General features: G+C 38.4%; 2 protein-coding genes across 2 annotated transcripts; both read right to left on the bottom strand.

Moving 5' to 3' along the window:
* Positions 23,091–36,802, bottom strand: LOC102189655 (C-type lectin domain family 2 member D11). The gene is made up of 5 exons (XM_005680865.3): positions 36,350–36,802; positions 31,681–31,842; positions 26,659–26,834; positions 25,984–26,090; positions 23,091–24,528 (listed from the first exon to the last, which is right to left on the bottom strand). The coding sequence occupies exons 1-5, from the start codon at positions 36,399–36,401 to the stop codon at positions 24,408–24,410; spliced, it is 618 nt and encodes a 205-aa protein (XP_005680922.1). The 5' UTR covers positions 36,402–36,802; the 3' UTR covers positions 23,091–24,407.
* On the bottom strand, positions 52,597–70,029 carry LOC102173270 (C-type lectin domain family 2 member D). Its single transcript, XM_018049057.1, has 5 exons — positions 69,868–70,029; positions 64,618–64,722; positions 57,451–57,614; positions 54,183–54,286; positions 52,597–52,798 (listed from the first exon to the last, which is right to left on the bottom strand). The coding sequence occupies exons 1-5, from the start codon at positions 69,920–69,922 to the stop codon at positions 52,597–52,599; spliced, it is 630 nt and encodes a 209-aa protein (XP_017904546.1). The 5' UTR covers positions 69,923–70,029.

Below are 72,089 nucleotides of genomic sequence, written 5' to 3'. Positions count from 1 at the left end.
AATGGCAGCTTTATTTTTTCCATAGTTTTTGCATTACTAATCACTTCTTATCCAGTCACCAAATATCTGCAGATTGTTTACTATTATGGTAGGTGCTGAGAAACAAAAGCTCTGCAAATTCTGACGAAGAGGATGAAGCAGGCACCTGGGTCTTGTGTGGGAGAGGTTTGGATGGATTTTCCAGAATGGCTGAGGCAAGGTTAGTATCTTCTCTGGTGTCTAGTGAAGACAGGAACATTTTAAAAGATCACGGTGTATAGTACCACTGAAAACTTGACAGACCTAAGAGCAATGACAAATTGAAATTGTAATAGTGATCATTATAATTATAATGAAGTGGTCAGCATACAAAAATGGAGTTGGAAGGCAAGGGTCCGATTTCAGAACTCAAGAACTAGAACTTCTTTGTATCTTTGTATTGTGCCACACAAAAGGACAGAGCAACACCTGCCGATTTCTGTGGCCTCATGGTACCCTGAGAAAACTTGCTGTCTCCCTAAAGATCTCCCTCCCTCCCTTTCCTGTGTTCATGGAACAAGTCCTTGCTTAACACACTTCACTTCTCATCAAGTGAAGTTTTAATGCTTGAGAAATAAGCTCTGTAATGACCCCATGGCTTCTCGCATTTAAAAAAAATAAATAAACTTCCTCTTTTTTTTTAAAGCGCATCAGTCACAAGTCAGAGCTTCCTGCATCTGTGTCTCCAAGCTGGGGCTCTAACAATCCAGCCAAAAAATGCCTCTTCTTAATCAGGTCTTTGTTTCTGAAATTTCAGTTAATAAAAGCAATGCATTATGAAAACGGTGACACACTTAACCTGCTTGACACCAGGAAGGGAACTTTTTTTTTTTTAACACACCCTTATTCAGTCAAAGGGAGCTTAAGGCTCTTCAGACAAAGCTGAAAGACAAGTCTCCCCAAGAACCTGGGACCTTTGTGTTTTTGGAAATGAGTGGAATTCAGGCCACTTCCAAAGGGATCTCAGCTTTTCAATAAAGATACAATCCTGGGAGTGAGGCAGATGGAGAAAAAAAGGGGAAAGACCCTGAACAATGTCCCTAAGAACGCCTGCCACCTTCTCTCAGCCTTTCAAAGCCTTTAATCCTTAGACCACAGAGCTTACCCTAAGGAATCTCCCAGTCACCCACTAAAGTTCTGCAAACTCCTATGAAGAGGGCAGCTTAGGTGCACAGCCATCTGGGGAGAAATCAAGGCAAATTTTTTCAAATCACCCAACCAGGCCAGATGTTCACCCCTTATTGGAACAGGCCTGGAGAGTTTGCAACTGCTTGAGACCAAGAAGGCAGTTTCTTCGTTCTCTTCTCCTCTGGGCGGTAGTGGTTCTTCTTTCACTATGACTTTGCTCTGGACCAGAGGTGGCCAATGGAGAAGGAAATGGCAACCCACTCCATTGTTCTTGCTTGGAGACGCCTATGGACAGAGGAACCTGGTGGGGGCTGCTGTCCATAGGGTTGCACAGAGTCAAACACAACTGAAGCAGCTTAGCAGCAGCAGCAGCAGCAGAGCTGGCCAAACAGGAGGATGTGGCGTCTCAGGGCTGCTATCACCGCCTTCTCCCGGTGGCTCCAGCTTCCCTGTGGGGTGACCACATCCCTTTCCATTCACAGCTTTCTCCCATATCCAGGTCCCAACAGTCTGCCAAGGTCTGAGGAAGACACTGGATGCAGGGTCTAGAAAATAGGCCCATGGACCGGATGGTACCCCAGATGGTACCAAATAACTCTCCCTCCCCACCCTCCACCTTCTGCCCTCCACCCTAGATGTTAGGCCCCACTTCCTGCATTTAATTTCTCAGGATGTTGAGGCAGAAAAGGAAGTCAGAACACTTGTAAACAGGATGCCCGCCGTTGAAGGGTCTTTGGCTCCTTTCCAACCTGCCAAACGCCTGATGGGGACCTGGTGGACTAACGGGGGATCTAAGAGGACAGCCCTCTGCTCAGGCTGTCTGCCAGGCTGGGTCCCTTCCTAGCAGGAGAAAGTCTGCATAAATCTCCACAGCCTGCGAGTCTCCCTGGCCTAGCAGAGATGCGGACAAGGCTCTGTCTGTCTCTCTGAGTTTCAACCTGTGGTAACCAAGACCCCTGAGGACAGAAACCCTGTTGTGTGTAGCCACTCCAACATATAAACCTCCTCTAAAAGGTGTTAATTTGTGGCTTGTCAGCACCACTGTTCTCAGGAGATGATACACAAATCAAAATCCCAGGCTAATATGTTCTGAGGCTACAAAATGAGGAAAGGTTATAAAGGCCGAAAACTACAAGGTTATATAAATTGTCAGGAATTAGGACTAGAGTTGGGAAAAAATAAGAATGCTTATTTAAACAGGAGTTGTTTGGGGTTCAAAATGGTTACACATTTGCAGGTGTAGGAGGGAGGAACTTTGAAACTGTTTGCACCTGGCACTGCCTGCAGATACTATTTTGAAAATGTCTGGTGATGGTCTTGAGTTTGATAGAATTCAGAAAGTTTAAGTTCTCAGTGATGCATCTGCAAGTTCTCAGATGCAAGATTGCATCTGAAACTACCTCCACCTAAGGCCATCTGGCTCCATTTTGTATGTGTGAACTATAGTTACTCCATTTTTATTTTTGAAAGATCTTAAATACATAATCAGGCTTCCCTGGTGGCTCTGTGATGAAGAACCTGCCTGACAATGCAGGAGAGGCAGGTTCAATTCCCAGTACAGGAAGATCTTTTGGTGAAGAAAATGGCAACCCAGTCCAGTATTCTTGCTGGGGAAATACCATGGACAGAGGAGCCTGGTGGGCTACAGTCCATGGGGTCACAAAAGAATTGGACAGGACTTAGCGACTAAACAACAACAGCAGCAAATATATCATCACCTGTCTGCATTACCCTCTTTTGGACTTTTGTGGGGTGATAAGATTTCAACCCTGAGGATCTGCTATAGTGAGATTGGTCCAGTTGAAACAGAGTTTACAAACAGATTCTTAAAACAACACAGTAATGGCAGAAATCAGTCTTTGATGAACAAAAATATTTTTCCTGGTGAATTATTTTGATCCTTGAAGTGATTCAGAAGTTTCACCAAGTGGTGACAATAAAAAGCTGACTCTTTAGAAGACAGTTTGTCAGTTTCTTATGAAATTAATATACTTGCCAGATGATCCAACAGTCTCACTTTGGGGCATTTACAGAAATGAGTTGAAAACTGATGTTTATGCAAACTTACACAGGTGTGTTTATAGCAGCTATACTTATGATTGCCAAAACTTGGAAGCAACCAAGATGCCTGTTAAATATATAAACAGCTAAACACACTGTAGACTCTCCAAACAATGGCATAATGTTCAGGGGCTTTAAGAAAAGTTCTCAAGTGAGGAAAAAAACATACAAAGAAACTTTTATGCAGGTTATTAAGTGAAAGAAGGTAATCTGATAAATCTATGTACTGTAAAATTGCAACAATTTGACACTTACATAAAGGCAAAACTATGGAGATGTTGAAAAGACATGTCTGAAGGGCCAAGGTGGAGAGATTGGGAGGGATGAATGGGGGAGGCCAGGGGGGTTTTAAGACAATGAAACTATTCTCTGTGATTCTGTAATGATGGATTTAAAACTACTAGGTGGTGTTTGGGGGGATTCTCAAGATCTCTAGTTCTTTATGTCTCAACACAGAAAGAATCCAGTGAGAGGCAAAGTGATAGAAAAGAAGTGATTTGTTAGAATAGGAGGTTTGTGAGGTTAACAAGTGGATGGATGAGAGGGTGCTGTGCCTGAAAACTTAGTGGGCTATAGTTTCAATCAAAGGAAAAATGGGGAGGGGAAAATACCACTTTTTCCCTCATTCTTGAGCGGATGTCAAGCTTCCATAGTCAGCTCTGCCTTCACGTCAGGCTGGGGAGTTTTCTTGTCCCTACATGGTTAAGCCAGGACAGTCATGGCTCTATGGGAAAATTGTTTCAAGTCTCAGTACCATGAGGGTCTTTCACTTTGAATGTCACCTTTCCATTTTATTCTTTTTTTTTTTTTTTAATGTGTGCAGAGAGCTTGTCCTGGGGGCCATTAACTTACTGAGCTCACTAGGTGGGATGTGGGTCTCATGCCGTCATTGTTCTGTTGTTTTGAGAGATGTCTCATGCTTCTGTTTTGCAAGGTTTTTTTGCTAAACAACCCTGCTTGGTTTTGTAGTTAAGCAAACCTGCTTTTTTAAGCAATCATTAACATACAGGGGTTCCCATTCTCATACTTTTTTACTTACAATCCCCAGTGGGATTAACCATTTAATTACCCTCTTTGTCCCTTTACTCTATCCCTATCAAATTCATGTCATTATGAAAGTGAACGTGTTAGTTGCTCAGTCGTGTCTGACTTTTTGCGACCCCATGGACAGTAGCCCACCAGGCTTCTTTGTCCAAGGAATTCTCCTGGCAAGAATATTGGAGTGGATAGCCATTCCCTTCTCCAGAGGCTCTTCCTGACCCAGGATTGAACCCGAGCCTCCTGCCTCGCAGGCCGATTCTTTACTGTCTGAGCCAACACGAAAGCCCAAACTTGCCATAGCATATAGAACATAAAAAGCAAACCTTAATGTAGTCTATGGACCTCAGTTCATAATATTGGAGCAAAATTTGTTCATCAGCTGTAACCAATAAAACAAGCTAATACAGTGTGCTTAAAATAAGGAAAGCTGTGAGGAAGAATTACCTGTGGGAACTCTGCATTTCTGCTAAAATTTTCCCAAACCTAAAACTGCTTTTTTTCCTATAAACCTAAAATAGAGTCTGTTAACTTAAAAGAGCAGTTGACTCTTAGTCAGCATTATCATTGTTTTTAGCTCAGTGACCTAGGAACCACTCTCATCCTTAAACTAGAACTAGAAGTTAAAGGTGAGACATATACAGAGCTCTAGTGTGTTCTGTGTGACATGAGGTAAGGGTCAGAGATTATTTGCTGTCAGAATCCTTTAAACTTAAAGTGTAAATCTGAAAAAAGCACCTTAGAAACCACTGGAGACAATGCTGAGCAAATTAAAGCACTAAGCCATCAAGAGAAAAAGAGAGGTTGAAATATCTACTTTTGTTTTGCTATGACCACAGTAACTTTTGAAACAGAATTGTTATCCATCCAACTACCCTTGCTGAAGGGTAAATATAATTGGGACTTCCCTGGTGGTTTAGTGGTTAAGAATTCAGCTACCAGTGCAAGGAAAGCATGTTCAGTTTCTGCTCAGGGAACTAAGATCCCACATGCTCTGGGGCAACTAAACCCTCAGGCTGCAACTAAGAGCAAAGCCGTGCCACAAAATAAAAAAGACCCTGAATGCCACAACTAAGGCCCACTTAGCAACTAAACTACCACCACCATAGAGCTTCTCCATCTTCGGCTGCAAATAATATAATTAGTCTGATGGTGGTATCCATCTATAGAGTTGGGCTTCCCAGGTGGCAATTTGGTAAAGAATCCACCTGCCACTGCAGGAATTGTGGGTTCAACCTGTGAGTGGAGAAGATCTCCTGGAGAAGGTATCTCTTGACTTAGGCTAACACCTAAGCCCCTGTCTAGAGCTTAAACAGGGGCTTCCCTGGTAGCTGAGCTGGTGCAGACTTTGCCTGCAATGCGTGAGACCCCAGTTCGATTTCTGGGTTAGGAAGATCCCCTGGAGAAGGGATAGGCTGCCCACTCCATTATCCATGGGCTTCCTTGGTGGCTCAGACAGTAAAGAATACTCTCAATGCAGGAGATTTGGGTTAGATCCCTGGATTGGGAAGATCCCTGAAGGAGGCCATGGCAATCCACTCCAGTGTTCTTGCCTGGAGAATCCTCATGGACAGAAGAGCCTGGTGGGCTGCAGTCCATAGCATCACAAAAGAGTGATTATAAAAGAGTCATTATCACAAAACGACTAAGCACAAAGTGTACACAAAGTTAGGGAAATATCAAGGCTGTCCAGGTCACCATATACATATACATCAATCTTGTTCAGAGATACCCTGGCACAATAAGCAACACCATAAATATTGTTTTCATCCACTCGAATTTAGACAGACTACCTACTCAGGAGCAGAGCTACTGTTTGCAGTACAATGGTCAGCCTTGAGCACAACTTTTTATTTTAGCTTTTTTCCCTCCCTATAACTTGGTTTTGTAGGTATTACAGGATCAAAATGTGGTGTGGTATGTTGCAAAAGGAGCCTGGGTTTGAGGTAGGAAACAGATGGTCAGTCTTGCTCCTTACTCATCCATAAATTCAAAAAAATTCTATGCCTGGATAAGGCAGATATTAATGTATCAAATGAAACAATGTGGATTGAAGCATCTACCAATAACCTGAGCTTTCTGATTTCAGTATACAGAAGTTTTAAAGGTATAAAAAAGAAAGGTCAGCAGGGCCCTCTATTAGTAAATGAACTCAGATTTTTTTTAAAAAAATTAAACCACAGAAAGTAACCCCAAAACAAAAACCAACCAGCCAACCAGACAACAACAACAAAAACCCACAAAGCAAAAAACACTTGGATTTTTGGAGCAGCTATGTAAGTTGCACTCTAGCAATCAATACTCCATTTCTTTATGCGCGTGCATGTGTGGGTGCTCAGTTGTGTCCTACTCTTTGCGACACCATGGAGTGTAGCCTGCCCGTCTCTGCTATACATGGGGATTCTCCAGGCAAGAAGAATGGAGCGGGTTGCCATGCCCTTCTCCAGGACATCTTTCCAAACCAAAGATCCAACTCACACCTCTTATGTCTCCTGAATTGGCAGGCAGATTCTTTACCATTGGCACCACCTGGGAAGCCCTAGACATAGGGAGAAACTTATGTCCTTGAATTATCATGTGGGAAAAAGCTGCATTCTAACCAGGAGCTCCTATATTCCACAGCTACATAAGAGATAAGTAAACATATACTGTTCTATCAATGAAACTTAGGAGGTTATTTATTGTAGCAGCTGCGTTACATACCTAGTTAGAGTGGCAACCACATGTTTTCATGTTTTTTGCATGCCTAATAATTTCTTATCCAATCACCAAACAGCTGTAGAATGTTCACTCCTGCTGTAGGTGCTGAGAAACAAAAGCTCTGCAAATTCTGATGAAGAGTGTGAAGCAGGCACCTGGGATGGCCCAGAAAGGCAGGTGTCTTCTCTGGTGTCTAGTCAAGAGATGGATTTTAAAAGATCATGGATTACAGTACTATGGAAACCCTGACAGAGTTAAGAGTAATGACAAATTGAAATTATAATGGAGTAATCACAGTTCAGCAAGCAAAAATGGAGTTGGGAGGCCACTGAGGACTCTGATTTCAGAACTCAAGAACCAGAACTTTCTTTGCGTTGTACCACACCCAAGAACAGACAAGCATCTTCTTTTGTCAGCTCCTTTGGCCTTGTTGACTAAAAAGATGCACAATGGAAGAGTTGTGAATTAAGTTTTATTAGGGGCAAAATGAGGACTGCAGCCTGGGAGACAGCACCTCAGATAGCTCCGAGAAGCTGCTCCAAAGCAGCAGTGAGGGGAGGTGAATATATAAGATTTTGGTGAAGTGGGAGTTCAATGCAATCAAGTACTTACTTTATAAAAGATTTTCCACTAGTCCTGAGGAGCTGTCACCATAAAGGGATTTAACGCTTTTGTAGATATTTGGAGATGCAAAGGTTGGGATCATGAAATCAGTTCCTGAAAATATCTAACTCTCTAAAGACTTGTTCCATCAGTTTCCTAGAACACAGAGTACCTCACTCTCCATGCTCAATTCCCTTCAGGAGGTGTCAAAAGTCAGCAGGTGCAGTAGCACAGGCAGATGGAAAATGCCCTTGTTGCTCAGGCGCTGGCAAATGCTCTTAGCAAATGCTCTTGGCAATTGCAGTCAACAGCCTCATTGCAATCTTTTGGTCTCAGGGTCCTGCCTCCTCCACCTTGTGGTTATACTACCAATTCCGCCTTAACAAGCATCCTCACTTCTCAACAGCTCCAATTACAATTTTGGACAAACGAAATGAGTACTAACCATGACTTCTTGCGTTTTTGTCTTTAATAAACTTCTCCATTTTTAGCCTGGCAGATCACAACTTGAGAAGTTCCTGAGTCTGTATCTGCAGGCTGCAGCTCTAACAGTTCTCACAATAAATGCCTCTTTATCTCAGACAGGTCTCTCTCTCTGAAATGCCAGTTAATAAGAGCACTAAGTCATGAAAACGGTGACACACTAAGCCTGTATGACCCCAAGAAAGGAACTTCTTTGTAAAACGTATTTGTTCTGCTAGAGAGAGCTTGAGGACATTCTAATTAAGCTTAAAGACAAGTCTCCCCAAGAACATTGGAAGTTTGTGTTCTTGGAAAAGAGGGGGATTCAGGCCAGTCCCAGAGGGATCTCTAGTTTCCAATTAAGATGCCATTCCTGGGGGCAGGGCAGACTGAGAAAAAAAGGGGGGGGGGCAAAATCCTGAACCAGCTTACTAGGAACACCTGTCACCCTCTCCCAGCTTTTCCAACCCCTTAATCCCCAGACTGATGCTGAAGCTGAAGCTCCAATACTTTGGCTACCTGATGCAAAGAACTGACTCATTGGAAAAGACCCTGATACTGAGAAAGATTGAAGGCAGGAGGAGAAGGGGATGACAGGAGATGAGATGGTAGGAAGGCATAGTCAATTCGATGGACATGAGTTTGAGCAAGCTCCGGGATTTGGTGATGAATAGATAGGGAAGCCTGAAGATCTTTTTGTATAGTTCTTCTGTGTATTGTTGCCACCTCTTCTTAATATCTTCTGTTTCTGTTAGGTCCATACCATTTCTGACCTTTATTGTGTCCCTTGCATGAAATATTCCCTTGGTATCTCTAATTTTCTTGAAAAGATCTCTAGTTTTTCCTATTCGATTGTTTTCCTTTATTTCTTTGTATTGATCCCTGAGGAAGGCTTCTTATCTCTCCTTGCTGTTGTTTGGGATGCTACATTCAAATGCATATAGCTTTCCTTTTTTCCTTTGCCCTTTCCTTCTCTTCTTTTCTCGGCTATTTGTAAGGCCTCCTCAGACAAACACTTTGCCTTTTTGCATTTCTTTTTCTTGGGGATGGTCTTAATCACTCCCTTCTGTACAATGTCATGAATCTCTGCCCATAGTTTTTCAGGCACTCTGTCTATCAGATTTAATCCCTTGAATCTATTTGTCACTTCCATTGTATAATCATAAGGGATTTTATTTAGGTCATATCTGAATGGTCTTGTGGTTTTCCCTACTTTTTTCAATTTAAATCTGAATTTGGCAATAAGGAGTTCACGATCTGAGCCACAATCAGCTCCTGCTCTTTTTTCTGCTGACTGTATAGAGCTTCTCCATTTTTTGGCTGCAAAGAATATAATCAACCTGATTTCATTGTTGACCATACTGTGATGTCCATGTGTAGAGTTATCTCTTGTGTTGGAAGAGGGTGTTTGCTATGACCAGTGCATTTTCTTGGCAAAACTCTGTTAGCCTTTGCCCTGCTTCATATTGTACTCCAAGGCCAAATTTGTCTGTTACTCCAGGTATCTCTTGACTTCCTACTTTGGCATTCCAGTTCCATATAATGAAAAGGAAATCTTTTTTTTGGGTGTTAGTTCCAGAAGGTCTTGTAAGTCTTCATAGAATCATTTGGCTTCAGCTTCTTCAGCATTAAGAGTCTGGGCATAGACTTGGATTACTATGATACTGAATAGTCTGCCTTGGAAATGAGCAGAGATCATTCTGTCATTTTTGAGATTGCATCCAAGTACTGCATTTTGCATTCACTTGTTGACTGTGAGGGCTACTCCATTTCTTCTAAAGGATTTTTTCTCCTAGTAGTAGTTTAATGGTCATCTGAGCTAAATTCACCCATTCCAGTCCATGTTAGTTCACTGATTCCTAAGTTGTCGATATTCACTCTCGCCATCTTCATGGCAAGATCTTCATGACTTGGATAACCACAATGGTGTGATCACTCACCTAGAGCCAGACAACCTGGAATGCAAAGTCAAGTGGGCCTTAGAAAGCATCACTATGAATAAAGCTAATGGATGTGATGGAATTCTAGTTGAACTATTTAAAATCCTAAAAGATGATGCAGTTAAAGTGCTTCATTCAATATGCCAGCAAATTTGGAAAACTCAGCAGTGGCCACAGGCTTGGAAAAGGTCAGTTTTCATTCCAAGCCCAAAGAAAGGAAATGCCAAATATTCAAACTACTGCACAATTTCACTCATCTCACACACTAGCAAAATAATGCTCCAAATTCTCCAAGCCAGGCTTCAGCAGTACGTGAACGATGAAATTCCTGATGTTCAAGCTGAATTTAGAAAAGGCAGAGGAGCCAGAGATCAAATGGCCAACATCTGCTGGATCATAGTTCCAGAAAAACATCTCCTTCTGCTTTATGGACTACACCAAGGCCTTTGACTGTATATGTCACATCAAACTGTGAAAAATTCTTCAAGAGATAGGAATACCAGACCACCTGACCTGCCTCCTGAGAAATCTGTATGCAGGTCAAGAAGCAACAGTTAGAACCAGACATGGAACAACAGACTGGTTTCAAATTGGGAAAGGAGTACGTCAAGGTAAGGCTATAGGCTATATATTGTCACCCTACTTATTTAACTTCTATGCAGAGTACATCATGCAAAATGTTAGGCTTGATTAAGCACAAGCTGAAATCAAGATTGCTAGGAGAAATATCAATAACCTCAAATATACAGATGACACCATCTTTATGACAGAAAGTGAAGAAGAACTAAAGAGCCTCTCGATGAAAGTGAAAGAGGAGAGTGAAGAAGTTGGCCTAAAACTCAACATTCAGAAACCTAAGATCATGGCATCCTGTTACATCACTTGATGGTAAATAGATGGGGAAGCAATGGAATCAGTAAGATACTTTATTTATCTTTTTGGTCTCCAATATCACCACAGACATTGAGTGCAGCCATGATGTTAAAAGACGCTTGCACCTTGGAAGAAAAGCTATGACCAACCTAGACAGAATATTAAAAGGCAGAGGCATTACTTTGCCATCCAAAGTCTGTCTAGTCAAAGCTATGGTTCTTCCAGTAGTCATGTTTGGATGTGACAGTTGGACTCTAAAGAAAGCTGAGCCCCAAAGAATTAATGGTTTTGAACTGTAGTGTTGGAGAAGACTCTTTAGAGTCTCTTGGGCTGCAAAGAGATCCAACCAGTCGATCGTAAAGGAAATCAGTCCTGAATATTCATTGAAAGGACTGACGTTGAAGCTGAAACTCCAATACTTTGGCCATCTGACGTGAACAAATGACTAATTGGAAAAGACCCTGATTTGGGAAAGATTGAATGCTAGAGATGGGGATGACAGCGCATGAAGTGGTTGGGTGATGTCACTGACTCGATGGACATGAATTTAAGAAGTTCTGGGAGTTGGTGATAGACAAGGAAGCCTGGTGTCCTGCAGTCCATGGGGTAGCAAAGAGTCAGGAATGACTGAGCAACTGAACTGAACTGAATTGAATTGGATTTTGGACTCATAGTCATATGAGGGCTACTCTATCTCATCTAAGGGATTTTTGCCCACAGTAGTATATATAATGTTCATCTGAATTAAATTTGCCCATTCTAATCCATGTTAGTTCACTGATTTCTAAAATGTTGATATTCATTCTTGTCATCTGTTTGAGCACTTCTAATTTACCTTGATTCATGGACCTCACATTCTAGGGTCCTATGCAATAATGCTCTTTGCAGCATCGGACTTTACTTCCATCACCAGTCCCATCCACAATTGAGTGTTATTTTTGCTGTGGCTCCATCTCTTCATTCTTTCTAGAATTATTTCTCCACTCTTCTCCAGTAGTATATTGGGTGCCTACCGACCTGTGTATTTCATGTTTCAGTGTCATATCTTTTTGCCTTTTCACACTATTTAAACCTCTGGCCAATTATCTTGTTTCTTTCTTCACTCCTGACTGGTCCTTGGATCCTCCCCAAGTTGTGTGTGCAACATTTTTCTAAGATGGATCCCACTTCAGAGACCTATTGGTGCATGTCCATACTTATCATGGGGTGGGGACCCCTCCTGGTTTGATTCCCAAGAAGCCTTCCTGCACATGTGCAGACAGGGAAGTCTTCCTTGACCTTAGGAGTGTGTACCTTATCTCTTCACTTTAGCAGGGCTCAACTTCTGCCACTAGCTTTGTCCATGGACTGTCTGGGTGAGAATAAAGGCTCAATTTTACTTCACTTGACAAACATCAGCAGTCCAGCTATCTCCTACTTCAGAATCATTTTAAAAAGAATACCCTGAGGTTAGTGATCTTTGGTTTCTTTCCAAGCTGCCAAACACCTGATGGGGGCCTGGTGGATCTAAAAGGACAGCCCTCTGCTCAGACAGTCTGCCATGCTGGATCCCATCCTCGCAGAGCAAGAGAAAGTCTCCATAAATCTCCATAGCCTGGGAGTCACCCTGGCTAGCATGGTGGGGATGAGGCTCTGTTTCTTTGGAGTTTAACTTGGTTAGCCAAGTCTTCTGGGAACAGAAACCCTGGCTGTAAACACACACACACACACACACACACACACATACTCTAAAGGCGTTGATTTGTGGTTTGTTAGCACTACAGCTCTCAGGGGACACAGATCAAAGGCTTGGATTGTGTTCTAAGACTAAAAAATAGGGAGAGTTTAACTGCAAGTTTACATAAATTGTCAAGAATTGGGATTGGAATTGGGAAGAAATAAAGGAGCAGGAGGAGAAGGGGACGACAGGGATGAGATGGCTGGACGGCATCACCAACTCGATGGACATGAGATTGAGTAAATTCCAGGAGTTGGTGATGGACAGGGAGGCCTGGCATGATTCATGGGGTCACAAAGAGTCAGACACAACTGAGAGACTGAACTGAACTAAACTGAACTCAAAGGTGCTTGTTTAAACAAGAATGGTTAGGGGTTCAAAATGGTTATAAAGTTCCAGGTTGGGGAAGCGTGTACTTTGTAACAATGCCTGCAGTTGACAGTAGCTTGCAGATGTTGTTTAGGAAAAGGCTGGGGACTTCCCTGTCATTCTGGTTCAATGGTTAAGACTTGGAATTTCCAGGGCAGGGGCACAGGTTCTATCAGCATGCTTTGTGGCACATCCCCAAAAAAGACTGGAGGTGTTCTTGAGTTTGATGCAATCCAGAAAGTTCAAGTTCACAGTGATGCAAGAATGCTTCTAAAACCACATCCACAGATGGCTACCTGGCTCCATTTTGGATATATGGACCATAGCTGCTCCATTTTGATTTTTAAATGATCTTAAATATATCATCACATGTCTCCATCACCCTTACTTGGGCTTTCATGAGGTGATCAGATTTCAGAGACGATGATCTGCCCCACAGTGATTGGTCCAGTTGGAACAGAGTTTATGAACATATTCTTAAAACAAGACAGCAACTGCAGAAATCAATCTTTGAGCAACAAATTGTTTTTTCTAGTGGATTCTTTTAATCCCTGAAATGATTTAGAAGTTTCACCAATTGTTGATAATAAAGAGGAGATGATTATTTAGAAGACAATTTGGCAGTTTTAAAAATAATAATAATAATAATATACTGATCATATGCTCCAAAAATCTCATTTTTGGCATTTACACAAATGAATTGAAAATTTATGCTTATGCCAAACCTGCACAGGTGTGTTGCATTCATGACTGCCAAGACTTGGAAATAACCAAGATTCCTGTCAATAAATAAATAGTGAAACACACTCTTGACTTTCCAGGCAATGACATAATATTCTGGGACTTTAAAAAGTTCTCAGGTCAAGAAAAGACATAAAATAACTTTTAATGTAGGTTACGAAGTGAAAGAAGGCAATCTGAAAGGCAACATACTGTAAAATTCCAACAATTTGATATTCAGGAAATGGTAAAATCATGCAGATGGTAAAAAGATCTGTCTGAAGGACCAAGGTGGAGAAGTTGGAAGGGATGAACTGGTAGAGCCCAGGGGATTATTAAAGCAGTAAAACTATGTGCTAAACTGCTTCAGTTGTGTCCTGACTCTTTGCAACCCCATGGACTGTAACCCTCCAGGCTCCTCTGTCCATAGAATTCTCCAGGCAAGAATACTGGGTTGCCATTTCCTTCTCCAGGGGATCTTCCTGACTAGGGATCTAACCCCTGTCTCTTATGTCTCCTGCATTGTCAGGCAGGTTCTTAATCACTACCGCCACCTGGGAAGCTTAGTAAAACTATGCTGTATGATAAATCCTTCAAACTAGGCTACAGCAGTACGTGAACTGAGAATTTCCAGATGTACAGTCTGGATTTAGAAAAGGCAGAGGAACAAGGGATCAAAGTGTCAACATAGAAAAAGCAAAGTTGGGTGTTAGAAAAAGCAAAGGGATTCAAAAGAAACATCTACTTCTCCTTCATTGACTACACTAAAGCCTTTGACTGTGTGGATCACAACAAACTGGAATATTCTTAACGAGTTGGGAATACCGGTCACCTTACCTGCATCCTGAGAAGCCTGCATGCAGGACAAGAAGCAATCATTAGAACCAGACATGGAACAATGGACTGGTTCAAGGTTGGGAAATGAGTATGTCAAGGCTGTATATTGTCACTATGCTTGCTTAACTTAGACTCAGAGTACATCATGTGAAATGCTGGACTGTATGACTCACAAGCTGGAATCAAGATTGTTGGGAGAAATATCAACAACCTCAAATACACAGATGATACCACTTTAATGGCAGAAAGTGAAGAGGAACTAAAAGCCTCTTGATGAAGGTGAAAGAGGAGAGTGAAAGCTGGCTTAAAACTCAACATTCAAAAAATGAAGATCGTGGCATCCAGTCCCATCATGTCATGGCAAATAGATGGAGAAAAAGTGAAACAGTGACAGATTTTATTTTCTTGGGTTTCAAAATCAAGGCAGACGATGACTACAGGCACAGAATTAAAAGACTCTTGCTCCCTGGAAGAAAAGCTATAACAAACCTAGACAGCATGTTAAAAAGCAGACCTCACTTTGCCGACAAAGGTTAGCATAGTCAAAGCTATGGTTTTTCTAGTAGTCATGGATGGATGAGAATTGGACCATAAAGAAGGCTGAACATAAAAAAAAATTGATGCTTTTGAACTGTGGTGTTGGAGAAAATTCTTGAGAGTCCCTTCGGCTGCAAGGGGATCAAACCAGTCAACCCTAAAGGAAATAAATCCTGAATATTCACTGGAAGGACTGTTGCTGAAGCTGAAGCTTCAATACTTTGGCCATATGATGTGAAGAGCTGATTCATTGGAAAAGACCCTGATGCTGGGGACGATTGAAAGCAGGAGGAGACGGGGGTGACAGAAGATGAGATGGTTGGATGGCGTCATCGACTTAATGGACCTGAGTTTGAGCAAGTTCTGAGAGATAGTGAAGGGGAGGGAAGCCTGGCATGCTGCAGTCCATGGGGATTGAACGATTGAACAAGAACAACCAGAGGTCTCTGGAGTCAGCTTTGTCTTCCAGAGACGAAGCCTTCTCAAGAGACATGCTAAGAGTTTTCAAAGAACAATGAAACATGACTAAAAAGCAGAAAAATCTGTTCAAACAAACAGACAAAACAGACTGCTTTGGTCATGATCCAGATGGTGAGAACTTGAATTCAAGATTTTTGTTTAACTGATTAGAAAGGGAATTTTCTTCACAGCTATATTTTTATGGTGTTCTTTTCTGTGACCAAAAAAAGAAAAAAAAAGAAAAAAATCAAATAATCCACTGTAAACTACATTGTAATATAATGAAGACCTCCAGATAAATAGAAATAACTGTTTGTCTAGAATATGTAGAAATACTAGTATACACCTCCAAACTAAGGAACACAAAATGACAAGCTTTTTGTTAAATACATCTTCAGTATTTGCTTTTTCTTCCAGCTGTTATTCTCTGCTGTGTAACCTAATGCTCTCCTCTAGGTATATTTTCATCCTTTACTTTTAATCTGCTATGTATAGTCTGTGAACTATTCAAATAGTCAAGCCCATCAGAATTGTGCATAATGTAACTCCACAACTGATTTTGAACCAGGGTCAGAATGAGACATGCTTCTGCATAGTACTCATTAGCTTTATTCTGAGTATGATATTTCATCAGATCTCCATAAAATTAGTAAGCTCTTTGTGAATGTATGTATTATTCATATATTTTATTTTAAACTCTGTTAATGAGTTTTTCCTCAGTTAAATTTAACTTGTATAATGCTTAATTTTTGAGTAGTACTCTGTCCCCATGATGAAAGGCAAATTTCCTAATATATGAAAACAGAGTATCTTAAGAGACTTGCCCTGTGAAAGACTCAGCTAATTTGATTCTGTTATTTCCTTATTAAAATAGTGCTGCAAAGTATTACAGCACAGGTGCTTACTCTGAGAGTTTCTCTCTAGTAGAAAACTACAGTTCAGTTCAGTTCACTCGCTCAGTCGTGTCTGACTCTTTGTGACCCCATGAATCGTGGCACGCCAGGCCTCCCTGTCCATCACCATCTCCAGGAGTTCACTCAGAGTTGCATCCATCGAGTTAGTTATGCCATCCAGCCATCTCATCCTCGGTCGTCTCCTTCTCCTCCTGCCCCCAATCCCTCCCAGCATCAGAGTCTTCTCCAATGACTTAACTCTTCGCATGAGGTGGCCAAAGTACTGGAGTTTCAGCTTTAGCATCATTCCTTCCAAAGAAATCCCAGGGTTGATCTCCTTCAGAATGGACTGGTTGCATCTCCTTACAGTCCAAGGGACTCTCAAGAGTCTCCTCCAACACCACAGTTCAAAAGCATCAATTCTTCGGTGCTCAGCCTTCTTCACAGTCCGACTCTCACATCCATACATGACTACTGGAATAACCATAGCCTTGACTAGAGGGACCTTAGTTGGCAAAGTAATGTCTCTGCTTTTTAATATGCTGTCTGGATTTGTCATAACTTTTCTTTCAAGGAGTAAGCGTCTTTTAATTTCATGGCTGCAATCACAATCTGCAGTGATTTTGGAGCCCCCCAAAATAAAGTCTGACACTGTTTCCACTGTTTCCCCAAAACTGTAAGCTTATAGAAAATGGACAGTCTTAAGGTTTAGTAGATATTGACAAATGTTTCTTAAAAGGAATTGTAACTATTTATGTTTTCATTATCCAATAATGAGAGTTCTGGAAAATTATTTTTAATTGACTCCTCAAATATTGCCCCTCTCATCTTTTTATTTCATTAATTTCTCTAGAGTTCTTATTAAATATTTTCTGGCACCATTCTATTATCCAAGTTTTTTAAACTTCTCACAGCTTTTAATCTCTTTATTTTCCTGAGGTTTAAGTTACACGCAACAGTTCAGTTCAGTTCAGTCAGTCAGTCGTGTCTGACTCTTTGCAACCCCATGAATTGCAGCACGCCAGGCCCTCCCTGTCCATCACCATCTCCTGGAGTTCACTCAAACTCACGTCCATCGAGTTGGTGATGCCATCCAGCCATCTCCTCTTCTGCTGTCCCCTTCTCCTCCTGCCCCCAATCCCTCCCATCATCAGGGTCTTTTCCAATGAGTCAACTCTTTGCAAGAGGTGGCCAAAGGACTGGCGTTTCAGCTTTAGCATCATTCCTTCCAAGGGCTGATCTCCTTTAGAATGGACTGGTTGGATCTCCTTGCAGTCCAAGGGACTCTCAAGAGTCTTCTCCAACACCACAGTTCAAAAGCATCAATTCTTCTGCGCTCAGCTTTCTTCACAGTCCAACTCTCACATCCATACATGACTACCAGAAAAACCATAGCCTTGACTAGACGGACCTTTGTTGGCAAAGTAATATCTCTGCTTTTGAATATGCTATCTAGGTTGGTTATAACTTTCCTTCCAAGGAGTAAGCGTCTTTTAATTTCATGGCTGCAATCACCATCTGCAGTGATTTTGGAGCCCCCCAAAATAAAGCCAGCCATAAATTACCCATTAATTTAATCAGCTATTTCTTTGATTCATTAAAAATTTAACAAATTGTTCAATTCTAAAAGTTCTACTTAATTATTTTAAAAAAGTGATGCTAAAGATCTCACAGCAAGATAGAGTCTAGTCTAGCAATAAATTCTAAGCATTCCCCTTGCTGGAAAAAAAAAAAAAGTTTTGCTTTTGTTTCATTATTTTATAATACACTGTTTCAGATTATTTTGGGGGAGGGGTCATTAATTACATAACATTGGCTTCTTCTGTTTCTAATCCTCCATTTTTTCCTTCATTTGACACTCCCATTTTTTTAAATTGTGAAATCCCCTTAAACGTGATTTTTTTTCCACATTGTAGTAGTGTTACTGCAGAGTAGTTTTTTTTTTTTTCATATTGAAATAAAATACAATATATCCAGTACCTACAAACAAGTTCTGTTCTGTGAGTATGTTCATAAGGTCAATTTGTTTGTAACCCCAACAAAGTTAGCCTAGGTGCCCAACTAATACTATTGGCGATGTATTACTGTACTGGCAGCAATAGGTTTAAAATACTTTCCAGAGAACTAATATTCAAAAAACAAACACAGTAAGTAGAGAAAATAATTGTAACCTTAGAGCACATTACCTTGTAAAGTTCAGATGTCCAGTACAACAGCTGGCATATAGGGGCTGGCATCTAGTGAATAGGCAAGAAGAGCTACTGACTGGAGGAGGGAGAGGAGGTGGAATATGGTAGAGCTGAAGGATTGTCAGCAATAGGAGATCGAAGGCAAACTGCAGCTTCACTCACAACTGATGTTGATGGCTCAGGTTCTGGTTCCTTGCTGGATTCAATTCTACCTCCCCTCTTTAAAAAACAATCCAGTGACGTCTGGGTTCTGGCTCTTTTTTTCCTCATCATAGCTGATGAGGTAACACTGGATTGAGTTCTGAATGGCTGTGCAACCTTTGTGTCCTGTTCTATGTTCGGGTCCTGTGCCTCAAAAACTAACAGTGCCTCTTGAAATAAAGCCTCTGTGCCATTTTTTTGTGTTGTGAATCTCTTTAGTGTTTTAGTTGCTTCTTCTTCTTGTCTCTCATCATCCTTTCTCTGGGCCTCCAATTCCATCAGGCCTTCAACATGTGTTCACATCTTTGAAAGTTTGCAACTTCAAGGCTTGTGTGTAGGGGAGTTCCTGTCATGTAAACTTAACTCTTTTAAAATAAATAATTCAGTGGTACTAAGTACATTCACAACATTTTAATCAGCCCAAGAAGAAACCCATACCCATTAAGTAGTTGCTTTGGGCTTCCCTGGTGGCTTAGATGGTATGATAAAAAATCTGCTCCAGTATGGGAGGCCAGAATTTTACCTCTGGGTCGGGAAGACCCCCTGGAGTAGGGAATAGCAGCCCATTCCAGTATTCTTGCCTGAGAAATCCCATGGACAGAGGAGCCTGGTGGGTTAAAGTCCATGGGATCACAAAACGTTGGACACAACTGAGCAACTAACACTTCATTTCATTTTTCCCATTACACACCAGCACACCCAATCGCCATCAAAGCCCCATCTGTGTCTATGTCTACAGGTTAGCCTATTCTGGATAGTTTATACACATAGAATCATATGACTGTGAACTTTGATGACAGGTTTCTTTCACTTAGCACAATATTTTTAAAAGTCATCCTTGTTGCAGCCTTTGTTATGGCTAAGTAATATCCCAATTTCGTAATAATTTTTCATTTGTCTGCTTGCCACCACAGGTTTATTGATGGTTTACACCATTTTTAATGTCAGTTTCATGCCATAGTGTAGCAAGAGCAAAAAGAGAAAGCTGAACAGAAATATCAGAATCAGGAAAAGAAGACCCTTCCTCCTCAATATCCTTCCAATGTCTTCTTGTCACAAGTTTACCACCAGCTCACTGCAGGGTAAATAGCTTAGAGTCCAGCCCACTAATACAGATCAAGCAATGAAAGCAAAGATTGTAGATAAAACACGGTAAACTGATAGCTGGCACAAGCTGAAAATGACTGCCTTCCATCAGAAAGAAGGCCTCTCTGAGGATAAATTTTAATTATGAGCTAAAAGATTAAGGATATTTAGACTTCCTTGTCACCTCAACTCAGTGCTGAATTGCATGTTTTATACGTGCTCTTTTATTTACATATTTTTTGTAAATTGTTCTGCTAATTCTATTTTCTTAGGTGAAAATTATTTTGTTGATGGATACTGTAGGTTTTATTTTCTGTTGTTGGTCTTCCTTATACATTTGGTGATATTGGACTATGAACTTATTTCCTGGAATGTAATGGCTTCCTGGAGAAGCAATTTCAGGATGGCCTGAGTCTTTGCCATGGAACAGGCTCAGTTAGGGGCCAGCACACTTCCTGATGCTTGACTTTGGCTTCTACGCTCCCATCTGTGGTGTGATTTCTTCATAGATCTCTACCATTCAATTAAAACTGTGAATTGTAGACTAATGTAAACACTTATTTGGCTTCTTTAAGAACTGAAACTCCATCGCATCTTAAAATCATTGGTGAAAATAGGTGTTTCCTGTAACCTGAGGCATCCTGTAAAGAACTGGAGACAGCCACTCTCCATTTTGTTGAGTAGGGTATACACAAGTGGAAAGTGAAAGCAATCTGTGTCCATCAGTTGTATAACTGACCGCCATATCAGAAAAATTTCAAAAGTCTTCAGGAGGCCAGGATCTGATACCGAAAATGAACGTACTTCTTTTATTAGTTTCCTACAAATAGAATAGAGCTAAAATAGAACTTTGTTAAAATAAGATAATGTTGACTCATGAGTATGAAACATCAGAGCTCAAGAAAAAAAACATATTTTTACAAAGAGAATATGTTGAGGAACTCTGTTACACTGGGACTATAGGAAAATTAGATTGCTTTGACCATGTTTGATATAAGCGATTGCTCTGAAAAAAAAAAAAAAATTAGGTAACCTAGGTAACCTGGTCACCTTATCTTGTGACCAGAAAGTTGATGCCAAACAAAACAAAAAAGAATGTGTTGAGAAAAAGCAAATACCTGAGTAAATACCAAAATAAGCCTGTTTCAATGAGATTAAAATGCATTTAATGAATTGGTGTCTATCAATAATTACATATTTTTTGTTATGAAAACGTTCCACTTTTCAGCAGCAAAAAAATAAGTGTTAGTCTCTCAGTCATGGCCAACTCTTTGCAACCCCATGGACTGCAGCCTGCCAATCTCCTCTGTCCATGGAAGTCTCCAGGTGAGAATTCTGGAGTGGGTTGGTATTCCCTTCTCTGGGGGATCTTTCAACCCAAGGATTGAACCCTACTCTCCTGCATTGCAAGCTGATTCTTTACCATAGCTCCCTCTGAACACAGAAAAGACCTCCTCTCCCACCAAAGGTGGATGATGATACCAAGCCCTGGTAGAACTCTGGGCAGGACAATGGGTCTCAGCTTAGTAGGCCCCCTACCCTGCTAAAGCCACATTGGGAGCAGTGACAAAACTCAGAGTCTTAACTTCTATCTTCTTGGGAAAGCTCACAAATTCTCAGTCCTGCTTTCTTCCCATAAGCCCATCTGTGTCATTCCTACACACGTTGATTGAGTGTATGTGTGGGTTAAGTACTGGTCCAGAGAAGCCTTGACCAACAACAGAACTAGAGTCCCAGCCCACAGTCCCAACATCTGACAGCAAGAACAACAACAAAAACCATCTAATTTAATTAAAACATGAGGAGAGGAAATGAATAGACATTTTTATAAAGAAGATATACAGACAGCAAGCAGGAACATGAGAAGATGTTCTACATCACTAATCATCAGAGACAAAAATCAAAGCTACAATGTTAGATTGGACATTATCAAAAAGACAAGAGACAAGTTTTGGGAGGAATGTGTAGAAAAGGGAACACTTGTGCACTGCTGGTAAAAATTTAAATTGGTAAGCCACTATGGAAAACATTATGGAATTTCCTGAAAAAATTTAAAATAGAACTATCATATGACCAAGCAAGTTCCTCAACATCTTATAGCTCCTTCCACACACTATTATAGTTTTACTTTATTATTGCATACTATTTCACTTTATGGTCATATCAGTTTTGCTTAGCAGCACTTCTATTGATTTATATTATGTTTTTTGTAGTTATAAATTCTATAAATTTACATCTTTAATGAATATGAATAAATCTTATAAATAAATGAATAAGTATATAAATAAATACATTTTAAAAGGTTAAGGTGTTTAATGTTACATCTTTAGACAAAGCTGAGCAGACTGTTCATTCTTTTTGATGCCTCCTGTGAGCCTGTCAAACACTTGTGATTCCAAATTGTCCAGCCAAGGAAGCAAAGGAAATAGAATGCATTTTGCATTCTTCCTGTCCCCTGTCCCCTTAAGTCAGTTTGCTTTGTAAGGAATTAATTTCTTATGACAGTCAGGGTTCTCCAGGAAAACAGAACTAATAGAATGTGTGGAAGATTTACTTTGAAGAATTGGTTCATTTGATTATGTTGTTGTTTAGCCACTATGTTGTAAATGACTCTTTGAGACCCCATGGACTGTAGCCTGCCAGTCTCTTCTGTCCATGAGATTTCACAGGCAAGAATACTGGAAGGGGTAGCCATTTCCTTCTTCAGGGGATCGTCCCAGCCCAGAAATGCAACTCATCTCTCCTACATTACAGGCACCTCTTTACCGCTGAGCCATCAGGGAAGCCCCTAAACATATAAACATATAATATTTATACATATATGGAAAATTAATAATACAAGATTGCATAAAATTACACTAAGAAACTAACAAGGAAGACAAATATCATATGATATCACTTACATGTAAAATCTAAAAAAAAGGCTACAAATGAACTTTTAAAACAGAAATAGTGTCACAGATATCGAAAACAAGTTAAAACCAGGGTGTAAGGAGTCAGGAGAAATGGAAGTACATAGACAGGATATGTTATAAGTTAGTATTTTCTACTTTTGTAGACTCATGAGTACAGTGTAGTTAATGCTGTAAAAATTTAAAACATTTTGTTTATCAAACTCAATCATATATTCTGAGATTGGGTATCACATGGCTAATGGGTAGAAGTAACTAACTATTTGTGATTTAATTAGAGGGGAAGCAGGATTTTAAAATCCAATAAAGGGTAAAAGATTGGTATATAAAATACCAAAATCAAAATATTGGTTTATAGGGATAACATTTATTTAGCACACTGTAACTTATAACATAAACACTGAGAATTGAAGTGTATGAAGCATTTTTTCAGTGTTTCTAATGTTTTAAAATATAGAGTCTATAATAAATATTATTCTTAGTTAATTTTTGGGGGGAGGGGTTGCTTGGATCTTATTGGCAGCATGAGGAATCTATATGGGTTGTGGTATGTGGAATCCTGTTTTTTTTTTTCCTTGCCAGTTTCTGTGATGTCTTTCTTTCTTCTTTCCTGCTTTTTGTGGTAAGATTTTTTTTTTAATTGGAGTAAAATCTCACATGCATCAACCAAAGATTCTACATGCTGTACAGCTGATACACTTTGTTATAGAGCATGTGGAATTTTTAGTTGCTGCAAGTGGGAACTTTTGGCTGAGACAAGCCTGGGGAATCTTATAGTTTAAGCATGCAGGATCCAGTTCCCTGATCAGGGATCAAACCTAGGCCTCCTGCATTGGGAGCAGAGTCTTAGCCACTGGACAACCAGGTAAGTCCCTAGTCTTGGGAGTTTTAAAAATTACCCTATATATGTGTCTTTTTTTTTTTTTAAATTTAATGAATTAGTTAATTTTGGGCTGCACTGGGTCTTCCTTGTTTTGCGCTTTATCTAATTGCAGAGAGTGAGGGCTATTCTTCACAGCAGTGCATGGGCTTCTCATTGCAGTGACTTCTCATGTTGCAGAGGACAGATTCTTGGACACTTGGGCAACAATAGTTGCAGCTCATGGACTCTAGAATCCAGGCTCAGTATTGTGGCACATGGGCTTAGCTGTTCTGTGGCATGTGAAATCTTCCTGGACCAGTGATCGAACCCATGTTCCTTGAATTTGCAGGCAGATGCTTATCCACCGTGCCACCAGGGAAGTCCAAAACAATTTTCCCCATACATTTGTAACTGATCCAAGAGAATTTCAACTATGTTAACCAATTAATAACATCAGTGATTAAAATGATTTTGCCTGGCTTCAGTTATCATAGTTATTTTTATGGTCCCATGTGTGCAAAGAAAGTACTGTCTGTATATAAAAAGAGGCGTTTATTCATATTGACTGGCTTCAAAACATAAATATCAACTCATATTATATAACACTTATTTAATTTAGAACCGTGCTTTTCCAAATCCCTGTATCATTCAATTATAGCTTGTCTCCTTGCTGTTAACAACACTATAAATGAATGTTGGTGATATTTTTGGAAGAGCAAGAAATAGAGCAGCAACTGTTCATAATTTATAATGCATCTCTTGGAGATGGTGTGTGAAATTCCCTAAAAAGGACTTGAAGAATTTAAGGACATGGAGACATTATTTGTTTGCTGCAAATCCATTTTCTATCTGTATAACTTCTGGCACTGCTAACTCCAAGGTCATTCAGGTAGCCACAGGTTGCATCTCCTGTGATGGCAAACCTAAAACCAAGCACAAAAATGTTAAAAAAAAGCATAGGCTGGACATCTACATTCATTCCTCCTCTGTATGCTTCAGCACCCCCACTTCAGTTACTGTTAATGTGAACAAGAGCAAAGTGAAAATCTGTTGTTCATAAGTCTTCTGAGTAAATATATACCATTTCTGTATTTAGTTCCTTTTGTATTCTCAAAGTCTCTGCTGGAGTATGAGAAGATTATCACCATCCATCCCAAATCCAGCTATGTTGTTGACTAGGTATTTAACTAGTGCTTGCTGTGGTAGCCAAGTGAACTGTTGCCATGGATGGTGATAGACAAAAATTTCACATATTGAGATATAGGGATGTCATTCTGGTTTATATATTAATTTTATACTATTTAAAACAACCTGTTTGTGGCCTATCAAGCATATGTTATACTTCTGCTTTAATTATTAAAGAAAAGGATACATTGACCAGAAGTAAAAATGTCCATGTTGGAAATAAAGATTAAATGTCCCTCTTCTTGAGACATCAGTGCTGGTCTCCTTTGGTGCTAAGACTCCCTTCCCAGGTGCTAGGGCCATACTGATCCGCTGTGTATGTGCTGGTCTATTCTTTTTTTTTTTCCTAGGGGAAACCTCAAAGAAATGTAACCCCAACTTGTTTAATGTTCTCTGTTCTGACAAGATGTAAAACTGGGCTAGAAACCCTGTTTCTCTGGAGCAGTTTCTCTGAGTAATCTAGGAAATGGTCTAGTTTAGTCCTCAACTTGGTTGAAAAAACATTTTCTATTATTATTATTGATCATTTATTGATCTATTATTGATTATTTTCATTGCCAGTGGCCTTGAGTGAAGAATATTTTCAGTGCTCTCCTGACCTGTTTCATACATGTGTGAAAATAAAGTGTTTACTTACTAGTAAAATCTTAAAAGGGTTTAGTTTTGATTAAGGGAAGTGACTGTGCCCTTATATTCTATCTGCTCCAATGTAATGATTACATTCAAAACATCCCCACTGAAGCGCTCACAATCCAAGGAATGTTACTAAGTTCCTCCCAGAGATCATTTAGGGAGGATTCCCACTGGTTCCCTGACAACCTTCCTTTTAAGAATGAACTTAGCAAATGAAAGAGTGGACTGAGGATCTATGTATATCAATCCTTAGTGGCTTTCCAAGACTGTAGGACCCTCTTGTGCCTCAGCTGTTCTCTCTGCCTTTTAAGTAGGGAATTAGCACAGTTTAAGTCAGTGGGTAAAAGTGGAAGGACTACATCCAAAGTTATCGTCATGATAAAGGTTTCAACTGAAATCATATTAGTTTTTCCAAAGGTGTAACTAATAAATGGAAGAGCATACAAAGGATTTCTATTTCTTAATTCATAACCTTTATGATATTAAATTTATTTTCTCATAAACACAATTCATACCCAGAACCACACATAAATACAATAGAAGAAAGTCTATAAACTTACGAGGCATTATATTTAGAGTTGTCTGTCCATTTCCAAACATGATGTGATGATTCTCTATGAAGGCCAATCCAATGGTCAAAAGGGCCTTTGTATCTTATCAGGAAGTTCTATTATAAAACACAGAAAGTGAAAACATATGTCTCCTTCATTTTACCCTTGAGTCCTCTTCCCCTTGACCTTCTCTATTTAAATGGCAGCCTAAATAATTGATAAGTTTAGAATCTGGTGGGAGACTAGTCTCCAGTTCTCAGCTTAAGTCACTCAAATATCTCTGATCCTAAATTACATTAAAGTGACCACACATCCCAGCTTGACTGAGAAAGTTCCAGGTTATAACTGCAGCACCAACATATTATTAATATTGTCATTTTCATTCCCCCAAATGTCCTGATTTGGATGATAAATTACATGTTACCATATTTCTTTGTACAATGGGAACAATACTTTTAACTAAAGGTTAACTATGAGGATACAAGAGAGAATGTCCAAATTGTCTCACAGCGTTCCAGACAGAGAACATACTCAAGAAATATCAGGCACTAATATGCACTCCAGATCCCCAAGTCTGCCTGGAATGGGATCCTTCCTCTTCTTTCAGCTGTCACCCTATGCAGCCTATAGACTTCTCAGAGGCTAAATATTTAACAAAGAACATGATCCAAAAATATTTCTTACCAGCTCATCCTTAGTTTCAAACTGAGCAAGGACAGCTTCCAATGAAGTACAGAATGTCTGACTGAATGTCCAGTTCCTTGTGTCTTCAGAAAAATAAAAACATTTACTTCCAAATCCTATCCATCCTTTTAAGCAGGGGACATGCAGAACATGCGAGTCCAGCTCTCTCCTTTTCACTAGAAGTTGGACAAACACAGTGAATATAACAAATTTTCTCATCCCTTTCATCTATTTTTCCACTTTCCATCCTGAGGTCAGTCTTTTTCTCTTTACATATGTATGTATACACACATATATACACACATATGCATATATGTTGCACAGTATATATGTGTGAAAGTCACTTAGTCATGTCTGAATATGCAGTCCATGGAATTCTCCAGGCCATTGGCTCTTCCCAATCCAGGGACTGAAGCCAGGTCTGCTGCACTGCAGGCAGATTCTTTACCGTCTGAGCCACCAGGGAAATTCCAAAATGAGGGGTTTGAAGAAAAACATGATCTAATATCAACTAGACTCTTGTGCTTTTATAATTTTTGGAAATAGCATTTTGTTTTTCTTCACATCCAAACAGGAGCTACTTTCAATTGGTAGACAGATTTTTAGAAATGCCTTCCATGCCCAAATGTGTTTGCTTTTCCCAATAAATAGCTTTCCATTATATGTATTTTAGTATCATTTATTACATAATTTCCCTCATCATATTTTGCTTCCAGAAAGACATTCTCAAATGCCTGGCTATGTAATAAATACCCTCTATGGATGCTGCCCAATTCTCGGTTATTTGCAGAACTGCTGAGCTATAATGCATTGCCAACTAGTATTACTAATGCCTCTTAGTATGCTACTAGCCATAATGATTTATAAAGCACTAACTTCTAGTCAATATTTGGAAATTTGTTTGCATTTCACTGCTTCCCCAAACAACAGTCTTTTCTAAGATCATTTTCTTCTTTTGGTTTCTTGGAGAATGCAATATTGAGATATGTGATCATTTGCTGAGTGCAAGCTAGTGGTAGCTGCTTTCCCTAAATGATTTTATTATATCGAGAATTGCCTTGGAACAAAATGTACTGCAGAAACTAATATATGAATAAATGCATATATATTTTATATGGTGAACTTTTACCCAAGGTCAGTCTTGAAGTATGTATTGTACATTCAATTGTTGCCTCCTGGAGTCATCACTAACAGTCTTATTTCAGGTACAAAAGCCATCAGTACAAAAAAATAGTCTTATCTCAGGTACAAAATATGATCTTCAAGAAGAGAATCTGTGTACCTCACTTCCCAGGGGTCCATGCCCACTAATTGTTATAAAGAAATCAATTTCTGTAGCATTTAATTTCTGTAGTACTCTTTCCAAGCATCATACGGTTTTCCCTTTCCCCGCAGCCTCTTTATATCAGTCCTTCTTACTCTTGACAAAAGAAAGGTAAATTCCTTACCTTTCCTAGATTTTACTATGCTACATTTCTTTTATTTTTTTAATTTTAAAATCATTAATTCTTACATGCATTCCCAAACATGAACCCCCCTCCCACCTCCCTCCCCATAACATCTCTCTGGGTCATCCCCATGCACCAGCCCCAAGCATGCTGTATCCTGCATCAGACATAGACTGGCGATTCGATTCTTACATGATAGTATACATGTTAGAATGCCATTCTCCCAAATCATCCCACCCTCTCCCTCTCCCTCTGAGTCCAAAAGTCCGTTATACACATCTGTGTCTTTTTTGCTTTCTTTATGCTACATTTCTTAAGGGTATAAAACCTTCTGGTTGACAAAATATAGCATAGTTCAAATACTGATTCTAGTACCAAAAATATGATATAGGGTTTCCAGAAGTTTTTTGTTTCATGTGAATTTCTGTCAAATATGTGTAAAAATATATGGGCCCTGATTAGATACTCTGTAACCAGCAAGATGTTTTTGGTTCATAATCTCGCTTTTCCTCCCTTAGCCAACCTAATAGGAAGTACTGTTGACTCAACTTTCAGAATAAACAGATTCTGATACCCTGTCCCACCTCCACTGTTATCACCAGGGCCAAGCCACTGTCCTATCTGGTGTGGTGCTGGAGGCCAGCGTGAGGAACTCTGCTCATGGCAAAGGTCATGAGGAAGGAGGCTTGGCATATGCAAAGGTGTGATCAAGCCTCAGGAAACCCCCTGTTCCCGAGCATCTACCCCCAAAACCAGAGTCTATCTACTTTACTGTTTCATGCTCTTGCCTACATCTCTGACTTTATAGGGGGCTGTTTCCCACCAGTTCTCTTGGAGAAGGAGTAAACATGCAGCTCCAAGTCAATAAAAATTCCTGGGCATGACAAGAGTGTTTCAGCTTACGGACTCCTCTGAAGGTTATCTAGCTCGCCTGTATATGTTCATCCCCCCACATGTGATTGTTTACAGCCTCCCAATCTGAGTGGCATGAGATGTTTCAGACTTACTAAAGGCAAATTCTTTGGGGAAATTGTCAGTATAGTGGTTGGTTAGGAATTATATTGGTGAAGGGTTTTTCATTTGTTGTGTCAATAACTGCTGCTAATTCCCTGCTCTGGGTGGGACAAGGATGTCTCAGGTCAAACCTCTCTGCTGACAGACTAGCTTGTGTGACAGGATTATCCATACTCCTGCCACTACGCACATGATTGTTTACTACCTCTCAACCATAAACAGCACAGAGAGTTTTGGACTATTTTGAGAGTCTTAATTAGCATAGGGCTTTTCTCATTGTTGGATCAATGATTGCCACCAGGCCTCCATATCCTTAGGTACCTGGGAATATATTAATCAATGTATTTGGAATATAGAAAAGGAAATAAAGTAGTTTTTGATGTTAGCAATACTAGACTTTTTGAGTTAATGAATTTTCTTTTTTGTAATAGATCGCTGTACTTTGTTATAAATCACTGTGTCCTTGCTATGTAAAAATGTAACTTTATCACTATCTTAAGACTAAATAGATCTTAAGGGGAACATTGGTGAAAGGATTTTCATTTGTTGGGCTGATGTTTGCTGCTAAATCTCCATATTCCCTACCCTTATAATGAATATAACTAGCATATAGGAGAAATAAATATTAACCTTTAAGCATATAGGAGAAATAAGTATTAACCTTTAAGATTAATCATGTTAACCTTGGGTTAAATAAATTCCTTTCTTGATTGTAACTCACTACACCCTCACCCTATAGGAATGCAACTTTATTTGGAGGTGGTGCCTGGTTTAAGAAAAAACACCCTTGGAAAAACTAAGTCTTTTGGTTATCAGAAAGAAAGGGTCATAAAATGTCAGCAGGTCTCATGGCCAGAAGATGATGTAAAACCCCTAAGACCTTTTTTTTTTTATACATTTATGTGAAGCACCTGATTTTGATAAAGGTCAGGACTGCTGACCCCCGTGTGACTCTGTATTCATCCCTATGTGTAACAAAAGGTATATAAGCAAACCCCAAAATAAAGAAATCGGATCAGTTTCTGGAAAGACTGATTCCCTCATGTCATTCTTTTCTGCTCCCCATTTTTTGGCTGAATTCCCATCTGGAGCATGGGTGCTTGCCATGTCTACTTACTTGCCCTAGTTTTCAAGCCCAGGCGAGAAGGAGCCCAAGGAGGGGCACCTTCCGATATTCAAGTGGCACCGGTGGCCCAAAGTAGATGGTGCAAATTCCTTGTCTTGGAATTTTATTGGTATCCCATGTAAACCAAGTTATTCAGCCTCTTTTTCTCTCCTACTATTTTCTGGCCAAATTCCCATCTGGTACATGGGTACCCACCAAGCCTATTAATTTTGCCTGGGCTTCTAAGATTGGACTGGGGAGGGGGCCTCAGTGCCTCCTCTCCTTCGGGAGAATGGGAAGACGCCTGTGGCCTACATAGGTGGTGATTGGTATTCCATGTGAACCAAGTTATTCAGCCTCTTTTTCTCTGCTAATTTTCTAATCCCTCTCTATCTGTAATTAAATAAGTTATTTCTAAGGACGCCAGCTCTGTCCCCACCTTCGAATTCCCTGGATCCACCGGGGCTGGACCCCAGCAGTGTGGATTTCAACAGCTTTGTCCTAGTAGCTGTTCCTATGTCTAAATTTTCTTCTAACAATCTGTTCTCAATGTAATAGTCAAAATGATTATTCTACAATGAAATTCTCAGATCATGACATTCCTCTCCTACAAGTTTTCTTTTCTAGTTCCTCCCCATTGCACTCAGAACAAAATCCAAAATCTTTAACTGACTCATAATGCTGTGACCCCCAGCCCATTACTCTTCTTCCTCCTCACCTTGCTTCAGCTGAAGAAGCCTCCTTGCTGTTTCTCAAACCTATCAGGAGATTCCTCCTTTCATTCTACTTGTCCCCACCATCTGGAATGCTTTCCTTACATAGCCAATGGCTCCTTCATCTCCTTCAATAGTTTGCTGAAAAGTCATCCTCTCAAGAAGGCTTGCCCTAGACACTTGCACTCCTTGAATGAATGAGTGAAAGTTGCTCAGTCATGTCCGACTCTTTGCGACCCCAAGAACTATACAGTCCACGGAATTCTCCAGGTCAGAATACTGGAGAGGGTAGCAGTTCTCTTCTCCAGGGGATCTTCCCAACCCAGGGATCGAACCCAGGTCTCCCACCCTGCAGGCGGATTCTTTACCAGCTGAGCCACAGGGAAGCCCAAGAATACTGGAGTGGGTAGCCTATCCCTTTTCCAGCAGATCTTCCCTACCCAGGAATTGAACAGGGGTCTCCTGCATTGCAGGTGGATTCTTCACCACCTAAGCTACCAGGAAAGCCCCTTGTACTCCTTACCCTGTTACTTTTAATTATAGTATCTGTGTCTTCCTGATAGAATAGGAGTTCACTGGCATGGGGATTTGTGTGTGTGTGTGTTTGTGCATGTTTTGTTCATGGTATACCATACCTCAAGCACTTCACACAGTGCCTGGTTCATAATGGAGCTCAATAAACATTTATTGACTATATAAAAGTGCAAAGAACATTATAAAGTTTAGAGAACACACAACTTACCTGGGAAAAGAGGATAAAATAGCATTAGATTTGCAGCTAGAGATGCAATGAAGATGAAACGATAAAACTTGGCAGAAGTTACAAAAGATATAATTGCTAGGCGTATCCTTTGGAGTATTCGTCCCGATTGGCTCAGCAGATAAAGAATTTGGAGTAATTTACCTGTAAATGTAAATGTCAGAATCTCAATCTCATGGACATATTAGGAAGAAAAACTTGACTTGATTTAACAAAGAATCAACCTGTAAAGTCAGCTGTACCTCATCTCTCCTATTGCCAACTGTCTTCACAAGAGATCAAAGTCCACAAATGATGGCCATGACCCAAAGGGGACCAGAGTAAGAGAAACTGAGTTTTTTCCCCTAGAGAATCTTCCAGTAATTGGAAGAAGAGCTAGGGAAATAGTAAGAAACAAAAAGAGTAGAAATCAGGATGAAAAAAAATCCAGATTTACCTCCTTAAATGAGAAATCTGGTTAGAAGTACTGAGAAGAGCATTAGAAAATTAATCAATGTAATTCATCATATTAGCAGAATAAGAAAAGAGAAAGGATATGATCATCTCAATAAGTATAGACAAAATATGTGAAAAACATAATATTCATCCAAGATAACAAATTCCAACAAATTAGGAATTGAAGGACATAAACCGATACTTGTCATTTGCAGAAATAGTACAGCTAATATGATATTTAATGGTGAAAAAGTGAACCCCTTCCACCAAAGGTCATGAACAAGGAAAGGATGTCTGCTCTCACCAATCCAATTTAACATTTTACTAGAGGTTCCAACCAGTCCATTCTGAAGGAGATCAACCCTGGGATTTCCTTGGAAGGAATGATGCTAAAGCTGAAGCTCCAGTACATTGGCCACCTCATGCGAAGTGTTGACTCATTGGAAAAGACTCTGATGCTAGGAGGGATTGGGGGCAGGAGGAGAAGGGGACGACAGAGGATGAGATGGCTGGATGGCATCACGGACTCGATGAACGTGAGTCTGAGTGAACTCCGGGAGATGGTGATGGACAGGGATGCCTGGCATGCTGCGATTCATGGGGTCGCAAAGAGTCGGACACGACTGAGCGACTGAACTGAACTGAAATCTATTAGTGCTAATGAGGCAAGAAAAGTAAATAAAAGGCATAAAGATTAGAAAGAAGTCAAAGTGTTTCTAGAAGTCACATCCACTCACCTCCAAGTAGAAATATCAATTTGAAAATTATCAGCACATAAAAATACCTTCCCTAGAGCCAAGGATTCCAGGCACACCTACTCCCTGCCTCATCCCAGCTCCTTGTACTCCACCAATTCCAGGCAGATAATGCAGCCTCAGAGAGCTTCCACCCAGCGCTTCCTGTGGGCTCCTAGGAGCCCAGGCACCTGTCTCCCCCCCTGCACTTGCCAACTCCAGCAGTTCCAGGTGGGGCTCCTGTGACACTTGGCTCCTGATGAACTCTTCAGGACCAGGCTCCCAAAACCCTTCCCTCAGGCCTAGGCAATCCAGAAAAGAGAGAGAGCCATTCCCCTTGGGAAAAGCGGGGGAGGGTAAAGCACCACCTGACTTCACTACACATCCCAGATCTGCTTTCCCCAGCATCACATTAGGCTTGACTCTGCAGCCTTACGTAACTCCCTGCAGGCTCCCACAAACCCAGGACCCCTCACCCCAGTGCTTGCCAGCTCCAGTGACCCAAGAGACACCAGGCTCCTGGCAGGCTCCTGGGAACCCAGGCCTCCTTTCACCCCAAGGACTTCTGGCAAAGAATATGGCCCTGAATGTGGTGGAGAACAGTGGGCAGGCCCTGGAGATCAGACTCAGACTTTGCTTTGTGTCTACCGTCTCTTTATCGCCCTGCAAATGTTTATTCACCCAACTTCCCCTTTTTTCACGTCCATGTCAATGACATTCTGCCCCTCTGCAACCCAAGCCACCACCCCCAACATCTTTTGTCTTTAGCTGGAGATGGTATTTCATGTGAGGTTTTTGGCCATTTTGATCAGCTGCTCAGATTTCCTGAATCTGTCCCATGTATATTTGTTAGCCAACTTTTCTTTTATTTTCTCCTGTTATCTATGTCAAATCAATTGAATTCTTAAACCAACCAGAAAAGCAAAGGAAAATTTCTTCTCACTCTCCTATGGTTTGTCTCTTCTTGTCTCCCTCTAAATTTAAATGCCTTATATTATACTCAAAAAAAATAAAAATAAAAAAAAATAAAAAAACCCACCAATTTATTAATTTGAAAAATAGTGTTAGGGATTATCTCACAGAAGAACAGAGAAATGAACCATAATACTGGTCTATTGGTTTTAACTTTAGTTTTATGTTCTAGAAAACCTAGTTAACTTACAAGAACAGTTTAAATTAAAAAAAAAAAATGGCTTTCATACTTGCACTGCTCAAATAGTTTCAGCTACATAAGCCCTTGGCTTAGCTAGTAAACATTAAATATCTTCAAGAACTTTCTTTTTGATTAAGCGTGAATCCTGTGTTTTAGGAAATTCAATATCGTCTTGTCCTTGATTAAAAAAAAAAAAAAATTCAGAGAAAGGGAGAAGGAAAGAAAGATGGAAATGCACGTTTTTACCAGGAAATAGATGTTCAGTAAAAGGTATTCTTTCTGCTGGGCTGAAGTACAAACATGCATGAGCTATACTCTTTCTCTTTCTAATCAAATTTCTTATAAACTAAAAATCTTAAAGGATTTTCTGGTGGATGGCTTTAGCATCCTATTCCCAAACCCACACATTTGTTTTCTAAATTATAAAGTAGGATATTTATATCAATATCCCCAGTTTGGGGGCAACGTTTTTTTTAGTCAATAATTATTCATGGTTTTATTAAACAAAAGTCTCTTTAGGGAACAGGAGAAGGAAATGGTAACCCACTCCAGTGTTCTTGCCTGGAGAATCCCAGGGAAGGGGGAGCCTGGTGGGCTGCCGTCTATGGGGTCGCATAGGTTCGGACACGACTGAAATGACTTAGCAGCAGCAGCAGCAGCAGCAGCAGCAGCAAGAAATTAATTCTCAGCTAATATCAACTGGGGAGAGTAGAAGGAGGTTATAATTATTTTTTGTAATGCAGGGATGTTGATAATAACAACATTAACCATATAAATATTATATTTCAACAAATGCTTTTAATAATCAATCACTATGTTGTATTAATACTGATGCTCTCACTAAATCAAAACTGTTATACTTATGGCTGATTCATGTTGATTTTTGGCAGAAATCAACACAATATTTTAAAGCAATTATCCTTTGAAAAATAAATAAATTTTAAAAAATTGTTTGACTAAAATGGTTAAGTTTAAAAGATGCTCATATTTTTTATGTTCACTACTGAAAATCTCTGGTAAGACACGTTATATAAACTACTTTGGCATCATACTCTAAACAGGATGACATAAAGCTTGGCCATAAAAATCCACTGGAATCAAAGGAATAGAGAAAGAGAGAGAGAGAGAACACAGAAGTATAGCAGACCCCGAGACATAAAGGGGAAGAGAAACAGAGAGGGAGAGACAAGAGAAAATTATCTGGACACAAAATGGGCCTCAATAGATTTTAGCTGAAACATTTAATGATCTCACTGAAAAATCACATTTACCCTTTACCCCAAAAGGAAGCTTTGCAGGGCATTTTTGTGACCAAGGGAAGGAAAGTATACTTTTGTATTTACTTAGAATTATTTTGAATAAAATTGACTTTTATTCCTATTTCTTTCAGAAAAAGTGACAGTATCATTCAAGGCCCAGGTGAAAAGTAACTTCACAATAATGCCATCACCAACTCCCTGCTGCTGCTGCTGCTGCTGCTGCTGCTGCTGCTGCGTCGCTTCAGTTGTGAACGACTCTGTGCGACCCCAGAGACGGCAGCCCACCAGGCTCCCCCGTCCCTGGGATTCTCCAGGCAAGAACATTGGAGTGGGCCACCAACTCCCTAAGTTTCATTAAATATCTTCTCACACTAACCACATCAAGTTATAGTAACTCATTTGTCTGTCCCTGAGATGATGAAGCCCTGAAATCAGGGTCTAAATGTAGTTTATCTTTGTAGCTCTGTGTCTAACAAATAACAGGCTCTAAACATGTGATTACTTGATTCAATCACACTACAGCATAGGTGTCATAGTTAATTTTTTAAAGCATATATATGTATTTATTCTTTTAAAAATTCTTTTTTCATTTGGATTGTTACATAATATTGAACACAGCTCCCTGTGCTATACAGTAGTTTTGGGCAACTTTTACAACTAGTATATATATTACCAAATGTTGGTGTTTGTTTAACATTACTCTGAGATATAATCATCGGTTATTTAATATCATAATGTGACTTGCCAGAGTGCAAATTGCCAGCAACCTGGGGAAAATATAAAGACTAATAAAATAAACCCAAAGAGCATTTTTCTATTAACTTCCTGTAACGTAATTCATGTGAAATATTTAAATAACATAAACAGTAGCATAATAACTGACATAACACTTACCTGCCCTCTCAGCCACCTCTAGACCTTCAAACCATCTCTCCTTCTACAGAGGTGAATTGTGAGGTACTGATATTCCTGAAGTGCAATTTCTATCTTGTCAGTAGTCAGTGGAATAAGTATTATTTCCCTCCCCAGCCCCCATTTTACTTTGTCAAAGTTTATCAATTTTCACTTACCAGATCGCCCCTCTTCCACGTTTTCTCCAGAGGTAGGGTTTCTCTGAAACATTTTCTCTCTGTCGCCATCACAGTAATGTCTCTATTTAATCAAGAGCATATCACACTGTTTCATAAGTAGTTGCAAAACAGGAAGTCAGAAGTGAAAGCAGTAAACTCCCATCCAGTAAGTGAGCTGCAACAAGATAAGTCAAGTTCACAAGAGCTTTAGATTTATAAAATGCAAAGTGCTTTTAACTTAAAAAATCTACTCCACAAATTTCTTTTCCCTGTCAAAATGGAATAACATGGACCAGATTTATTTTCCTGCCTGAATCAACTAAAAAGATTAAATAAAATGTGCAGAAAAAAATTCCTTTCCATCACTGGGTACCAATCAATGAAAGGCAGTGATCCTTTGGTGAGAATTGCAATTGCTTCAGTTTACTTCACAGACACAGATTTGTTAGTCACTCAGTCAGTTCAGATGCTTAGTCATGTCTGACTGTTTGTGACCGCATGAACTCCAGCACACCAGGCCTCCCTGTCCATCACTAACTCCCAGAGTTAACCCAAACTCATGTCCATTGAGTAGGTGATGCCATCTAACCATCTCATCCTCTGTCGTCCCCTTCTCCTCCTGCCTTCCATCTTTCCCAACATCAGGGTCTTTTCAAAAGAGTCAGTTCTTCACATCAGGTGGCCAAAATATTGGAGTTTCAGCTTCAACATCAGTCCTTCCAATGAACATCCAGGACTGATCTCCTTTAGGATGCACTGGTTGGATCTCCTTGCAGTCCATGGGACTCTCAAGAGTCTGCTCCAACACCACAGTTCAAAAGCATCAATTCTTCAGCTCTCAGCTTTCTTCACAGTCCAACTCTCACATCCATATATGACCACTGGAAAAACCATAGCCTTGACTAGATGGACCTTTGTTGACAAAGTAATGTTTCTGCTTTTTAATATGCTGTCTAGGTTGGTCATAACTTTCCTTCCAAGGAGTAACTGTCTTTTAATTTCATGGCTGCAATCCCCATCTGCAGTGATTTTGGAGACCCCCTCCCCCCCAAATAAAGTCAGCTACTGTTTCCACTGTTTCCCCATCTATTTGCCATGAAGTGATGAGACCGGATGCCATGATCTGATGTTGAGCTTTAAAAAGGTTACCATATCTGGAAAAAAAAAAAAAAAAAAGAAAAGGTTACTGTATCTGGTTGAATTCACAGAATCACTGAATAAAATAGCTGAGATTTGTACACAAATTTGTTTCTGTGCTACAGTCCTTTTTAACCTAAAGTTATACTGCCTCCCAGTGGTATAAACTTATATTCACAGGCACCTGTAAATAAATAGTTACATATTTCCATTCTTATGCATTTGGAAATACTGAAGATCTATTTACTTGTTTACTAGCAAAGTAATTTTTCCTGCATACCAGGGATGCTCTTTTTTTAATATTTACATCTCTTTGAATCTGTATAATTTTACGCTTAAGACACACAATAAGAAGTTACTTATATGAAATTTAACGTATATAGTGTATATGTTGTCCAAGTCATTATATCCTCAGTTCAGTTCAGTTCAGTCGCTCAGTCGTGTCCAGCGCTTTGAGACTCCATGAATTGCACCACGCCAGGCCTCCCTGCCCATCACCAACTCCTGGAGTTTACTCAGACTCACGTACATCAAGCCGGTGATGCAATCCAGCCATCTTATCCTCTGTCGTCCCCTTCTTCTGCCCCCAATCCCTCCCAGCATCAGAGTCTTTTCCAATGAGTCAACACGTCGCATGAGGTGGCCAAAGTACTGGATTTCAGCTTTAGCATCATTCCTTCCAAAGAAATCGCAGCGCTGATCTCCTTCAGAATGGACTGGTTGGCTCTCCTTGCAGTCCAAGGGACTCTCAAGAGTCTTCTCCAACACCACAGTTCAAAAGCATCAATTCTTTGGCGCTCAGCTTTCTTCACAGTCCAACTCTCACATCCATACATGACTACTGGAAAAACCATAGCCTTGGCTAGATGGACGTTTGTTGGCAAAGTAATGTCTCTGCTTTTCAATATGCTATGTAGGTTGGTCATAATTTCCTTCCAAGGAGTAAGCATCTTTTAATTTCATGGCTGCAATCACCATCTGCAGTGATTTTGGAGTACCCCAAAATAAAGTCTGACACTGTTTCCCCATCTATTTCCCATAAAGTGATGGGACCAGATGCCATGATCTTCATTTTCTGAATGTTAAGCTTTAAGTCAACTTTTTCACTCTCCTTTTTCACTTTCATCAAGAGGCTTTTTAGGTCCTTTTCACTTTCTGCCATAAGGGTGGTGTCATCTGCATATCTGAGGTTATTGATATTTCTCCTGGCAATCTTCATTCCAGCTGTGCTTCTTCCACCCCAGCGTTTCTCATGATGTACTGTGCATATAAGTTAAATAAGCAGGGTGACAATATACAGCCTTGATGTACTCCTTTTACTATTTGGAACCAGTCTGTTGTTCCATGTCCAGTTCTAATTGTTGCTTCCTGACCTGCATAGAGGTTTCTTAAGAGGCAGGTCAGGTGGTCTGGTATTCCCATCTCTCTCAGAATTTTCCACAGTTTGTTGTGATCCACACAGTCAAAGGCTTTGGCATAGTCAATAAAGCAGAAATAGATGTTTTTCTGGAACTCTTTTGCTTTTTTGATGATCCAGCGGATGTTGGCAATTTGATCTCTGGGTCCTCTGCCTTTTCTAAAACCAGCTTGAACATCAGAAGTCCACGGTTCACATATTGCTGAAGCCTGGCTTGGAGAATTTTAAGCATTACTTTACTAGCGTGTGAGATGAGTGTAATTGTGTGGTAGTTTGAGCATTCTTTGGCATTGCCTTTCTTTGGGATTGGAATGAAAACTGACCTTTTCCTGTCCTGTGGCCACTGCTGAGTTTTCCAAATTTGCTGGCATATTGAGTGCAGCACTTTCACAGCTTCATCTTTCAGGATTTTAAATAGCTCTACTGGAATTCCATCAGCTCCACTAGCTTTGTTCGTAGTGATGCTTTCTAAGGCCCACTTGACTTCACATTCTAAGTTGTCCGGCTCTAGATGAGTGATCACACCATTGTGATTATCCGGGTCATGAAGGTCCTTTTTGTACAGTTCTTCTGTGTATTCTGGCCATCTCTTCTTAATTTCTTCTGCTTCTGTTAGGTCCATACCATTTCTGTCCTTATGGAGCCCATCTTTGCATGAAATGCTCCCTTGATATCTCTAATTTTCATGAAGAATCTCTAGTCTTTCCCATTCTGTTCTTTTCCTCAATGTCTTTGCATTGATCGTTGAAGAAGGCTTTCTTATCTCTTCTTGCTATTCCTTGGAACTGCTTTCAGATGCTTATATCTTTCCTTTTCTCCTTGGCTTTCCGTTTCTCTTCTTTTCACAGCTATTTGTAAGGCTTTCCCAGACAGCCATTTTGCTTTTTTGCATTTCTTTTCCATGGGGATGGTCTTCATCCCTGTTTGCTGTACAATGTCACGAACCTCATTCCATAGTTCATTAGGCACTCTATCAGATCTAGGCCCATAAATCTATTTCTCACTTCCACTGTATAATCATAAGGGATTTGATTTAAGTCATACCTGAATAGTCTAGTGGTTTTTCCTGCTTTCTTCAATTTCAGTCTGAATTTGGTAATAAGGAGTTCATGATCTGAGCCACAGTCAGGTCCTGGTCTTGTTTTTGCTGACTGTATAGAGCTTCTCCATCTTTTGCTGCAGAGAATATAATCAATCTGATTTCGGTGTTGACCATCTGGTGATGTCCATGGGTAGAGTCTTCTCTTGTGTTGTTGGAAGAGGGTGTTTGCTATGACCAGTGCATTACCTTGGAAAAACTCTATTAGCCTTTGCCCTGCTTCATTCCGCATTCCAAAGCAAAATTTGCCTGTTACTCCAGGTGTTTCTTGACTTCCTACTTTTGCGTTCCAGTCCCCTATAATGAAAAGGACATCTTTTTTGGGTGGTAGTTCTAAAAGGTCTTGTAGGTCTTCATAGAGCTGTTCAACTTCAGCTTCTTCAGCGTTACTGGTTGGGGCATAGACTTAGATTACTGTGATATTGAATGGTTTGCCTTGGAGATGAACAGAGATCATTCTGTCATTTTTGAAATTGCATCCAAGGACTGCATTTTGGACTCTTTTGTTGACCATGATGGCTACTCCATTTCTTCAGAGGGATTCCTGCCCACAGTAGTAGATATAATGGTCATCTGAGTTAAATTCACCCATTCCAGTCCATTTTAGTTCGCCGATTCCTAGAATGTCGACGTTCACTCTTGCCATCTCCTGTTTGACCACTTCCAATTTGCCTTGATTCATGGAACTGACATTCCAGGTTCCTATGCAATATTGCTCTTTATAGCACTGGACCTTGCTTCTATCACCAGTCACATCCACAGCTGGGTATTGTTTTTGCTTTGGCTCTATCTCTTCATTCTTTCTGGAGTTATTTCTCCACTGACCTCCAGTAGCATATTGGGCACCTACTGACCTGGGGAGTTCCTCTTTTGGTATCCTATCATTTTGCCTTTTCATACTGTTCATGGGGTTCTCAAGGCAAGAATACTGAAGTGGCTTGCCATTCCCTTCTCCAGTGGACCACATTCTGTCAGACCTCTCTACTTTGACCCGCCCGTCTTGGGTTGCCCGTCTTGGCTTAGTTTCATTGAGTTAGACAAGGCTGTCGTTCCTAGTGTGACTAGATTGACTAGATCTAACTTCTGTGATTATGGTTTCAGTGTGTCTGCCTTCTGATGCCCTCTTGCAACACCTACCATCTTTCTTGGGTTTCTCTTACCTTGGGTGTGGGGTATCTCTTCACAGCTGCTCCAGCAAAGCACAGCCGCTGCTCCTTACCTTGGATGAGGGGTATCTCCTCCCGCCGCCCTTCCTGACCTTCAGCATGGGATGGCTCCTCTAGGCTCTCCTGCGCCCGACAGCCACGGGGTTGTTCATTCCTCCCAGCCGCCGCCCCTGGTCTTGGGCGTGGGATTGCTCCTCCCAGTCACCGCTCTGGCCTCGGGCACGGGGTATCTCCTCCCGGCCGTCACCCCTGACCTCAGATGTGGGATATCTCCTCTTGGCCATTCCTGCGCCATCGCAGCCTGGCACTCTAGGCCGCTGTCTCTGACCTCAGACATGGGGTGGCTCTCGGCCGCACTGAGTGTGTCACCACCGCCTGCACTGAGTGAAGTAAAAGTCACTCTGTCATGTCTGACTCTTTGTGGCCCCATGGACTATATAGTCCATGGAATTCTCTAGGACAGAATACTGTAGTGTGTTGGCTTTCCCTTCTACAGGGCTCTTCCCAACCCAGGGATTCAATCCAGGTCTCCTGCATTGCAGGCGGATTCTTTACCGGCTGAGCCACAAGGGAAGCCTTTAGAACTGCTGTGCAATAGGATAGTCATTAATCACATTTGAGTATTAAAATTTAAATCAATTATAATTAAATAAAAATTTTAAATCTAGCCATATTTCAAGTGCTCACCAGCTCCAGGTGGCTAGTGGCTACAATTGTGGCTGCACTGATGTGGAATATTTCCACCACTGTAGAAAGTTGACTCAAAGGTGCTGACCTAGAATAAAAATAATAGCTTTCTTCCAGATGTTGAGCAAAAGGAACTCCAGCTAACTTGCTTTTAAACAATGAACCATATATAGCTCAATACATTTTATAGTAATTAGAAACATTAGCTGCCTTCAGTATGTGTGCTTGTGAAATGTATAGACGTTAAGATCCAAGTGAAGAAAGACTGTGCAATGAATCTGTGGGATTAATATTTTTCATAGTTTTCTTTCACCATCTTTTGATGTCCAAAGACTCTGTAGTACTGTGTGTGTGTGTGTTAGTCGCTCAGTCCTGACACCTCTGCAATCCCACAGACTGTTAAGATCCAAGTGAAGCAAGACTGTACAATGACTTTGTAGGATTAGGAATTTTCAGAATTTTCTTTCACTATCTTTGATATCCAAAGATTCTGTAGTATTTCTTCTTTTTTATTTCTAATATTATTGATATGTGTCTTCTCTCTGTTTTCCTCAGTTCACTTGAGGTTTATGAATTTCATTTATTTATTCTGAAGAACCAGCTTTGTTTTATGGAGGCTTATCAACTTTATTGATCTTTTTCAAGGAGCCACCTTTCAATTTCATTGATCGTCCCTATTGATATCTACTGTTTAATTTCATTTCTTTTCACTTTGCATTTCCCTTCTTTTTCTAGTTTACTATGGCTAAAGCTTAAATATTTGTTTTTAGATATTTATTCTTTTTGAATATATGCATTCAATGTAGCAAACTTTCCTCTAAACACTTATTTTACTCTATGTCACAAATTCTGAAGTTATATTTTCATTTAGTTAAAAATATTTTCAAAAGTTTCTTGAAATGTCCTCTTTGACTCATATTGTTTAGAAATGTTGTTAAATCTCCTGTATTTAGGATTTTCTAGTTATATTTCTATGTAGCCATCTGCTAGTTTAATTCCACTATGGCCTGAGCGCATACATTATCTGATTTCTATTCTTTTAAATTTTTAAGCTATAATTTTTCTGAATGTGGTCTAACATGGCAAATATTCAACATAACCTCAAGACAAATGTATATTCTGCTGTCATTAAATAAAGTAGCTTATATATGTCAATTATTTTATATACAATTGGTTGATGGTGCTGTTAGCACAACTGTGTTGTGATTTTCTGCTAGATAGGTCTGCCCATTTCTGACAGAGGGTTACAGAAGTCTTCAGCTATAATAGTGAATTCACCTGTCTCTCCTAGCAGTTCTATCAGGTTCTACCTTACATCTTGACACTGTTGTTAGGTTCATATACAGAAGAACTGTCTTCTTGGAGAATTAATTGTTTTATGGTTATGTAATGTCCTTCTTTCTCCCTGATAAGTTTTCTTGTTTAGAAGTTTCTCTGTGTGAAATTAATATAGTGTAGCTACTCCAGCTTTCTTTTGATTAGTATTCAAAAGGAATATCTTTCTCCATCCATTTCCTTTTTTTTTCTACATATATATTGATCTTTAAAGCGGATTTTTTGCAGAAAATACAAAATTGCATCTTGTTTTTGTTTCACTCTGACAATTTCTTTTAGCTGATATATTTAAACCATTGACATGAAGATGATTATTTAAAAAGATGAATTAATGTCTGACATGTATGTAAATGTTTTCTATTTGTTGCTATTGTTCTTTGTTTCCATTTTGTCTTCTACTTCTTCAGCCTTATGTAGTTTTAGCTGGGCAGCTTAGATTATTGCATTTTCTCTCCTATCTTGTATCCATTGCACTTCTTTCTTTTAAAAAAAATCTTTTTAGTGATTGCCCTGATGCTTGTAACACAAAATTACAACTAGCTCAAATATGTGTTCAACTAATACTGTAAACCTCAAAAGAGTAGTGCAATATCTTATAATAACAAAATAATCCTAATTATACTCTTGTCCCTTACATCGTTACTGCCATTCATTCCACTTATGCATAAACTACAAGAACCTAATCAGTCATTATTCTGAACAAGCTGTTACCAGTGTGATCAATTAAGAATAGGAAAGATACATTTTAAATTTTCTCATTTATTCCTCAAAGTAGATCCTAGTTTCTGACTTGTATCACTTTCCTTACCTCTTTCTATTCTTTCCTTATTTTAACATTCTTACAAGGAAAGTCTCCTGGCTACAAATTCCCTGAAGGTTTTTATTCTGGAAAAAATCTTTATTTCCCCTTCACTTTGAAGGGGATTTCAGAGAATATAGAATTCTAGGTTGGTAATTTTTTTTTCTCTCAACAATTTGAACATTTCACTACACTCTGCTTGTTTACCTGGCTTCTTAGATAACAAAAGGTGGCAAGGTAACTTTTTTTCTTCTTGCTTCTTTCCAAACTTTTTCTCAATTTTTGTTTGACTTTCTGCAATTTGACTATGATATACCCAGATGTATTTGCTGGAGGTGTGTGTGTGTGTGTGCGCGCGTGCACAGATTTATGCTGCTTGGTTTTCTCCAAGCTTCCTACATCTGTGCTTTAGTGTCTGATATTAATTTGGGGTAAATTCTCAGTCACTGTTTCTTAAAATATTGCTTCTACTTCTTTCTTCTCCTTTTGGTGTCCCCTTTATATGTTGTACTTTTTGTAGTTACCCCACAATTCTTGGAGATTGTTTTGGGTTTTCTTTTCTTTCTTTTCAGTTGTTTTCTTTTAACTTTTCAGTTTTGGATGTTTCTGTTTCTCTTTCCTAAACTCAGAGAGTCTCTCCTTAGTCTAATCTTTTAATGAGACCATCAGACACTCCTTACCTTTGTAAGTGTTTTTGATTCTCTGACGTTTATTTTTCCTTTCTTATAATTTCTATGTTCTCCTTACACTACCGATTTATTCTTCATGGTGTCCATATTTTGCATTGGAGTCCTTAGCATGTCAGTCATAGTTTTAAAAAAGTTTCCAGTGTGATGATTACAATATTTCTGCCATATCTAAGCTCTGATACTTTTCAAACTGTGCTTAACTTTTTGTTTTTGTTTCCTGTGCTTAATCATGTATGACAGTGCCATGGGCTATAGCCTACCAGGCTCCTGTACCCATGGAAGTTTTCCGGCAAGAATACTGGAGCAGGGTGCCATTGCCTACCTCAGGGGATCTTCCCCACCCAGGGATTAAACCTGCATCTCTTGCATCTCCTACACTGGCAGGGGGATTCTTTACCACTAGCACCACCTGGGTGACTGAAAACTGTGTTTTAAAAAACATATTTGATCTTTACCTCTGATTCCTGGCAAGGAGCTTCAAATATCATTATAATTTTTTTCCATTTCTTAAGTCATAGAAGAAATAACTTTGTTATGGTAGTGATCACTCATTGTGAAGGTTCTGTACAGTTTCAAGGGAGTGTCTGGACACCAGAAAAACCACCACCATGTGACTAGAGAGTAGCAAATCCCTGCACCTCCCCTGTCGATAGACACATGAGCTGGGCTGACTACACCCGACTCTAATGTACCAAAGACACTGAGACCTAAACTCTTCACAGCAGAACATTGCCCACATTCCGCACTTGCAAGAAATATCCAAATAACACTACAAGGGCTCTGAAAACTGAACTGGAACCAGAGCCAACAGAAGGCCTGAACCTAGCCAAAGTGATTGTCTGCTCAAACCAAAAATTTGGATATATTCCAGACATTTAAACAAAGAGTCTCCTAACAAAATATTTATTAAAAATGTCCAGAAGACAATCCAAAACTATTCAGCATATTAGTAGCCATGAGAATTTGGACTTGCATGGGGAAAGGCAATCAACAGAAGCTGTGCTGACGTGACACAGATGTTGGAATTACCTAGAAAATATTTCAAGCAGCTATTATAAAGATACTCAAAATACCAAAGGAATGAAGAAATAAATGAAGTCATTTAACAAGAATTAGAAATCACCTTTTTCCTCCTCTGAATTGCCTTCTATCTAAATTGACTGCTACTTTTATCAAGGATAAGGAAAATTTTCCATCCTAAATTATAACACCGCAATTTTCTCCAACAGGTAAAAGTCACTTTTTTCACTTAATAAGTCATCAAACAAAATCTTAACACGTGATTTTTAATTTCAATCTCATATATATGTATGTATATGTATATGTTCACATACACACACACATATATATAAACACACACATTTTTCTTTTTATACGGCTTCTAATGGAAGATATTTTATTTGAATGTTCTCTTAAATTTTTATCTGGAATTGTTCACTTTTTTAAATTGGTAAATTTTTTTTACTTGCCTTTTAATATTTTCTATCCTGTGAGCCTCCCTGATAAGTTTCATACTTTATTTCATAATAATAATATGCTGCATCTGTGTAACACTTTACAGTATGTATTTTTCCCAGTAAAATTAATCATTCTATTGTCAGTCATAAGCTTTACCTGTTTCCATTCTCTTGTCTCTTTCTCTTAATATTTCCTTTCCATTACCTGTGAGAACAAGAATTTCCATATCTGCTTATTTCTATACAAATTATAAACACATTTAAAATTTTATAAATTATAGCATTCTTTCAAGGTCTCTCATCCTTGAAACCTGTACCTGTGAACCACTTTCCCTGTGTAGATACTAGAGTCTTATCAGTAGCATTATTTTATTACCTCAGTCCTCACCCTCATTCCTTACAGCCCAAATTCTTACCTCTTTTCGCAATCCACACAGTTGGAAAACATCTTTCTCTACCATATTTATATCATGCATTTTACCTCCAGCTCTTATTAGAGAACTAAGACCAGAGGCAACCGTTTGAGGCCGGAACTTCCTGAGTAACTGAAAAAGTTAAGCTAAGCTAATTTGGGTAGTGAAATAGTCACACAATGAACCATACATTTTCAGTCAGAAGGCCACTTGCCACAAACACACACAGAAGATTGGGCTTTGTATGAATGTTTAAAAAGACAAGGAAGCTATTTCATGAATAATACTTTAATTGCAAGACAATGGATTTCAAACCAATCACCATGATAAGTCCAGTTACGACGTCAGCTTGCAAATATATTACACAGTTATTGACTCTATTCCCTGCACTGTACGTTTCATACTTACAACTCATTTATTTTGTAACTGGAGGTTTTGGTTTCTCACTCTTCCTCTTTCTTTCTCTCTGCTCCCCCCGACTCCTTCCTGGCAAACACATATTTGTTCTTTGCATCTATAACTATATATACACAGTATAAAAATGTTGAACTGCTATATTGTACATTTGAAGTTAATTTTATAAATCTACTATTCTTTAGTAAGGAAGAAAAGGAAATAGTCCTCAAGAGGACATGGGAGTTATTTACTGAAGCAAGTTCACTGGATACAGCAATAAAGACAGGAGTGACATGGTGAGGGCTGCTTTTACTCACTTTTGTCGAGTGATAGACAAAACTAGATTTGACTGGACTGAAATGCTGAGAGAATGTATTTTCCTTAAAATACATTTCCTGAAAGAAGCAGTGGACATTCTAGGTTATGCTTGTATCTGAAAAAGATGAGACATAGAAATGAAAAGAAGCTGATATTGATAATGGTGCCGAAACTCTGACTGTGTTCTCTGGTGCCGTATAGAAACATAGAGACAGGTTTTGGGCGAAGTAGAAAAGAGTAACTTTTATTGTGCTGCCAGGCAAAGGGGAACACAGAGGGCTAATGCACTCAAGACTGCGTGACCCACCCGGGAGTGGGCTAGTGAGCAGTTTTACAGTGTTCAAGGAGCAATGTGTGACCAACTCATAGACAATTTTTGGATTGGTTGGCATCAAGGTGAAGTTTCAAGCATCATCAATTTTCCGGTTTCAATCAGTCTAGAGTCTATGTTTCCATGGTCAGCAGGTTTTCATTTGGAACTGGTCTGCTTCTTGTAAAAATAACTTAGCAATGTGTGTCATGCTTTAATATATCTCAGAGAAATAGGAGTTCAGTGAATCTGCTATGGGGTTGAATTCTAATCTAAATTGTTACCAGTTCCCCAGCCCAATAGCTAGTCTTTGTTTCTACATCTTCACATTTCTCTCTTCAACGAGGGGTGCTGGGAAAACTGGTCAACTACATGTAAAAGAGTGACATTAGAACACTTTCTAACACCACACACAAAAATAAACACAAAATGGATGAAAGACCTAAATGTAAGACAAAAAACTATAAAACTCTTAGAGGAAAACATGGGTAGAATATTCTTCAACATAAATCACAGCAAGATCTTCTATGACCCACCTCCCAGAGTAATGGAGATAAAAACAAAAAATAAACTAATGGGACCTAATTAAACTTAAAAGCTTTGGAACAACAAAGGAAACTATAAGCAAGGTGGAAAGACAGCCCTCATGAAACAACCGATAAAAAACCAATCATTGATTCTCGAGTCAGTCTTTTACTTTAAAAACAAGGACCCAGGAGTTTGTACAGTTTCAGAAATGAATTGTATTAATGCTACTGCTGCCATAACAAAGTGCCATGCACTGCATGATTTAAAACACCAGGAACTGATTGTCTCACAGTACTACAGCCTGGAAGGCCCAACATCAATATGTCCTCTGGGTCACGCTCTCTCAGACTGTTCTAGGAGACAGTCCTTTCTTGCCTCTTCCTGTTTCTGGTAATGGCTGGCCATACCTAGTACTCTTTGACTTATAGGTACATCATTTCAGTCACATGGCTGTCTTTTCCCTTTGTCTTCACGTTGTCTTCGCTTTGTTAAGAGTTTTGTCTGACTCCAAATTTCCTCTTCTTATAACACCACTGGTGCTAAAGATCTTGAGGCCTATGGTAGTTACGTCTTCACTATTACATTCAGCCCAGGCCTAATTTCCAAATAAGGTCACAGTCTGAGGTCCTGAGCATTAGAATGTCAACACAACATTTTAGGCTCCTAGTTCAACCTCATAAGATACAGGAAGAGGAAATTTCTTGAGCCTACACACAATATACATAACTCCGATGGTAAAGCATCTGCCTACAATGTGGGAGACCCTGGTTCGACCCCTGGATCAGGAAGATCCCCTGGAGAAGGAAATGGCAATGCACTCCAGTATTCTTGCCTTGAAAATCCCATGGACCGATGAGCCTGATAGGCTATAGTCCATGGGGTCACAAAGAGTCAGACACAACTGAAGGACTTTATTTTCACTTCTCAGAAGTTTACAAAATTCATTCTATCCCATGGGATAGATTGTGTAGTTTTTCATATTAAATATTCATAGATATTACATAAATTAAGTTACCCTCAACTGCAAAGACCCTGTGTAATTATTGATTACTGCTTATTTGGTCTTGCAAAGGTTCCCCCTGGGTCTGAGATCCAGGGCAAACATGTATGGTAGGGTCTTTCTTTCAACAAACACTTTGTGTAAAGTTCCGCGCATCACAGAACTCATGAGCTCATGAAGAGCATTATTATTTAGCAAAAAATCTTCAGAATAGTGGGAGAAGGGAATTGGTTATGCACTGGCTTATCCAGTGAGGATACATTCAGATTGTTTACAGTGTTCAGATGTTATTTCTTCCTGTTCAGGGCACATGTGCTCAGTTGCTCAGTTATGTCCGACTCTTCGCAACCCTGTGGACTGAAGCACACCAAGTTCCTCTGTCCATGGGATTCTCCAGTATGGCAAAACCAATACAATATTGTAAAGTAAACAGTGTAGAGATTCCTTAAAAAAACTGGAAATAGAATTGCCTTATGACCCAGCAATCCCACTGCTGGGCATATACACTAAGGAAACCAGAATTGAAAGAGACACGTGTACCCCAATGTTCATCGCAGCACTGTTTATAATAGCCAGGACATGGAAACAACCTAGATGTCCATCAGCAGATGAATGGATAAGAAAGCTGGAGTACATATATACAATGGAATATTACTCAGCCATTAAAAAGAATACATTTGAATCAGTTCTAATGATGTGGATGAAACCAGAGCCGATTATACAGAGTGAAGTAAGGCAGAAAGAAAACACCAATACAGTATACTAACACATATATATGGAATTTAGAAAGATGGTAATGATAACCCTGTATGCAAGACAGCAAAAAAGACACAGATGTATAGAACAGACTTTTGGGCCTTGTGGGAGAGGGAGAGGGTAAGATGATTTGTGAAAATGGCATTGAAACATGTATACTATCATGTAAGAAATGAATTGCCAGGCTAGGTTCAATACAGGATACAGGATGCTTTGGGCTGGTGCACTGGGATGACCCAGAGAGATGATATGGGGAGGGTGGTGGGAGGGGACTTCAGGATTGGGAACTCATGTACACACATGGCAGATTCACGTCAATGTATGGCAAAACCAATACAGTATTGTAAAGTAAAAAAAAAAAAAAAAAGGGAATAATAATATCTACCCTTTGGGATACTTGGAGAATAAATGAGATAATATATGTAAAATGGCACAATGTTGATAAATAGTGATCCCCTGATAAATGATTGCTGGTATTATCTTCTCATAAAAAAAAAAATAAAGAAACCTAATAACAAATTATCTGGGTAAATTAAAGGACCAGTGTGCTCTTGCAAAGGTATTTCTCTATTAACTCATATAAGAATTTGAAACAAAGGAAATGCTTACATAGAGATGGTCACTCAGACATCATTCATAATGGAGAAAAATGGTGGAAGAGAAAACCTAAAGATAGCCAGTAAAATTGGAATGTAATTTATAGCACATCCACATGATAGATTATGTAAACATTTAATAGTATATTTATAAAATAAAATAATAAAGATAAAAATGACCCAAAAAATATTGTAAAGTAATTAGGCTCCAATTAAAATAAATAAATTTAAATAAAAAATTTTTAAAAATAAAATACTGTATAAAATAAACAAAAGAAAAAAAGAGAATATAGGAGTGAGTTGCTATTTCCTTCTCCAGAGGATCTTTCCGACCCAGGGTTTGAACCTGTGTCTCCTGCAAATCTTGGATTGTCAGGTGGATTCTTTTTCCACTGAGCCACCTAGGAAACCCCTTTCCTACTGAGAGCCAGGGATAATATCAGACTTCGTTACTGTCAAATGTGTCTTTTCTAATTTTGTTTCTCATATCAGGAGAAAATGAGATTTTTTTTTTTTTAGTTGAAACAATAGAAATCTTCTAGAGGCTGCAGCTCTCTGACTCCAGCATTCAACGTTGGTGACATCATTATGTCATGATGTCCATGAGTACTCTTTTCTAGCAGCTCTCTCAAAGGCTGCTGCTCCTCTTCATTGAAAATCATAAGTGCATATCTAAAAAAGATATATATGCAGAAAATGTGATCAGGAATGAATTTTCAAGCCATATGAAATTTATCATTCACAATTTTATAGCATAATGTAAAGCAGCACATTTTTCAACCGTGTCATCACTGAATTATTCAAACTATAATCCCTGATTTCCTAAGGAAAATTTTAGGGTAATTACACGAGACAGTGTTAAAAAATAAATATCAAAATGAATATACCTAAAATAAATAGGATATCATGTCATGACCAAATTGAATTTTATCTAGGAATGTAAAGCAGTCTCTTAACATTAGAAAATTTAAAATGTCATTCACTACATTAAAAGATTAAGGAATAGAAACCATCACAACATTGTAACAGATGCAGCAAACAAAAGCGTACAAGAAAATGAAGTCTCTTCTTACAAAACAAATCTCTTAGCAAATAGAAATAGAAAAGAACCAACCTAACTTTTAAGAAAAAGATATAAAAAACTAGATACAACACGACTCATGTTATATCAGAAACGTTTTCTTTAAAATGTTAAACAATTTTTACCATCAATATTGTCCTGGAAATTACACCCATTTTAATTATACAAGAAATAACTAATTTTTACAATATAGGAAAAATAAAATTCTTACTACTAGATGCTGTGTTTTCCAGTATTTAAATGAATCCACAAATTATTAGAAAATTATGAATTATCAGAGAGTATGTTGAACAGAACAAGAATACCTAAAAAAATTACCTTGCTAATAAAAATAACTAATTTAAAAGATAATAAAAGTATATAATTGCAAAAGCAATAGATACATAAAATAGAGACACATATAATAAATACTATGTAATAAATGTTTAGAAAAATTATGCTATATAAGACAAAAATCAATACAAGACATATATTGTAAATGAATAAGAAAATAATATGTAAATACAACACTCCCAAAATTAACCTAGAGATTCTGTGAAATTGCATGATTCTTTTAAAATTGATACAGATAAACAAAGATCCAGACCATTTAAAAAGTAGAAAACTAATACGAAAATTGCTTTCACAATCATCCAGCTGTGTCATCAGGCTATAATATTAAAGCAGTGAAATGTTGAATTTTCAACAAAAGGAAAGGGGAAAAGTTGATAAATATTAAAACCATCTTACTCTTGGATGTTAAGTCCACTGTCAGAAACTGATTTAGTGCACTTTTTTCCTGCAAATCCATTTCCTTTCTGTGTAGCATCTAGCTGTTGCAACACCATCTTCATTAAGGTAAAAACATATTTCATTCTCTGTCATATTAATCCTACAATAAAGGAATCAAACACTATGTATTAGGGAGTCCTATGACTTCTCTCTTGGTCAATGACACCTTTTTAAAAAATATTATCTGTCTAGAGCTCTGGAAAAGTATGCTGCTACAGTCTTTTCTTGCTAGGGTTAAGATGCCTGTACCAAATTGGACCAAAGGAGTCTCCCTTCCAAGAATTTGTGTTTGTTAAACTAAGTTACATGTTATAGGTAGAGTCGTCAATTTGTAGAAACCAATGGTTCTTAACCCTGGGGTGAGTTTGCCTTCCACCAGCCCTTGCAAGGAACACTTGGAAATATCTAAAGACATTTTTGGTTGCCTCAAGAGGAGTGGGGCAGGGGGAATTGCTACTGTCTCATGAGTAGAGGCCAGAGATGTTGCCAACATCCTATTGTGCACAAGAAAGTGCTCCCTCCACATAGGAAAGAACGATGTGGTCCAAAATGGCCATTTTTTCTGCTATTGAGAAATTCTAGCATAGACTAAATGCCTAAGGCTGGCAGTCACAATTTGGGGTGTTTATAATGGGTCATATATGCAGTGAACTCAATTTTTTAGGTCCAATACTCCATGTTGTAAAATAGAAGGTATGAAGCCCAAGTTAAATTGCAAATATCAGTGCAAATAAAAGCATTTAAAATAAACAAATTTACCTTAAACTGTGAAACTTGTTAGCAAACAGATAGCATGAAGCTTGTGAAAGAGATATAAGATTACAGAAAATAGGGTAAAATCATGAAAAAGTCTACTTTTACTGTGTATGTGAATCTCAGGTCTTCACTTTCAAAGTAACCAACTAAGAAGTCTTTTCCCCTATATCTTTTTTTTTTTTCATTTTTAAATTGATATATAATTGCTTTGCAATGCTGTTATTTTTTACTTTACAGCATCATGAATCAACTATATGTATACATATATTCCCTCCCTCTTTAGCCACCCTCCCACCTCCTATTCTATCCACCGAGGTCATCACAGAGGACTGAGCTAAGCTCTCTATGTTATACAGCAGTTTCCCACTAGCTAGCTATTTCACACATGGCAGTGTATATACAGGCCCACTGTGGCTCAGAGGGTAAAGCGTAATGCCACTCTCTCAATTTGTCTCCCTCTTTTCTTCCACTGCTATGTTCACAAGTCCATTGTCTACGTCTGTGTCTCTGTTCCTGCCCTGCTGATAGATTCATCAGGACCATTTATCTAGATTCCATATATATGTGTTAACATACAATATTTGTTTTTCTCTTATATCTTGATTTCCAACCTCTCTGGTTGACTCTTGAAACCAGTCTTAATACATGATACACTAATCCTTAGTCCACTTTTCCAACATGCAGACAAATCAAGGACTGTACAGAAATATCCTAATGTACAGATTCTAGAAGGCTGCACCATGTGTGTGCACTTAGTCACTCAGTCGCGTCCGACTCTGCGACCCCATGGACTGTAGCCCCCTAGGCTCCTCCGTCCATGGGAATTCTCCAGGCAAGAATACTGGGTTGGGTTGCCATTCCCTCTTCCAGGGAATCTTCCCAACCCAAGGATCAAACCCAGGTCTCCTGCACTGCAGGCGAATTCTTTACCAACTGAGCCGCCAGGGAAGCCCAAGAACACTGGAGTGGGTAGCTTATCCCTTCTCCAGGGTAACTTTCCAACCCAGGAATTGAACCTCGGTTACCTGCATTGCAGGTGAATTCTTTACCACCTGAGCTACCAAAGAAGCCCAGAAAGCTGCACTACCTAAACTTAAATAATCCCAGAAAAAAGACACCCACCCTTTGTTATGTATGTTTTCATCCACCCATTGTCCTGTTAAATTTTCTGTCATGTCTTGCCAAATCCAGTGATCAGAAGTGCGCTTGAATCGCTTAAGAAAACGCTTTAGAGACAAAATAAAATTCATAATTTTATTTGTCATTTTTCACTACAACTTATTGTATCCCTCTTGCTTTGCAGGTTGTGAGGAAAAAGGTGACAAAGCTTCAAATCCTAGTTTCACTGGAAAATAGCTATGTGATTGTGAAAAAGTATTTTACCTTCTGACTCTCAATTTTCTCATTTATGAAACAAAGAGAGAAATTTATCAGAGAAATTTTCTTTAAGACATTTTTGATTCCAAATTGATAAATATTCAGTATGAAACTCTATTCCTCCGAGATTTTTAGTCTGTGAATTCCTAGAAAGCTAGACTTTTCAACTGAGTTCTTACACAGACTTCCTAATCATCAGATATGTATTATAATGTTTTTTTCACTTCCCAGTAAATACTAGTACATTGAATTTAATGTAATATTTTACTTCAGCATTTCTTCCAACTATCATGTGTTTGCACACCCATACACACACATCTTTCATGTATCCAGTTCCTTTAGAACTTAATTCCCAAATTTCAATTTTTTTTTTTTTACCTAATATTTACATTTCTAAAGACATCATTCAGGGGGGAAATTTTTATTTTTTTCTGATATTTCTCCTTATTCATTTGATGTTGAAAAATTTTCCTACCTTACAGCCTTTCATGCCGTAAAATTATGTTCTACACAGAAAGTCACTGAGTCTACCTGCCCCCAAATAGTTGCAAAACCATGATCTTGACTTTGTATCACTCCACGTTTCAGTTTTATATAAATACAAAGGATTATGACATATCACAACACTGTGGTCCATTCCTACCTGGTAACAGTGATACCAATAACCTTGGCATTTTAATATACCATCTTCTATAGCATTTCATGAATTTATTTGAAAAAAAAAAATCCAATTTGCTGAGCCAAGCTATGGGTTTACAAAGGAATCTATTAAGAAAACAGTGTCCCTGAATTCACAGAGTTTCCTGTAGAGTGAGCAAATCCATGCAAACTTAGAGTTAAGAAAACATTCTACTAAATGAGAAGATTATGAGTATAATAAATACAGAGTGAAATTTTAGTGTATAGAAGAAGCGTCCCCGTCTTTGCAGGAGACCATCACATAGGATGCAGTGTAAGAGGTGTATCTGGAAAGAGTAAAAGATTCCATGACAAATACAGAATCCAGGGAGAAAAGGACAATTCATTTTCTACGCTTAGGAAAGAGCTTGTTTTAAGGCAGAAAAGCAAGACAGGATGTATGTATTGGAAATCAATAGGATATATTGCACTGAATAGCTGGAAAAATTGGATGAAGATGTGGAGCCGCACTTTTGATGACCGGGAACTGGGAAGTGACAAGGTTCAAGAAAATGTCATATGAAAAATATCAAACATTATTTGCTTAATAAAAAGAGTAGCTCATGGAGCTACTTGTTAAAAAGACAAGGTAATTCTAAATAGGTGCAAATAAATAGGGGAAAATTTTCACGAAGCAAGCTTTATCTCGTTTTAACTAAGAAAATACTTTGCAATTTAAATAAACATTTGTAATATTTTAATTAAACTATTTAAAAATAGCCTTTTAAAATTCTTTTTTGTTGTTTTCTGTTTTTGTTTTTTTAAATATAAATTTATTTATTTTAATTGGAGGTTAATTACTTTACAATGTTGTATCGCTAAAAGAGACACAGATGTATAAAGTTCTTTTATGTTACTTTCATTACTTCTTCACAGATACAATACGCAATATTGTATATGCAATATGTAGTAACAACCTCATTCTGTTCGTCACTTGTAATTTTTTTTTTTATCTTGCTGCTAAGTTAGACTTTTTTCCCCAAAAGGAACTGTAAGGACTGTTTAAGGATTTCTCAGAGTGTTCATATCAAGAGTCTTGTTAAATTCAGCAGTGAAACCATTGGCTACAGAAGTTCTTTGCATTAAATTAAGCCTGCATCTTACTTTTTGACTTGGTATGTCTACTCTTAACATATCTAGTTTTTCACATTTTATTCAGGTTTTTCTCTGTCTTTTCTTGTTTCCAAAATGGCTTAGTTTCCTTACGCTGATCTATAAATTGCCCCAGCCTAGTCTGTATCTATTTAAATTTGAACCAATCAGGCAGATTGCATAGCTATACATTGTTTACCCTGAAAGTGATACACAGTTCTTTTAGCAATGTGGACCACTGGGCTGCTGTACATTTAAACAATCTTGTTATCGCTGCTTTAATCGCTCAATCGTGTCCTACTCTTTGCAGCACCATGGACTGCAGCCCCGCCAGGCTCCTCCATCTGTGGAATTTCCCAGGCAAGAATACTGAAGTGGGTTGCCATTTCCTTCTCCAGGGGATTGTTCTGACTCAGGGATGGAACCCGCCTCTCCTTCATCTCCCACATTGGCAGGCGGATTCTTTACCACTGAGTCATCTGGGAAGAACACACACAAATTTTAATGAAGTTAATTACCTTTTAAATTGACCCTTTACTTTTAAAGAAATGAAACTAAAGTAAAAAATATACTTGCCATGTAAGTCACTCAGGGAAAGAACAGATTTCATAAGTGCAGACGTACAGGGTCTCACGCTTGTTAAAGCTCTTGGAGATTCTCTTTATTTATTGCATTTTTCCATCAATGTTTTTTGAACAAAGATTCATTAGTCTTTTAATTTGTACCTGCCTATATGCTACAGCAATGGATATAATTTCAGATAAAATGTGGCAATCTGGCCACTGGAAACTCATGACTTCAGCCTAGAGGGAAACTTTCAATTACACCTATTGCATTGTTGATAATGAGCACTCTGACAGAGGCTGCCATGATATCTCAGAGAAAGACAGGGAAGCAAGATTGAGTAGCCAGAGGAAATTTCCACCAAGGAAGTGAAAAGGAGAATTCCATCCTTCCTCTTCAAGGGTTTTAAAAGTTTTCCAAATAGTGTTAAGCTCTTCTATTCATATTCCTTAAAATGGAGAAGCTAGCTCTCAAGTCTACAACTTGATCAGAATGTTAAACTATCCAAACAAAATATCACTAGCTTTTTCAAGTTTATCTTCTATGACATGTTCTAAACTTCTGTGACATTTTGCATATATAAGCAGGCATGTTTGAAATGCTTTAAAGACCATAGTGAAATTTGAATACTTCCAGTATCTCTAATTAATGCAATTGATAAGGAATGGATATTACTTACTTTTTCTTTTGTTGTGGCAATCATAACTAGGCTAGCATTTTGAGACAAACAGTTGTATCTACTTGAATTCCAATCTTCTTCTTCTTCAGAAAAATAATAGCATTTATCTTGGAAACCGATCCAATTATCTGGGCAGAAATACTGAGCAACCCTATCTTCTTTAACTAGAGCGGAGACAAATACATATTTTAAGAATCAGATGAAATAATATGCCACTGTGTTTTGAGACCATTGAAAAAGGACGGGATTGTGACAAAAAAAGGTGATGCTCATGGCCAGAATTGCATGTCTATCCCGTAACAAGTTGAAAACCGACTTCATGTTAGGTTAAATGAGAACAGTCCAGAATGTGACAGGACACTCATTTTGCTTTCAATTCCAAATTCAGTGATTCATAGGCCTTCCTAGAGCAGTCAATGTGATTTCACACATGTTAAGTCACTTTTGCCATTTCCAGCTAAATAAAATGTAACGAAATCAGGTGGTACTAAAAATATTGATTTATTTTAGACTGTTATAAATCTAGGACAGATTTTAATCTCTAAGAAAGCAATGAAAATAATAAAACACTATATAACTAACAAGACATGTACCCGGTTTCCAGTTGTAACTAGATACCACCATCATTGTGTGGTTCCAGGTTAATCAACAGAAAGAACTCATGTGAAATTTAGAAGATGAAAATAAAGCAGAATTCATTATTGTTGGAGGCACTGTGCATAGTAAGTTCACAAGCCTTTTCATGAGTTTCCTTTTGTAGTCGCTGCAGTTAGATGTATATAGACTTTCCTCACCTGGGGGTTCTCTAAACATACTAGTGCTTTAAGCCAAAATCTTTAGCGACTATTTCCTCTTTAGCCTTCCACATCATCTCTTCACAGTTCCTTCCAGTTGTGTCATGCATAGTTCTTATATTAAAATCTTTTCTATGGAAACTAGTTTTATCGTGGTGATCATTTTGAAATATATAGAAATAGTAGAAATAAAATAAAATAAAGTTGTATTCTTGTAATATTTGTGCCATCAACTTTTCTGAACACTCCCAGACTGAATAAGTTTTTGGTATCAAAAGTGGTTCTAAGGGAACAGAACCTTAAGGATGAGATATGCTATTGGTTTTCCAAAGTGATCTGCATTAAAGGCATTGACCCAGTCACCAGTTGTAAATGGGATGCTGGTGGTCTATGGTGCATAAAGATAAAACTATTAGTTAAATTATCACTCCTAAACACCTCATGCCAAGTACCTGTAGATGGTAAACATTTTAGCACCCTTCTCTTAAATACTGATAAAACAACGGTCCAAACGTCTAAGTGAAAGTGAAAGTCACTCAGTTGTGTCTGACTCTTTGCGACCTCATGGACTCTACAGGCCATGGATTTCTCTAGGCCAGAATACTGGAGTGGGTCGCCACTCCCTTCTCCAGGGGAATCTTCCCAACCCACGGGTCAAACCCAGGTCTCCTGCATTGCAGGCAGATTTTTAACCATCTGAGCCACAAGGGAAGACAAAGAATTCTACAGTGGTTGGCTTTTCCCTTCCCCAGCGGATCTTCCTGATCCAGGAATTGAACCAGGGCCTCTTGGATTGCAGGCGGATTCTTAATCAACTGAGCTATCAGGGAAGCCCATGTCTAAATATCTAAGAATAATAACATTTGAACACCATAAGTAACAAAATTGAGTTGACATACACCAAGAGCTAAAAGCAGCAACTACAGAATATACATTCTCATAAAAGCACTCAAAACACTTACTAAAATGTGGGACAATAAAGTTTTAACAACAGATTTTAGAAGGTTTAAAACATTAACAGTGTGCCACCTGACTGTAGTAGAATTGAGCCATATACCAATAAAAATTTTTTTTAATCATCAAAGGCTGTAGATTAAGAAACACAATGCTAAATAGTTCATGAATCAAAGGAAAAAAAAAAGAAGAAATCTTGAGAAATAAAATGTGTTTTAAATGAAAGGTAATTACTTATCTTTTTATATATGTGATATATATCATATTAAAAATTATGAATATAACTAAGCTTGTGGGTCTTTCTCTTTTATTTTTGGCCATGCCATGTGGCTTGTGGGAGCTTAGTTCCCTGACAAGGGATAGAACCCAGACTCTCAGCAAAGAAAGCAAGGCATCCTAACCACTGAACCACACAGTACATTTCCTTTAATCCTAGAGGAAAATTTATTGGTTTAAATTTATGTTTTTTTTTATTAGCTATCTCAAACAATTAGAGTGATAAATTAAAAGTAAAAAGTAGAAAGACTCCATTAAAAAAATAAGACCAGAAAACAATTGAATAGAAACTAATATAAAGCAAAAGAGTCAAGAAACTCATTGTTGGCTTTTTGAATAATCTAAAGCAGATAGAACATTAGCTGAAAAAAGAAAAACACCTTTTTAAAGGGAAGTAGACAAATTAGCAATACTAGGAATAAAAGAGAAATTTCTAAACAACACAGCAAAACTGACAAGGGAAAGGTAAATGTGAATAAATACTCTGTGTAGTGAAGAAATAAACTTTTAATGAAAAAAATTCCACACAAAGAAATCTCCCAGTCCAGGTGGCTTCAGGTGTGAACACATCTCATCATTTAGGTAAGATGTAGCAATGTTACCCAATCTTTTTCAGAAAACAGAGTAGGAAGAAATCAAAAGATTCCTGTAAAAACAGCTCAGTTTGAGAGGCTAGCATAATCTTGGTGGCTCAGATAGTAAAGAATCTGCCTGCAGCGTGGGAGACCTGAATTTGATCCCTGTGTTGGGAAGATCCCCCGGAGAAGGGAATGGCAACCCACTCCAGTATTCTGGCCTGGAGAAGCCCAAGGACAGAGTAGCCTGGTGCGCTACAGTCCATGAGGTTGGAAAGAATCTGACATGACTGAGCACCTAACACTTTCACATAATTTCAGTATTGCTGACAACACTATTATCAAAATGGGAAATTATAGTCCAGCCTTGCATGAGCATATGTACATATTATAATAAGCAAAATATTAGCCAGGTTAATTCAAGAATGTTACAAAGGTTAATATTTTATGATCAAATTGAGTTTACTCCAGATAGGAAGGTTTACTTTAACATTTTGTAAAACCCGTGTAACTCAACACATTAACAGAAATAAGAGACAAACTAAGCATTTCTCAATAGTACTTGATAACATTCTATGTCCTTTTAGAATAAAACTCTTTGGCTATCTAGGAATTATTTAATTAAGAATAATCAAATAATCTTTATTTGATTAATAATATCCATATTTATTCTTAGTAGAGAAATATTTAAAACTTTCTTATGTATATTAAGAATGAGGTAAAGATGCAAGTTCTCACTAGTTCTCAACTTTTTACTGGAAGTATTAGCCAGTGAAATGAAGCAATATAAATATATAAAAAGATATAAAGATTTCAATAGAATAAATAAAATCACTATTATTTGCAGATAATCTGAATGCTTATATAAACATACAAATAAAATGATAAAATATTAAAATTAATAGTTAACATAACTATTAACACTAACAAAATCAAAAGAAAAATTAATTATGTTTTTCTGATCACAGTGAAATCAAAATAGAAATAAAGAACAGAGAGATAGTTGGAAATCCCTAAAATATGTAAAGATTAAAGAATACACTATTAAATAACACATGGGTCAAAAAAGAAATATAGAGAATTTTAAAAGCAATTTGAATTAAACAAACATGAAAACACAACTCATCAAAATTGATGGGAAGAAGCAAAACCAGTCCTTAGAAAAAATAAACAGCACTGAATTCATATGTTAGAAAACAAGAAAGTTTTAAAATCAATCTACATTCCTTTCTTAGGCAACTAGGAAAAGAAGTGAAAATTAAACCGAAGAAAAACACAGCAGAAATAATAAGAATCACAGAGCAAAAAACAATTAAACAGAAAACAGGAAATTAATAGAAAAAGTTAACAAAAGCAAAAAAGCCCTTTCTTTGCAAAGAACAATAAAATCAGTAAGCCTCTAGCCAAGTTAACTTAGAAAATAAAGGAGAGATAAATTAATCATATCAGAAATAGAAGAGACAACATCACTACACATGCCACAAAAGATAATAAAGGAATACTATGAACAAGTTAATGCCCGCAAGCTTAATGACTTAATGACTTATGTAAAATGGACCAATTCCTTGAAAGATGCAATCTTCCAAAACTCACAAAAGAAGAAATAAACAATGTAAATAGGCTCATATCTATCAGAAAGGCAGAGGAACCAGAGATCAAATTGCCAACATCCGCTGGATCATGGAAAAAGTAAGAGAGTTCCAGAAAAGCATCTATTTCTGCTTTATTGACTATGCCAAAGCCTTTGACTGTGTGGATCACAATAAACTGTGGAAAATTCTGAGAGAGATGGGAATACCAGACCACCTAACCTGCCTCTTAAGAAACCTCTATGCAGGTCAGGAAGCAACAGTTAAAACTGGACATGGAACAACACACTGGTTCCAAATAGGAAAAGGAATACGTCAAGGCTGTATATTGTCACCCTGCTAATTTAACTTATATGCAAAGTACATCATGAGAAACGCTGGGCTGGAAGAAGCACAAGCTGGAATCAAGATTGCTGGGAGAAATATCAATAACCTCAGATATGCAGATGACACCACCCTTATGGCAGAAAGTGAAGAGGAACTAAAAAGCCTCTTGATGAAAGTGAAAGAGGAGAGTGAAAAAGTTGACTTAAAGCTCAACATTCAGAAAACGAAGCTCATGGCATCTGGTCCCATCACTTCATGGGAAATAGATGGGGAAACAGTGGGAATGGTGCCAGACTTTATTTTTTGGGCTCCAAAATCACTGCAGATGGTGATTGCAGCCATGAAATTAAAAGACCCTTGCTCCTTGGAAGAAAAGTTATGACCAACCTACATAGCATATTGAAAAGCAGAGACATTACTTTGCCAGCTAAGGTCCGTCTAGTCAAGGCTATGGTTTTTCCTATGGTCATGTATGGATGTGAGAGTTGGACTGTGAAGAAGGCTGAGCACCAAAGAATTGATGCTTTTGAACTGTGGTGTTGGAGAAGACTCTTGAGAGTCCCTTGAACTGCAAGGAGATCCAACCAGTCCATTCTGAAGGAGATCAGCCCTGGGATTTCTTTGGAAGGAATGATGCTAAAGCTGAAACTCCAGTACTTTGGCCACCTCATGTGAAGAGTTGGCTCATTGGAAAAGACTGATGCTGGGAGGGGTTGGGGGCAGGAGGAGAAGGCGACGACCGAGGATGAGATGGTTGGATGGCATCACTGATTCGATGGACGTGAGTCTAAGTGAACTCCGGGAGTTGGTGATGGACAGGGAGGCCTGGCGTGCTGGGATTCATGGGGTCGCAAAGAGTCGGACACGACTGAGCGACTGAACTGAACTGAACGTCCTAAAACATAGAAACCAACAGGCTCAGATGTGTTCACTACCAAACAACTGAGGAAGAAAACAGCAATTGTCGACAACCTCTTTTAAAGTATAAAATCAGAGGGAATGCATCTTAACTCATTACATGAGGCCAGCATTATCTTAACCACAAAACCAAAGACATTAAAAAAAAAGAGAAAGTTACAGACCAATATCTCTCATGGGCATAGGTCCAAAAATTCTTATCAAAATACTAGAAAGACAAATCTAACAGTGTACAAAGAGAATTATACACTATGAAAAAGTAGGATTATCCCAGGTCTGCAAGGATGATTCAACATTTGAAAATCCGTTAATATAATCCATCTTATCAACAGGCTAAAAAAGAAAAATCACATGATCATATCAATATGAGCATCTGAAAAATTTAACACTCATTCACAGCAAAAATTCTCAGTAAACTAGGAATAGAGGGGAGCTATGCCAACCTGATAGACTATTTACCAAACAAACAAACAAACAAACAAACAAAAAACCCTACAGCTAATTTCTTATTTAATAGTGAAAAATTGGACGTTTTCCCTCTAGAATCAGGGTAAGGATACACCTTCACAATATATTGCGGTTAAATGAGCAGCAAATTGTAAAGCAGTAACTGTGAAAAGGATTTCCTAAAGGAAAACAATCCTGAGTATTCACTGGAGGGACTGATGCTGTGGCTGAAGAGCCAATACTTTGGCCACCTGATGCGAAGAGCTGACTCATTGGAAATGACCCTGATGCAGGGAAAGGTTGAAGGCAGGAGGAGATGGGGACGACAGAGTATGAAGATGGTTGGATGGCATCACTGACTCAATGGAGATGAGTTTGAGCAAGCCCGGGAGATAATAAAGGACAAAGAAGCCTGGCATGCTGTAGTCCATGGGGTCGCAAAGAATTGGACACGACCGAGTGACTGAGCAACAAAATGTGAAAAGGAGCTTGACAGTATTGGTCATCAAGAGAATGTCGATTTAAAAAAAAGAGAGAGAGAGAGAGAATGTCAATTAAAGTTGCAATAGGTACCAACAAACGTACCAACACACACTCATCGGAATAGCTAAAATGAGACTTCCCTGGTGATTCAATGGTTAAGAATCCACCTGCCAATACAGGGAACACGGGTTTGATCCCTGACCCAGGAAGATTCCACATGCCTCGAGGCAAGTAAGCCTGTGTACCACAACAACTGAGCCTGTACTTTGTCAGAAGAGAAGCCACCACAATAAGAAGCTCCCACACTGCAACTAGAGAGCAGCTCCTGCTCACTGCAACTAGAGAAAACTTACATGCAACAATGAAGATTCAGCACAGCCAACAAATAAATGAATAAAATTTTAAAAAAAAGAAAGAATGACTAAATTGGGTAAAGCTGACAACAAATCATTGATAAAATTCTTGAGCAACAGACATTTGCATACTCTTTTTGTTCGCCTATCTACTATCTGTGGTATTATCTATAAGAACTGACCTATGCATCAGTTCAGTTCAACCGCTCAGACTATCAGGGTGAAAGATTTTGTCATAATGATCTTTACACCTCCCTATGCTTTAATGTAGATTGTATAATTCATAAACATTCATTCATTGATACCCACTATATATATCATGGATAATGGGAAGGGAGTGAGAATAATGAGAAAAGATTATGAGTGAGACATAAAGGAAAAGTATTATACAGTAGGAAGCTCTGAAAACAAAAAATAAAATTTGAGAAATAAAAGGATGTAATTTACTCACCTGAAAAATAAATAACAATATTTGTTAAAACATTAATAACTACAGATATTGCTAATGCAAAAATCAGTCTCCATTTACAGTGCTTGTACTGCTTGTTGTTAACATCTGAAACAAAACGAAACACCACTTGGATTAAGAAATGGGTAAAAGAAAGACCTAATTTGCGTTCAAAACCATACCTGACAAACTTCCTATGGCAATATTTCACAAGGAGATGACACAAAATGTACTTTCTCTGTTTGTCATATGGGAAAAAAAAGAAACATGATTTTTCCTTTTGGCTGAAATTTCTCAGGAGAACATTTAATCAAATCCGGATGTTACTATGAACTTTACTGCCATAGCCTAAGGTACCAAATATATGACTTTTCTAGTAGAATTTCCTCAAGCCTGAAGCCACCTCCAGACCTTCCACAACCTTCTATGGTGAAATATTAGCACATCCTAACCTTGAATATTTCTAACCTATTTTGCCATCCTTTTCTCCAGAATGATTGTTGAAATTAGTGACTCCTTCATTTAAAAAAAAAAGAAAAGAAAATCCTAGTTTATTAAAGGAAGTATTTTGAGAATCATAAAGGGCTTTAAAAAGAGGAAATACTTATAAGCCACAAGAACATAGTACACATCCTTCCTGCTAATATGAGAAATGCTCCAAGTACTAAAAAATCTACTAGAAAATCTAAGAAAATCTACTTTATAACTAATAAAAAGTTTAATTTTAAAGGATAGGCAGTATAGTATATTTGAAAGACCACGGAATAATCAATTAAAAAATTTAGAATTGAGATTTTCACCACTAACAAAGGAACTTAGACGAGTCACTTTTTTTTCTAGTTCTGTATGTCCTGATCTACAAATTCAGTAGAACAGAACAAATCTTTGTGAGGAATTGTTTTTCTTTTGTTAGTGGTCATTTAAGGAAAAAATAAAGTTGGTATGCAAGTTTCTTGAAAAAATGAAATTTTTTATTATTTCATTTGATTATAAAATATTTATCCTTAATGTAAAATTTCATGAAATGTAAAAAATTATAGCAGATACTTTAAGATAGACAATAAAATTATTGACAAAATTGATTCTCCCTGTCTTTTTTTACCTAGTGAAGAACTAGTTGCTTTTTTTGTTGGATAAATTTTTTCCTTAGTGGATATATAAAAGAAATAAGTATTTTCAATCATGAAAATTTTTTTTTTTGGCTGTACAATGTGGCACGTGGGATCTTAGTTCCTTGGCCAGGGATTGAATGTGAATCCCCTGCCTTGGGAGCCTGGAGTCTAAACCACTGAACTGCCAGGGAAGTCCTCCTAAGAAATTAATTTTAAAATAAATCTAAATTTATCCTCTTTAGAAATAGCCAGTGTTATCATTTGTGTTAAGATCCCTCCACACATAGACCTTTTTAATCCATTTTTACATATACTCCCAAATACTGGTAATTTTAAATGAGTATGATCATCATTTGCCCACTGTTTTATATGCTAATATTTTCAGTTAACACTTTGTTGTTCTGCCTATCTGTAACAAATTGTTAAAAATGGCCCCCAAAGAATCATGCCTTTCTGTGTCCACCACCCCTTTGGTACACAATCATGCTATTTCTCCTATCACGAGGTATATACTGCATTTCCCAACACTTGAATATGAATTGGTCTTGTGTCTCCCTTTGACCAATAGAATGTGGTAGAAGTGACACTCTGGGACTTCAGAACATAGACCTTAAGAGACTTCGACCATTAACATCTCTCTTTTTTAAAGTTAAAGGATATATTATGTACTATGTTTTCAGGTCTGGCTTATAACAGGAATTAAATAAAAGAAAGTGAAAGCTGTTCGGTCATGTCCAACTCTTTGCGACCCCATGGACTATACAGTCCATGGAATTCTCCAGGCCAGAATACTGGAGTGGGTAGCCTTTCCCTTCTCCAGGGGATCTCCCCAACCCAGGGGGCCAACCCAGGTCTCCTGCATTGCAGGCAGTTTCTTTACCAGCTGAGCCACAGAGAAGCTCAAGAATATCGGAGTGGGTAGCCTATCCCCTCTTCAGCAGGTGGGGAAGATCCACTGGAGAAGGGATAGTGAAAACTTTTATTAACTTTCCTGTGTTAGCTCTCCCATATTTCCATATTTTAATTACCATATAAGTAGGAGTTGAAGGTTAATTATTGCTCTATTAAGCAGAATTATTTTAAAATCATTTTCCTATTCATTGTTTCAAGGAGGTCTTCAGCTATCTTGCCATCCTTTTCTCCAGAATGATTGTTGAAATTAGTGACTCCTTCATTTAAAAAAAAAAAGAAAAGAAAATTCTAGTTTATTAAAGGGAGTATTTTGAGAATTATAAAGGGCTTTAAAAAGAGGAAATACTTATAAGCCGCAAGAAGATGGTGCACATCCTGCTAATATGAGAAATGCTTCAAGTACTAGTGATATAAGTCATTTATATCTCAAAGTTGGCAAAATACTAGATCATTCAACTTTGTGGAGCATATGGAGATATTCTACCTGCAGAAAAACCAGTCTCAACAAAGATGTATGTCATGAGTGTGGCAAACAGAGTGGCTTTCATTATATTAGCACAGAAATAGCAGAACTAGAACCAAAGGGGTTATGAATGTTGATATAAATAACCCCTGATGGCTCAGTGGTAAAGAATCTGCCTGCCAATGCAGGAGACTCAGGTTTAATCCCTGGGTGGGGAAGATCCCCTGGAGAAGGAAATATTAAATAGCAACCCACTCCAGTATTCTTATCTGGAAAATCTCCCAAGAGCCAGACACCACTTCTTGACTAAAGAACAGCAATAACAAATACCTTCTTCTAAGTAATCAGTAAAAAGAGATAACTAAACACCCTCAACCTCAAATTCAATGTCTTACGAAATTTGGGAAAGTTCATATAACCCTGTAGGAAACACCCTACTCAATTCAATATCACTGAACCACCAAGATTAAATATACTGTCAGCTCAGTGAGGTAGGAACTTGGAGTGATGTTTAGTTTGATTTAAAGCTCTAAAGAATTGGAAATTTATTTCAATTCTGAATATGCAGGTACATACTTTAATCTGCTACACAATTATTCTCTATTTAATCTGCCTACTTCCTAAGGCTTAAAATCTAGTTTTGCACACTCAGTATAATTAGTTTTCATCTTTAAAGTTCCTTGTTTCTACTCTTTTACTCAATCCTCATTACCTGCAACTTGTACAAATATCCAAAAAGGAAAGCAACAGAAAATGTTGGTCTCTCAGTATGAAGTTAGTATTGAAAGATGAATTTCAAAGAAGTTGCTCATAGTGTGTACAATGAATGTATGCTCAGTCACTTTAGTCGTGTCTGGTTCTTTGTAGTCCTATGGACTGTAGCCCAAAGGCTCCTCTGTCCATGGGGATTCTCCAGACAAGCATACTGGAGTGGGTTGCCATGCTCTCCTCTAGGGGAATCTTTCTGACCCAGTGTCGAACCTACATCTCCTGAGTCTCCTGCATTGCAAGGCAGATTCTTTATCACTGAGCCACTGGGGAAGCCCAGTGTGTACAATGAAGGAATAATAATAATAATAAAAATCCCACAGTAGCTTAATAAAAATATATTTAATTAACAATGTAACTAAAATAGTTCTACATTCATCCCTGTTATAATATAAATAGCTAAATGTTCCAATTATTTTTCCCATTGGGAAGTTTCACTGACAACTAATTTCTCTGTTTCTGACTCTGATCTTCTCCAAGGAGATAAGAGAATAGATCCAGGGTGGCCAATGAATTTAAAACCAGATAAAATCCCCTTTTTCCGAGTTCACAGCTATAGAAAAAAATCACAAAATACCAATATGTGGAAAGAATAAGAGAAAATAAAATGTTTAAAAATATTAAGAGTTTAGAAATGAATTACATGACACTGAGTTAGTACTATTTCAGTGGTGTTTAAAATGTCAAATACATATAATTTAATTTATAATTTATGTGTTACATATAAATTTATAAATAAAATATATAAATTTACACTGTTTATTGATATATAAGGCAAAAACTAACACTGGTCTTATGAGTGGGTAGAAAATACTCTTAAAACTTTATTTTAGATATTTTCATGTTATCTTATATTTGATCCCATTGTTTGATCTAACCTTAGAATTATTAAATTGTGAAAAAAATGAGGAATAAAGCATTTATACATGCTAATATGAACTGCAACAATATTTTTGAAGGTTGCATAATGCTTTTGTACACGTTTTTGTGTTCAGTTGTATCTGACTCTTTGTGATCTCCTGGACTGTAGCCCTCCAGGCTCATGGAATTTTCCAGGCAAAAATATTGGAGTGGGTTGCCATTTCCTCCTCCACGGGATCTGGCTGACCCAGAAATCGAACCCAAGTCTCTCACATCTCCTGCACTGGCAGGCAGATTCTTTACCACTGCACCCTCTGGGAAGCCCATAACACTGGTAGACTAAAACAAAATTAAATGGCAAATTTTAAAACTCACCAGCATCACTAAATCACAGATTGCTTTCTTTAATGCACTTTAGCTTCATTTCCTGAACTCTGTTTCTACCTATTTAAGGACCCCTGTTCAAAACACTTTGAAAGATTGTCCTGTTACTAATAGACTTGGAATTTGGATCTTACCTACTCTGAACTTTCTATTTAAAACAGCCAATGTTACCAAATTGTCTTCTAAGTTTTGTGTTGTTGTTGTTGTCTTTTGAGTACATTTTCTTTCCTTCTCCATTTAAAAATTGCCAGAGACATCTCAAGAGTATTAGGGTACCAGCAATTGCTTAGATAAGAATAGAACAGGGAGATAACCACTCTGCTATTAAGAGTAGTTTATCTTGACCCTACTCATGGCCCATAAACAATCTTTTAAAATATTACAAATATTTGCCAATTATTTCATATCACATATGTATTCTAGACATTGAATGGCTATGGTTCATATTTAACCTCTCTTGAAGTACAGATTTGATTGAATATTTAGTGAAAGTGAAACCTAATCTTGAACAGTTTTACAGTATGGATAAACTTCCTTCATTATCAATTAAGATAAAGTGAATCTGAATTACAAAGACAAAAATAATCAATTACCAATTTTAATTTAACATAAAAAAGGGATTTTTTTGTGTGTGTGTGTTGATGGAAAAAAACTACAAAACCCTATTCAGGCCTTTCAAAACTTTTGTTACGAAGTTATGATTCATAATTTCAATAAATAGCTTTCATTCTGAACAATTGAAAATGTTCTTACCTCGCTTCTTTTCATCAGCTTCCTGTTTGCTCACATCTTTGTGATCTGACTGCATACTTGACGACTCTTCAGTTTTAATTTTAATGTAAAAAAAAAAAAAAAAAGTTTTACGTTTACAGCTCCAAACTAGAGTTAAGCTACTCTGAAGTAAAACACAGCTTATTTAATCAGATCTCGCAAAAGGAAAGAAATCATGTGATGAAGATTGAGTCATCCTATCATCTATATAGTTTGCTCCCTGGGAAACAAACACAAAACAAGTACAGGAAAGGAGGGAAGTTACACTAAATAGTGAAGAGAAAAGCATATGTTCTTCTTCATTAAACAAAGAATCATCATCTGACCCACAAAGAAAAAAACCTTCAAGTGGCACTTAAATTCTCACAAAAGTGACACATGACTAGTGACACAAGACTTGCTTTGATTCATTAAAAGGCATGCTTTAGGACATTATGGTTTCATTATCAAGTGTTAAGAAGGCCATCTCAAAGGGGATGAAATTAAAGAGAGAGCTATGCTTTAAAGCGGCTACTGAAACCGAAATAAAAAGCATTTTCTGTTTCAAACAAAACATCCTGAGCAGAAGTGTGCAGAAGCATGTATGTGCATATTCACATGCGTGCACACTCACACATACAGAAAAAGAGAAAAAGAAAGTTTAAAAAGTAGTCAGAATGTTACAAGAATATTCAAGATGATAATGTTATTATGCTAGTGTTATTAGAGCCAAAAATCTTGACTCTCTGTATACTGATATCCAAAAAATTACAGAGACAGAGTTTTGGAGAAACAGAAAAGAGCTTTATTCTTTGGCAGGCAAAATGCTAAACTCAGGAGGCTAGCACCTCAGGAACTGTGCCCTGCCTCTGGGAAATAGGGAGAGGTTTTGTATCCTAAGGAAGGTCTTCCTTTTTCTTCTTTTGCAAAATTTCAAAACAGCCACAGCTGGCATCAGGTAACTGGATATCTGGGGCTGGTCTTTTCTGAAGTTATCGCCTGTGGCCTTCTTTCTGAAATGAAAAATGTCACAAGAGGAAAAGAATGCCAGATGCAGAGTATAATTCATACAGAGTCAGAGAGTAATCGACTTTGTTTAGGTTTGGGAAGGACAAGTACAGCTACAAGTGTTTGTTAGTAGTAACAGCTAAAGAGCAATCAAGATTGCTTTAACTCTCTCAGGCTTGTTTCTGTCGTTTCCCCACCTGTTCATTGTTTCCTTATTTTTCTTATCAGAAAAGTCTTATTTTTGTTTAAGAAAAGGCTCACTTCTATTTTTGCTGCAATATTATCAGGACTCTTGTTTCCTTTTCATGTCTTTCCCCAGAAAATTCTGAATCACTTCAGAATTTTGAAGTGATTTCCTGTTTCCCCTCAATATATCTAAATATAGTCGACTCTTGGTATTTGTGGGGAATTTGGTCCAGATCCTCCTCCCCCTGCTATGGATGCCACAGATACCAGAATCTGACCACACTCAGGTTCCTTACAGTCTGCTCTCCCACATGCCCTGGGTACCCTGAGTTCTCCATCCATGATTGACTCCCCAGTGTAAAAACTGCTAATATGAAGGATCAAATGTATTTACATTAAGAAGAAAACTAGGGCTTCCCTGGTGGCTCACTGGTAAAGAATCTGCCTGAAAGAGACCTGAGTTAGATCCCTGGGTTGGGAAGATCTCCTGGAGGAAGGCAGGACAACCCACTCAAGTATTCTTGCCTGGAGAATCCCTGGACAGAGGAGCCTGGCAGGCTTAGTCCCTAGGGTCGCACAAGGTTGGAGACGATTGAAGCGACTAAGCAGCAGCAGCCAATGCAGGAGACATAGTTTGATCCCGGATCTGGGAAGATCCCACATACAGGGGAGCAACTAAGCCCGAGCACCACAATTATTGAGCCCGGGATCCATAATACTGAAGTCTGAGTGCCCTAGAACTCATACCCTGCAACAAGAGAAGCCACCACAATGAAAAGCCCGCACACCGAAACTAGAGAGAGGCCCCCTCTCGCTGTAACTAGAGAAAAGCCGGCGCAGCTACAAAGACACAGCACAACCAAAATAAATAAATACAATGTATAAAAAAATTAAAGAGGAAGCAGAAAACTAAAGAAAAGCAGCTGGTGTCCCAGTGACTGCTTTGCGATCAGCACTACATTTGTCTGACAGGGACACCGAGGCAGGGGAAGGAAATTAGAACAGAGAGGAAAGTAGAGTAAAAAAGCGTG

The sequence above is a fragment of the Capra hircus genome, chromosome 5 (assembly GCF_001704415.2).
Source record: "Capra hircus breed San Clemente chromosome 5, ASM170441v1, whole genome shotgun sequence".
Taxonomy (NCBI): domain Eukaryota; kingdom Metazoa; phylum Chordata; class Mammalia; order Artiodactyla; family Bovidae; genus Capra; species Capra hircus.
Note: the sequence above shows the minus strand (reverse complement) of the source record. Positions and strands in the feature narration are given on the sequence as shown.

Coding starts and splice junctions, on each gene's coding strand:
- LOC102189655 (XM_005680865.3), bottom strand. CDS start 36,401: ATGTTTCAGAGAAACCCTACCTCTGGAGAAAACGTGGAAGAGGGGCGA. Junction 31,843..36,349: donor CGTGGAAGAGGGGCGATCTG/GTAAGTGAAAAT, acceptor TTACATTTACAG/GTAAATTACTCCAAATTCTT. Junction 26,091..26,658: donor TTGAAACTAAGGATGAGCTG/GTAAGAAATATT, acceptor GTTTTATAATAG/AACTTCCTGATAAGATACAA.
- LOC102173270 (XM_018049057.1), bottom strand. CDS start 69,922: ATGCAGTCAGATCACAAAGATGTGAGCAAACAGGAAGCTGATGAAAAG. Junction 57,615..64,617: donor TATTGTTATTTATTTTTCAG/GTGAGTAAATTA, acceptor TCTCCGCTCTAG/TTAAAGAAGATAGGGTTGCT. Junction 52,799..54,182: donor GAAAACATACATAACAAAGG/GTGGGTGTCTTT, acceptor TGTGCACAATAG/GATGTTGGCAACATCTCTGG.